Consider the following 61880-nt stretch of genomic DNA (forward strand, 5'->3'; position numbering starts at 1 on the left):
ATTTGACAACTCAAGGCACAATTAAAAGTACACTGGCTTCCATCTTCTCCCGGTGGTTTCCGTAAGCCAGCTCAGCTCTCGCATCGTGCATCTACTGCTTCATCAGTCAACTTTCACCTACACCCCTAACAGTGTGTGTGTATGTGTGTCTGTGCGCACACGCGTGCGAGGGCGTGCCTGCTGTGTACTGCGACGTGTCATGACCTCTCACTATTTGTCTGTCTGTGCGTGCAGAGTTTGCATCTGCTTTTCTGAACCTTAGTTGAACTTTCCCCTATCAGTGATTCCTCTAACTAAGTGTGCGTGTGGTTACGTGTCTGTCCGAACCAAGACTATATATGTGTACTCTACTGAATTAATGTTTTGATCAAAAGCCTCTACTAAAAGCTTAAATCAAAGATAAATGCATACTAACTCTTTGGCTCTTTGGCTTTCGGGTTTCGCTTCTGCAAAACATGCTCTGCAGACGCGTTTTCGTTTCCTGTCTCATTTTAGCACAGAGAGTATTTTCCTGTCTCTGCCCTCTACACAGAGATCATAAAAGCATTAATAACATTTAAATTATAGATTCAACAGAACCATTTAAAATGGTTCTTCTTTGGACCTGTAATAAAGGCTATAACCATATATTTGAACATCTGAATGCATCTAAATGCAACCTCACTATTAATACTGAAATGTTAATGATGATTATAAAAATAGCAGCAACTAATAGCAGGACAATATTTCTTTTCCTGACACTCCCTCTCTTGGTGACCCTTAAAAGGGTCACCATACACTTATAACATTACTCTGACCCTCTCTAGAAATGCCAGCTCCCCCTAAGAACACTCCATGGGTAAAGTCAGGTTCGTCCTTGGTCCCTCTCTCGTGGAAATCTTCTCCTGTAAAGGATAGAAAACACTTTCTCCCTACTATGCTCTAAGTTACTCTGTTCCTCGATTGTTCTCAAAACATGAACCTAATTTCGTATTTGGTTTTTGACTTTTATTCCTATATAATCTTAAACATCACTCATCTCAATCTACAGCTTTCTAACAGTCTTACAGCACTGCTGACATACGTTTCCTGTTTTTCCTTATCTGATCATCAACATCCTGTGCACAAAACTGTCACTGCTGCAAGGGCCTCTCATCTAAAGTCACCTATCACAAGCAAAATCATCATAAAATCATTATAAGGGCTCATTCTACTAAAAGGATCAAAGAAAAACAATCACTTTAATCACTAAGTGTAAGCACCTAGTTAATTGCTCCTAGATAAACTTCATCATAGCTAAAAACTGAACTCTAACAGTATTTTGAACTCCCATTTCCTGGGTGATAACCTGTTTGAATCTATCATTTTATTTCATTTTGCTGCTTTTAATGTAATGGTACATTCTAATTATATTTTATCAGTCATTATATTTTATCAGTTTTAACCAAAATACATAAGCTTTTCCCCCCTTGGACCTGGTTTAAAGCAAAAACTTGATCCCTTCAACAAGTATTTGTTATCCTGTAACTGCATTTTATATAAGAGGACTAATTTAGAACTGCATGTGTTATCTCCATATTTTTCATGTTACCCAATTTAGTTACAAACGAAACTCCTATTCAGTTAAATGCTAAATGGATTTCAGGCCTTTTGCCTGGAATCAATACTGTCAGGTCTTAATGAACTCTATATGTCTGTAAGCGTGTGCAATCCTTCAATAACTCAGGTCATTCTCACAGTAGATTGGCTAATCATAACGTTAACCAAAAGTTTATGACCCTCAAGAGACGACTCTCTGAGCCACAACTCCGTCAAAGGCACAAAATGCAATGTGTATGAAAAATCATTTCTACATATATAATCTCCAATATTATTCATTTGAGTCAGCGAGACTTTTAACATCCTCATAAAAAGCTCTCCTCTACCCTAGAAATAAATCTATTTACTATCTGTTTCTAAAGCCCACATTATAACAACCTTCTAGCATTATGTCACTGTTACATCTTATCCTAAAAATCAAAAAGAAATCCCACATTTTCTACTCATAAAATCTTCACTATCTTCCCCAAAGCATATCCTTTATTCCCACAGTTTCCCCTTTAAGTTTGATGTACAACTTCTTATTAACCCCAGCAATTTATCTTCTAAACAGAATTCAGTTCATTTAATCCTTTCTTTTAACAAGTCCTCAGTTTTACTATATCTAGATTATCAAACAACCCCAATCATTATAGAATCCTAGTAAAACCCCTTTCAAATTAAACAAATTAAATCTTAAATCCCTCTTTTTTTTGACACATCTCATGTGGCAAAAAACTCAAAGTGCTCCACCCAAGCTTAACCAATTAAAAGGAAAAAAGGTTAGTCATTTCATTTCTCAGAACAGCTCAGCAATTGTCCTCTCCGGTATTTTGCTCCAGCCCTGAAAACCTGTGTTTAAGGAACAAAATCAATTTAATCATCATGTCAAATCTCCTCCAACTCGTTGCTCCATGGAAAGTCTGGATCCTCGGAATTTCCTGAAAACAAAACCTGTGCCTTACATTTCATACTCAACTCTCCCTTTATGATCTAGTCTGTGTCATGACAAAAATAACCTTAAACAAAACAGTTATTAATCCTGAGTTACCTCAGTTAATGGTAACTTGAATCTCATCAAACAATGTTTCCCCTTTTAGCATTTAGCATTCTATAGTGTAATAACATAATCCAACCCCAGTAAATAATTTTCTCAAAACAAACATCAATATCCCAAAATCAGCATCCCCAGATTTAAGTCTTCCACTTCTCCTGTTTGTCAACCTTTTATTTATTTCCCCCCTTGGTCCAACCACTCGCATTCACTCCCATGCATTCACACATGATATTTTTTTTTTTTTTTTTTTTTTTTTTTTTTTTTTGCTGATCTGCAGCCTTCTGCGCACGTCATCAGATGCTCCACATCAGCAAAATGAGCTCAATCATTTGTTTTATTTCGTTTTCTTTTTAGGAAAATAGTTCTCTATACTTTTGACTGGATTGAATCGATACAATCCATTTTTAGACAGAGACTTGCCGCCAATCAGTCTCTGATTGTAATCAATTATAATTCTGTAAAGCCCACCTGATTTTCGTACTTGGTAATGTTGTCAACGCCGTCCGTTCACTCTCTTCCAGGCCTGCTTAAAACAAAAATGAAAAAGAGAGCTGATTATTAGCTCATCAAAGTACAAAACAAAATCACCTGACAGGTTTTTTCCTGAGTGCACTACTACAAAAAATTTTTGGGGCCCCTCTCAGACATATCCATGTCTTAATTAAACACCCTCTCTGGAAATAAAACAACAGCCTCAAAAATCTGAAACAATCTTAAATTTCACCCGTTCAACACCGAAAACCTCGTCAAAAGATCAAAGACCGTTTGCACAACGTCACCCTTCCTCACTTTGCCATATGTTCATTCAGCACAAGATAAAAACCAATTTCAACCACATATCATCCTTAAATTATAAATTTCCTGTCCAAATCTGCCCCTCTGAACAGACCTGACCACCGTAATCAAATATCCTGATACTTTACCATTATATATTTCTCCCAATACTCTTCAACAGCCCCGATCTCTCTTGAACTGAAAGCCTCCGACACACACGCACACAGGAAGTGTCTTTGTCACTCACTCACTCCAGCTAATTTGCATAAACCCACAGCTCAACAGCCAACTTAACAAGAGGAATACATGTTTAAACCTTATCACATTATTGAATTATTTTCCTTTTCTTTCTATACTAATCACTTACTTTGATCAATCAGTGCAAGAGCACTCCTAAGTAATCACTCCTCTTTTGTTTTTTTTTGTTTTTTTCCATAACTCACTCCCTTGTCATCCAGCTTCGTTTGAGTTATTCCACAACAACTCTGTTTTATCCAAGTGTGTTTTAAGTGTATTTTCTTCAACATTCACACCATTTTAACCCTCATGAAATTAGCAGGCTGATTTAATTACATATGTTTGTGTTCTTAGCCAAGTTTTAATCACTATCTATGCATTACTCTTCATGAGCTTATCTCTGTAAGGTTAGTGCATTTTCTGTTTGTATGTGTGGTTTTTATAAATGTTTCTTTATGATCTTTGTGATCTTGTAAATGTTTCTTTTGCAGTGTTTCAAACTCCTTTGACAGGGTGTGTTTTCTCTCTTTGGTTCATCACTGGTCATTGTTAATGACATTTCCCCTTCGTCTGTGCCCAGTGGCCTTACCTGTTAAATCCCGTCTCCTCCAGTGACTCCAAGGTCACTCCGGGACTTAGGTTCGAGCAATCGTGACTGCGCCTTGCCTTAGGTTGTCCCAGGGTTTCGAGGTGGGATCTTACCCGTCATGGGCTGTCCAGCCTTCCATGCCCGCCTACTACAGGGGCCAACTGGGCAAGGGTGTTATCAGATCTAGGGGACACACTGGTTCTGGAAATTAAAGGAGTGTAAACTGCTTTCTTTATTAAACTTTTCAACAATAATTTCACATGTAACAGTTTGTGTATGTGCATTTTCAATTCATTAATGTAATTGTTAGTTCCTGTATTTATTTCTCTCAGTCTGTCTCTTTTCTAAAACCTGTAATTAATATAATTTTATTACTTTATTACTTTTTCTTAAAACATGCATTCGCTTCATCTTCTTAGAATTTAACTCTGTCTATTTCTCTGGGTGCTCCCCTGACATCATCAGTCACACACACCTTCCTCTTACACACACTTTTAAATATTCTAACCTCTTTCAGACGCCATGACTCGTCTCACACACACTGCCTTCTCTCTCTCAAACTTCCATTTTCCACTCACTCAGACAAATCATGCAGAGTCACTCAAATCAAATACTGACAGCCTTCACACAGTTAAAATCACACAAAATACGCTTTCATACGAGTATTTTGGACATGCCTTCCATGATCAGAAAGAGCAAGTCAAAAGAGAAAAGAAAAAGAAAACTGAAACCTCTCATCGTCTCGCAGCTTCTCCCCACACACACATAACTGAAAAATAAAACACACCAACATTTATGGCTCACGAAATATACATCTATCAAAATTCAGTCATTTACTATGCATCCACACTAATATATTCAAACTGTATTTACACTCTCATAATAAGCAAAACCAACCTCTTATATACAGGCATTTAGCAAAGCGCTCAGTCCTCTCGAGAACTGAAACCACCCTCTCTCTGCGGCGTCACTGCTGCTCATTTGCATTTACACACACAATCAGTGCACATCCGGCTGTGCATGACTGACACAGAGACTGATCTTACTCATAGATCTCATATTTTATATTACAGACGTCTTATTAATTACAACTGCACAGATTTTTAGGCCTTTTCAACTCCTATGTAATTTCGATAATAGAACATAACGGCTCCAACCGATCAGTCCCAGACTTTTGTGCTCGATTCACCAGGGCGGTCCCAGACTGTCCTGTCCAGATTTCTAAACCTAACATAATTTGCCAGCATACCCAATAAGCGCAAGAATAGGGACTTGAACCCCTAGCAATTTCGGAGTTTCCCAACCTCTCCCCGCTGTCGACGGTACTATCCCTACTGTCCTAGTAGGTCTAAGATCAGCGCCCCTGTCTTAGCGCAAGCGTTACCAAGGAGAAAATGCGCTTCTTAACAGACGCCGCTGTCGCCCCTAGAAAAATTTACAATAATTTGAAACAACAATCTACACCGGAGCCGGATAAGATTGAGGCAGATCTCCGTTGTGGACATAGGGGACTTGAACCCACAAAATGACCATCACACGAGACCAAATGACCAACGGGACTTGAACCCACAAAATGACCAAATTCCCTATCCTTCTAAAGTTCACTTCGCAGTCCAACTGCTTTAATTCTCTTTTCATTCCTTTATTCTCATTACTCAGTACTGTCACTTATAAACTTCCATTTCATTATCATTACTTCAACCTTCAACTTTTCACCAAAATCAAAGCAGACATCTACCAGTAGTTTCAGTGAGTAGACTTTCAATTTACACAGCCCAATTTGACACACTTTGGTTCATAAGATCAACAGGTGGTGCCTACCTTTTGTTATATGCCGGCTTGTCACTCACTTTGACCACTGACCAATGCCTGAGCGCCTGACGCCGGACCTTTCTCCGTCCTGTCTCACTTCCCCTCGGACGAAGCCCCCAAATGTTAAGGTTCAAAATATAGGGAAGGAAACACAGGAGGAATGCAAGTAACCACACTGGTCCAAAGGGTAAAGACGATGATTTTAATGAAATGACACGCGTGGGAGAATGAGCGGACTCCGTAAGCAGACAGCCCCACAATCTCATCCTCCTAACATCAAAATACAGTTTTATATGCATCAGAGTATATTTAGTGACGCCCCTCATTGCGTCATCACATACATCAGCTTCAAAACCACAAATGTTCTATTTGACAACTTAAGGCACAATTAAAAAGTACACTGGCTTCCATCTTCTCCCGGTGGTTTCCGTAAGCCAGCTCAGCTCTCGCATCGTGCATCTACTGCTTCATCAGTCAACTCTCACCTACACCCTAACAGTGTGTGTGTGTGTGTGTGTCTGTGCGTACATCGCGTGCGGGGGGCGTGCATGCTGTGTACTGCGACGTGTCATGACCTCTCACTATTTGTCTGTCTGTGCGTGCAGAGTTTGCATCTGCTTTTCTGAACCTTAGTTGAACTTTCCCCTATCAGTGATTCCTCTAACTAAGTGTGCGTGTGGTTACGTGTCTGTCCGAACCAAGACTATATATGTGTACTCTACTGAATTAATGTTTTGATCAAAAGCCTCTACTAAAAGCTTAAATCAAAGATAAATGCATACTAACTCTTTGGCTCTTTGGCTTTCGGTTTCGCTTCTGCAAAACATGCTCTGCAGACGCGTTTCGTTTCCTGTCTCATTTTAGCACAGAGAGTATTTTCCTGTCTCTGCCCTCTACACAGAGATCATAAAAGCATTAATAACATTTAAATTATAGATTCAACAGAACCATTTAAAATGGTTCTTCTTTGGACCTGTAATAAAGGCTATAACCATATATTTGAACATCTGAATGCATCTAAATGCAACCTCACTATTAATACTGAAATGTTAATGATGATTATAAAAATAGCAGCAACTAATAGCAGGACAATATTTCTTTTCCTGACACTAACCAACCGGACATAGTGGTGGTAGACAAACAGAAGAAGACTGCCATAGTGATCGATGTAGCGGTTCTGAATGACAGCAACATCAGGAAGAAGGAACACGAGAAGCTGGAGAAATACCAAGGGCTCAGAGAAGAGCTCGAGAGGATGTGGAGGGTGAAGGTAACGGTGATCCCCGTGGTAATCGGAGCACTAGGTGCGGTGACTCCCAAGCTAGGCGAGTGGCTCCAGCAGATCCCGGGAACAACATCGGAGATCTCTGTCCAGAAGAGCGCAGTCCTGGGAACAGCTAAGATACTGCGCAGGACCCTCAAGCTCCCAGGCCTCTGGTAGAGGACCTGAGCTTATTGTTGTTTTGCCTGTTACTGTGCTTGAACAGAAGTGTTACACGTTGTTTAGTGAGTGTCTGATAAGTGAAAGAGCTTAAGGTGCAGTAGGCCTTTCCAGGGTGTACACCGACTTTCACCCTGTGGCAGCTGGAACAGGGTCCAGCCCCTCATAAACCCTCAATTTGACAAGCGAAGAGAATGGTTGAGTCAAAGTTTCTACACAAAATCTTTATAACTGGAAGTCACAAGTGAAGTTTCAGATCAACCATTTCATATATTTTCATTATTCTATGTTAAATTAAAATGCACACACACACATTTTCAGGCTTTTTAAAAAAAACATATAGCTTTTCATTTTGTTCACATTGAAGAATGTTCCTACTACAGATTGTTCAATTTGTGCAAACAAAAACAAAACAAAACTTCTCTCTCTGCAACCTCTGCAACCTCATAGTCACAGTTTTAGATTCCCTGACACATTTAAATTTGACTGAGCTTCAAAGCAAAATCACTGCAGATATAAGTGAGCAGTTTTAATATTCATCTACTATCATTGTTCAGAGTGAAGTGAAATACAAACTCTGCAATGTTTTCCTGATCCTGGAAAAGCTGAAGCAGCGTTATGTCAAGCAAAAACAAGACTGTTTCTCGTGATTGTTAACCAAATATCCATAACATTAAAAAAAACATTCTGTAGTTTAATTTTAAGAAAGAGAACAGTAAATATCGTCCAGGTATTGAGGTAAAAATTATGTCACTGAAAAATGAAAGGCAGAATGAGGTTCAGAAAGGACAACATAGTTTTAGAAGCATGAGAGAGATTAAATACGTTTTGTTTGTCTTTGTTTTGAGTTGTTGGTTTTTTTTTTAGGGATTTTTTGTTTCTTAAATAACAAACTAAGAAAAATTATCTTTCTCCTGCCTTTTTCAGGCCAATCAGCATTTACACCATACAAGTAAAAGGGGCTGCTCTAATCCCTATCACCGCTGGGGTTCTGCTCCACCGGAACGAGTCTGACCGCCACCCTTACACCTCTAAATTCTGCACATCAATAAATCATGTTCATTTGTTTCTCACATTTTTAACTGTTTTTACTCACCAGTAGATTAATATCCACTTCAGTCTTGCTCTCTTTCTCTCTCTCTCTCAACCAAAGAATATTTGAAAATAGGACGTGATTACATTAAGATCGTTTAATTACCAAAGCAACATACCAAAATGCAACAGAGGCTCTTAGATCTAGTGATGTTGAGACAAAAATACTAATATTGGGAATTTTAATTAAAACTGCTTACAAAAACACACAAAACACTTACAGGTTGTCAACACCAACCTGGTGTTTTTGTAAATGGCTGTTTACAAAACAAAATAATATGCATTTAAAAAAGTAAAATAATCTGAAGCAGCAAACACTATAAGCAATGTTCCACCATGACTGCTCAGCAGTAAACAAAGCAATCAATAAACAAAACATGCTTGTTGCTTCCCCAGTTTAACTGAATTCAGCTGGTTAATAACCAAAGAAGCTTTTAATAAGAATAGTGCTTCTGAATATCTGAAGATCAATCTCAGATGTCCACTTCACTACTTTTATTAAGGTTGATGTTTGCTTAATTTATCTACTTCTTTCACAGAATCTTCCCTTTTGTCTCTCTCTCTATGTTACATTCAACCACCTGTCTGATTATGTGCAGCTACATCTGCTGCAGTGCTGTGTACAGCACTGTACTGTTACAGTCACTGCAGCATTGAAGCTGTAGCATTTTATCTGCAGCTACTTCTCCACCAGTGTAGCAGCACAGAGACAACAGCTGATTGTCGATGGGGTCTTTCCGCATCACAAAAACCAAAATCACAGCCATGAAAGGATTGAACAGAAATAAATTTACGAAGATTATAGGAATGAGAAAATAAGGTGAAATTGATAAGATATAACCGATCATGAGAGGAAGGAATATCAGACAGTGATTAACTAACAACAGAACTAAGATTCCTACAATTCTCTGTTTTTCTTCAGTGGGCACTGAGGTGACAGCAGGCAGAGTTTTGAGGGTCCAAACCAAAGTGATGACGAACAGGAAAAAGGGACGAGGTTAAAAAAATTAACTCAGAGCATGAAATCATTTGAAGAATGCAACAACAAATTCAGTGATAATAGACAGGATCCAGACCAGAACAGAGAGCAGCACAGAACCTTTGCATTTCCACTGTGGACGGTGATGACCAAACACCTGCAACACAAGACAGACATACTGGTCAATACAGGAGGACATTTATCTTTAGAGGGACGCTTGAGAATGTGATTGAATGCAATACAGACAGAGAAAGACAGACCGATACCTTTCAGTAGCAATGCACATCTTGAAGCTAATATTAGCAATCACAGCACAGCACAAAATGCCAAGAGAAACATAGCGATAGAGAAATAGTTCACGGGTTTTGTTGATGATAAAAATGATGATCAGCCCGCTGAACTGGATTAGATTGGAGATTAAGAGGTTTGTGTAGTAGGTGATGGGGACTTGCTTCCTTCGTACCTGCAGAAAATATCAATGCAGCAAGTCACATTAATGCAGTAATAAACATGACATTCAGAACTAAACATTTAAATGTTTACAGAAAATGATGTAGAGAGCTAGTCGTCTTTTAATAACAACTGTATTAAGTGTCCAGAAATTTTATTTTTAGTGTGATTTAGACATAAGAAACTCAAAATGTGGAAAAGCTGCAAAATCTTCTGATGGAATAAAAAAGACAGATTGGTGGAAAATGTGCAATGAAGAAGCCTTCTTACATTCATTCAGTCTGCTGTCTGTTTTTTCTTTATCAGGTGATGTTTCCTGCTCCTTTATCCCACCTGACGCCTGGACTGCTGTCTGTGGTCTTCAGCATGATCACAATATGTTATTTATGTATTTTGACTGGTTTAAAATGACAGGACAGTAAGCTTATCAGTGTATATTCCAATAAAAGCATCTAGTTTTAACTCCAACGTGTTTTTCTTTTGGCGTTGGAAAGTCCCTGAAATTAAGAGGAATTGAAAATCAATTCCTTTCTTTTCTTCTGTGATTATTATGTGCAAAGACTAGCCATAAGAGGAGTCTTTTAGGTTCTACTGATGAGACGATGTAATTGTTTTACTTTTCTACTGGTAAAATCTGAAGGATTATTCATACCATGACACTGTCATTTACTGAGTAGTTGATTATGAAAATGGCGTGATCATACACCATGGCTTTCACAGTCACCTGATGACAACCAAGACTATTCTGTGGAAATTTGACACACATAACAGATAGATAATAGCTCTGTTAAAGTTTCCTAATCAATTCCAGGAAAGTTGTTGCAGAGGCATGTGTTGTACAAATACTTCCAAAACTTGTCTTTGCCTGCTTGTACACATTGCTTCTTTGGTTCAGGTCTGTTATGTGTTTCTACAGAGTTGTGTCTACATGTCTAAGGCAGATTAAAGCCCAACTTAGGCATTCATTAAGTAATCCCAGGACTGCAAAAGAACTACACACTCAAGGTCTTGCATTGAAAAGAGCTTGAGTCAATATATTTTACAGTATGTCACAATTTCAAACCCTTAGTTGTACCACTACCAATGAAAGGTTAATGGTGTTAGATTTAGTGTCTACTTTTATGTTTTCTTTGTTAAGTATCTACCAGACAATGTGAGCCCCAAAACGCTCTTCAATATTATACTGTCAAAGTACATGTGTAGTATGGTGAAGAGAAAAAAAAGCTAATCAGTGACATATGAGTCTATGAGTGACCTTCAAATCATAGACTCAAGTCTACGATTTGTACAGAACCTACACAAACCTCCTTTAAATGCAAGAAGCAGTTTACGTAGTAGTTTACTCAGATATATATATAGTCCTCTATGAAAAAAGTTCTTTATTGATTTTGTCCACTTCTGCTTGTGGAATATTAAATGAAGAGTTTGTCAGACAGTATTGCAAGAACATCGTGCATTGCACAGCTGAGAAGATCCTGAAATTCCTCTATGATGCTCTGTATAGTGCTGGTTGGTAAGAGCATTTTAGCCTGCATTTTTAAATTACACAAAGCCAACTGTCTCCTAATAGATTAACTGTGTCCTGTCCTTGTATTATGGCAAATTCCCCAATTTCTTGATGCCTTGACTGCTGAACTGTCTACTTATGTTTTCGAGAAATACGGCTGGAAAATGATGTTCGGACACTGAAGTATTTAGAGCGATCTTCAAATGGACATAATACTTTTTTCCCGTCTTTGATGTGAAATCTGAGATGGGCACAGAGTTGTACAGTTTCGTGCAGCATACCCACATCCAGGAACTTGACAGCTGAGGTCACCCGTGAACTTATAAAACTTCTCCTCAGTGGTCTCCCTTCTTGTTCTGTGATTCCTATGCATATGTGAATGAAAGGCAGAAAATGTTCTGAGCGTGGCAGGACAGTTCTCAGTTCCACAAGAAAGCTTATAGTTAGCTACATGTTTGTGGCTTTTAACATGCAAACTGAACAATATAAATTTGTGTGCATGGAAGCCACAAAATTTACAAATACATATAGTTGCAAAAAGTTCAATGACCAATTACCTTTCCTAAATGAAAAAAACCCAGAAAGAAAAATAAGAGTATTGTCAATAGAGACCAATTCCCAGTTTTTACATGATCAAAATGATTAACAAAAGGCTTCAATAAACAGAAAATGTGTGCTGACAAAAGACGAGAGAGCAGTGCACAAAAACGAAAAGATATTTGAGCTCGACGCTTTAATGGGTTTAACATGACTTAGTCAGCACTCCGCACCGTACAGGTAGTACAAGCACACCTGAAAACACTGACCAGCTAACAGCTTTAAGCATTTGGGCGCAACCTCGGTAGTTCACCGATTCACCTGTTGCAAACGTCCAAGTTTCTATCAAGTCTCATAAATCCATCGGCAACTATTACCTAACTAGTCTTTTGAGTCTCCACATTCATAGATATTGACATTTTGTCTTAGCATTTGAATGAAAATAACCTGGCTGGGTAGCTTAAAAGTCAAAACAAACAGAAATAAGAACACATTTCTGACTTCTCTCGAATAAGTGAAAAAACACTTACCTTCAGACTGATTAGCTGGTGTCAGTCCAACTTTAATGTTTCCCATGTCAGTCCGTTTTAGGGAAAAAGTGTTAAGTTTAGTTGTTTCATTTACTTTTGAGATACTCCCGCATGGACGAGAAATTTGGAGTCTAGCAGAGTTGTCATGAATAGCATACGATCTTCAGATATAATCCAATCAACCGTGCATTTAACCTGACTGAACTCCATCCAGTTACCTCTGACTACTTCTAAGTTGCACATGTTAACGGTCCGTAAATTGTCTCTGTTGTTCTTCCACCGTCTCATCATCACTCTGTGCTGCAGCGAGCTGGATCTGTGGCAGAGAATAGTTGATGGCCATGTTGTTCTCCTGCTTTGCAGCTTTGTTTGAGTTTGAATTGCGTCTTAAACGTGCAAAGCTAAGAAAAGCAGATCAATATTTTCTTCTTCTTGTTATTTAATGGTGGTTGGCAACCAGCGAAAGGAGCATTAGCCGCCTCGATCAATATCTTCTATCCGCCATTGTTGTTTTGAAAGTGTGCGCCATACGTCACGTTGTACGTCAGGTAAAGGTGTGGTCTCGACTATTGCTCTGAGATGTGTAACCAGTGCTACACACACCTGTCGCATAACACGCTTTAAAAACGTAACATTGGCTTTAAAAACACAACCCAACGCGCTAAACATGAACAAACAAAAACACCCGTGTTACATTATCATGTGTATCCAGGACATCTCTTCTGAACCAAGACGAAGTGGTGCTACAAGGAGAGTGCATTTTATAGCAGTCTGGCCTGCCACAAAATGCACCGCTAAAAATACAGTTTCTGCTTGTCCCAGAATTTATTAAATTTGAGAGTGAAGTTGTAGGACTGATGCTGGTTAGTGGTGTAGGTTTCATGGATGTGACACCTGAACTTGTGTAAAATGACCACCAGAGCATATTCGAGACTTCTGGTTAGTTCACTGTAGTTAGGCAGAGGTGTCTTAAAGTACCACCTTATACAGAAACAATGAAGTTCCAGTATAAAAAAGAATAAGAAGAGAAAAAAGCTACACCCTGCTAAATGAAGTAACTTTTAAACATTACTTTAAATGTAACATATAGAAAGGAAATCAGTCTAAGTATACGTTACCTACATTGGCCCCTGTTTTAGTATATAGAGATATCTATAAGGATACTCCTTAACTTAAAAATGATGCTGTATATTGTAGTTTACATGTGATACTACTCTCACAATGAATTGCATTTTATGGTAATACACTCTGAATGAGGATTTAAGTAGTTACTCTTAGATCTACAGTAGAAAACAACAGAAATCCCGATGGTGTAATAGTATAATCTCAGTAACATCACCAATTGTTACATTTCCTGTATTTTACAGCTGTTTCCATGGGTACAGTGAGTTACCGTAAAAATAATGTAATCTCATGGAATTTTCCCACAATTACTTGCAGATTACACTACTAAACTGCAAACATCCTTTAGAGTTTTTTACTGTTGATTTTGCAATACTAAGCTACGGAAATTACTGCAAAGGCTAACAGTGTATGATGGTGTCTCTGGACTCTGAGGGGAACTTTGTTTGGAACAAACTAGATCAAATGTTGACGTCCTGGCAGAGGCAAAGAACTTTGATTTGATATTTGATTAGATTCATGTTTCAGCTCAGACTGACAGAAATATTTGAACTGCTGCTGTGTTAAAGGGAACACTGCTGTTAGAAAGCACCTGATTTGTTTCTGCACACTGAATGTTGCACTTCTCATACTGCAGTACTATTAACATAAGGACACATTACACTACTTTTGAACTCATGATTGCATGTTGCTGTAACAAAGCCATTAATGGTGATTCAAAGTGTTCATGGTTTCCCAGCACAACAAATGATTGCACAAGTGTGACTGATCCACTTTCTAATGTGTGTGTAGCCACACTGTGTGTCACTGTGTCACAGGTGAGTCTGTGTATCCAGCTTCTATGAGGAGAACAGGATATAGTGACTGAGTCCAGCAGCTTAAAGTCTGACTCCATCCTCCATTTAAATAACTCACACCAACAACTGAACAGCTTTGCCTTTGTGCAGCTGACACTTCATTTTAATGTCCTTCTATTCTGGTTCATCTGGTTTCAGTTTCTATGAGCACACAGGTTTCATCAGGGACTCTGTGACCTCAGTAATCTTTGCTGGGCCTTAATGCTCTGAACAAAGCTGCACATCACAAGACTAAATAGAAACAGTCTTTCATTTCTCACTGCTGTTTGACTTCAGCTCTCAATGTCCCACCATAACCCATGGAAAGAATTACTGTCCATCCAGGCTCCTGAACATGAAGCTGATGAAGGTGGAGTATTGTGAGGGCTGATGGAGATGATGATGAAGATAGTTAGCTGGTCTGCTAGTTAGCTGGTCTGCTAGTTCTAGTGAGCTAACTTACAAAAGTTTGACATCAAAGTAAATCTAATGTCTGTCACCAAATTCCAGCAGATTCTTCATCAGGACCCTTTGTGACAGTTTTCATGTTTCATACAAACTAAAGTGATACACAACATATGCAGTGCTATACACACATATTTACATGTTTCTAAGACTTTGATAACCAAGCTGTTGCCAACATACTGCACCGTGTTCTTGTTCACATGGGAAAACACAAGACCAGTTTCACATGAGGATTGAAGCCTTTGCTGTTTATTAGATAAGCCACATGCATTATCATCCTCAACACAATCATATTCTGCTTAGACTTGCATTCAAATCTATTGAGCCAATATTTTCAGCTCATATGGCTGAAACATTTTCAAATGATGAACTTCCAACAATGAGTGAAACAGTAAGAGCATGTGGAGAGTTTGGAAACATCCCATTAAGAAAGAGAAATCAAACATTTGGATTCATTTTAATGAGCTCAGACTTGTTGAAAATGCAGAGGAGCTGGTTGTGAACTGAGCTTCAGAGAAACACAACATACTGAGACTCACTGTGAAGCTTTGAGTGGAAAAAGACAGAAAACAACATGTGGATCCTGGAATAATGGGAGATTCCATCTTTAAAGGACTGAAGAGGAAGAAGTTTACAAGGAATCATTTAGAAGAGTTTCAAACATCAACTGATTGAATCCATGAATGAAAAAAACGTGTTTGTGAGTGAAAGAGACAGACATGTACAGACTGAACTGTTCAACAGTCAGAGTGTTTCTCTAACAGGAGACACTCTTTATACTCAGCACAGGGACACTGAGGAATTGAAATAGCATTTTACACCACCTAACATAGGTAAGAGCCCTACCCCAAACCCAGGATAAAGAGTTTGAGTGAATGTGGTGTTGAAGGTGTGGAGGTGGATCAGAGTGTCAGAGGAGACTCTGTAGAAGGACAGAGTGCCAGCAGGACAGTCCACATACACTGCTGCTCTGTTAGAGACAGAGGAGGAGGAGGAGGAGGAGGAGATGGATGTTTCTCTGTTATTGTGCCAGACAGAACAACGACCATCATAAGAGCAGTGGAGACTCCAGGACTGATCATTGCATCCAAACAAACAGTCATCACTGATTCCTTTCCTTCTGATGCTTCTGTAACTCACTGATATAGCAACACCTCCTCTCCACTCGACCTCCCAGTAACAGCGACCAGTCAGACCATTTCTACACAGCAGCTGAAAAGAACCATCAAATCTGTCTGGATGATCAGGATATGACTGAACCTCCCACACATCACGTGTCACCTTCCTGTTGTTGTCAGACAGTTGGAGCTTTGTGTCAACTGTGTTTGTGTCGATTGTGAGTTGACAGGAATCTGATGGAGAGAACAAACACAATCCAGCTGCAGTTATTGATCCATCATCTGTTCATTGATTGACACTTTGATGATGACTCCTGACATGATGAAGATGGTTGAATGTGTGCTGCTTTGTTTTCATGAATCCCATTAAAAACACACTTACACTTCCTCAGACCTGGTCTCAACCATCGGACTCCAGCAGGCTCCACCCTGAAAGGAGGAGGGGTCAGAGCAGCACAGTCTCTTTCAACATGCACACATTTACACAGCCCATAAACAGCATTAGCTTATCAGAGTTTCAAATATTTCCCAAATGTTAGTTGCTCCTGTCTGCCTCTTTGTCACACACACAGACTGAAATTCTGTGTGTGTCCACAAACACACAAGTACGACTTAACATAGACAAAAATTAGATCAACCATATGAATAGTGAAAATATACAGATTTATTAGGAAAAGAAGAGGAGTAGTGATAATAGTAATAGTAATCTGTATTTATTACATTACTATGTAGTAGTTGTGAGGGTCAATGCAATAATGGAAATCATAAATGCAAACTTAGAAGTTTGAGCTCATAATGTTGTGCTAGAGAGTTTCTATATGTCTGTGTTCTTCACACAACTGGACAAGAAGCAGATGTGATTCCAGCAGACTGATGTTCAGCTGTGGCTTTAATAGGTCAGTACAGCACTATCCTGCACTATAGCAGCCTTATGTAACTGCTAGCTGTATGTCTCACCCCTGATTACGTCAATAAATTAAATCATGGTTAAAGTAATTTGTTTGTTTTTAAACATGGATGTCCTGATAAAGTTTATTTTATGTCATACTGAAAACAGAGTTTTTCAAAATATTGTCAATGACTAAAAATCTCTAAGATTAACTAAGTGATTCCATAAATATTCAGGCCTCGTACGTCCATATTTAGCAGATTCACCTCTGGGAGCAATCACAGCACTTCAAAGGGTCCAAGCTCTGTCAGGTTGCTCAGGGATTGGACGTGTTCTCTGTCAACTATTTCTGAGGAACTTTTCTTGTTGTCTTGCTGGAAAATCGATTTTCTCCCAAGTCTTAGTTTTCTTTAGTTCATTTATTAAAGTGTTAAAGGGCCGATGCCTAAGGTCATTGTGCTTTTCAGTCTGTCCTCCTCTCTCATTTCGCACATCCTCACCTCATGTTTTAGCTCCTCCCACCTGAGATGTGAGCAGCTGCATTTAACATGCTTTTGTTTCCAGCCCAATCTGGTTACCGACAAAACCACAGCACTAAAACACCTTTACAAATTGGACTGGTTCTACTCTAAGCACCACAAACGCTTTTATACAATGTGCCTAATTCACCCATTCATACAAGCACTTTGTTCTATGCTTTTGTTATGTTAGTGCTTTCTAACACTCACACTAATTCATCACAGCAAATTGGGGTTAACATGGATTTTCATTACCTTCATTTTGAGTCACAGTTAATTCTAACTTTTCTTTTTAATCCTTCCACTCTATTGGACTTCATTTTTAGTGTCCGTTGTATTTTGTACTTTTATTGTGCCTTGCTTTTATCCACAACATTGTATGCTGAACAAATAAATGCAGACACACATTTTTCCATGCTTGCTTGTTTGTAAATGTACAGAATATGGTTCCAAAAGTTCTAATGATAGAACTTTCCTCCTTCATCCATCTACTCAGAGTCTCAGGGAGATTTTTTTTCTAAAAATAACTGCACAGTTAAACAGAGATCTAACCAAATGGTAAATAAATGAAGAGTGATCTGTCAAAAGTAAGTACTGAATATGATGTCACTTATTTATGTGCGAATGTTTAATAACGAAGAACGATAAAACATTACTGTTGGCCACATGTTGGCAAAGTTGTGTGACATTAGTGATGTTTGTACTTTCAGTGTTGACTTAATTTTAAATATGAAGATAAATATGAAGGCATGCCGGCTCGGACGTCGCCCGGATCAACAAGGTCCGCGTCAGGTGTTGAGGAACCAGGGCACCCTGACGACAAGTGGGCTACTGGAACAAGAAGGCATCGGTGGGCAAGAGATGAAAACAGGGCGTTGTTGGAATGCTACTACGCAAGTAACCCTGGCGGAAGGGGTTACATGAATAGGATGAGGGACCTATGGATTCTTCGATACCCAACATCCACAATGACGGCGAAACAACTAGTAGCTTTCCAACATTCGAAAGAAGGGACTGCTCTCACAGCTAGAGATTGACGAGGTACAACATAAATGCTACGGCAAGGAGGAGTCAGGACGCCAGGTCAGGGGGGAGATATCATCACCCCACCCGAGATTGGGTACATAGCCCCAAGTGCGATAGGAGAAGGATCGTTGAGTGCGAGAGGAACTGACCTGAAAGATAGGATCATGGCCAAGCTTGAAACCTGGACCCCCGCTAGCCGGTTACCAAGATTACGTGAAGTACCCTCAGAAGGTCTGCTAGATGATGTTAATGACACTAACAAGCTGATCTACACTACGGCAGCAGTGATCAGTGAGATGCTTGGCTACAAGTTGAACAGCCACAAGGGGCAGTACCCTCCATGGAGAAGGAGGCTAGAGGGCAAGATCAAAGTAGCACGAAGGGAGGTTAGCCAACTAACGGAGTTGCAGAAAGGCGCGACAAAGAAGGTGCATAAGAAATACAGCAAGACCTGAGGCCTTGGAAACTGCCAAGCAAAGACTCACAGCCTTGGCCAGCCGCTTGAGGAGGTACACCAGAGAGATAGAAGGCAGGAGAATAAACCAGCTGTTCTCCACAGAACCAGCAAAGGTGTACTCTCAGTGGCAAGGGAACAATAACAGAACAGCACCACCAAGGCTGGAGACGGAGCAATACTGGAAGAGCATATGGGAGAAGGACGCAACCCATAACGGCAATGCTCAGTGGCTAGTGGATCTGAGGGCAGACCATAGCGACCTCCTGAACAGGGTCCAGTAACCATCACAGTGGCAGACATCCAAGAAAGGGTCTCCAGTATGAAGAGTTGGACAGCACCAGGGCCCGACATGGTTCACGCCTACTGGCTGAAGAAGCTGACTGCACTCCACGAGCGCCTGGCAGCACAAATGAACCAGCTGCTAGTTAACGAGAGACACCCGGAATGGCTAACCGAAGGTCGGACGGTCCTGATCCCCAAGGACCCCAAGAAGGGACCGGTCCCATCCAACTACCGACCAATAACCTGCCTCAGTACTACATGGAAGCTCCTGTCAGGCATCATATTGGCTAAGATGAACAGGCACATGGGTCAATACATGAGCGGGGCACAGAAAGGGATTGGCAAGAATACCAGAGGCGCAAAACACCAGCTACTGGTAGACAGAACAGTCAGCCGAGACTGCAAGACCAGACTGACCAACCTGTGCACAGCCTGGATTGATTACAAGAAGGCCTATGACTCAATGCCCCACAGCTGGATACTGGAATGCCTAGAACTGTACAAGATCAACAGGACCCTAAGAGCCTTCATCAGGAACTCAATGGGAATGTGGCACACAACACTAGAGGCCAACTCCAAGCCCATAGCACAAGTCACCATCAAGTGCGGGATCTACCAAGGAGATGCTCTTATATCATAATAATAATCTGTCCCCACTGCTGTTCTGCATAGGCCTGAACCCCCTCAGTGAGATCATTAACAAGACTGGCTACGGATACCGACTACGGAACGGAGCGGTTGTCAGCCACCTCCTGTACATGGATGACATCAAGCTGTATGCCAGGAGTGAACGAGACATCGATTCACTGATACACACTACCAGGCTATACAGCAATGACATTGGAATGTCATTCGGGCTGGAGAAGTGTAGTCGGATGGTAACAAAGAGAGGGAAGGTAGTCAGAACTGAGGGGATTGAACTACCAGAAGGCAACATTGCAGACATAGAGGACAGTTACAAGTACCTGGGGATCCCGCAGGCGAATGGGAACCATGAAGAGGCCGCTAGGAAAGCTGCAACCACCAAGTACCTGCAGAGGGTCAGGCAAGTCCTGAGGAGTCAGCTGAACGGTAAGAACAAGATCCGGGCCATCAACACCACGCCCTGCCCGTGATCAGGTACCCTGCTGGGGTAATAGGCTGGCCAAAGGAGGAGATAGAAGCCACTGACATCAAGACAAGAAAGCTCCTTACCATGCATGGAGGGTTTCACCCCAAGTCTAGCACCCTGAGGTTGTACGCTAAGCGGAAGGAAGGGGGCCGGGGACTGGTGAGTGTCAGCACCACAGTCCAGGATGAGACAAGAAACATCCACGAATACATCACGAAGATGGCCCCAACTGACAGTGTGCTCAGTGAATACCTCAGGCAGCAGAAACCCAAGAAAGAGGAGGAAGGCGAGGAACCATCATGGAAGGACAGGCCCCTGCACGGTATGTACCACCGGCAGATAGAGGAGGTGGCTGATATACAGAAATCCTACCAGTGGCTGGACAAAGCTGGACTGAAAGACAGCACAGAGGCACTAATCATGGCAGCACAAGAACAAGCTCTGAGTACAAGATCCATAGAGGCTGGGGTCTATCACACCAGGCAAGACCCCAGGTGCAGGCTGTGTAAAGATGCCCCAGAGACAATCCAGCACATAACAGCAGGGTGCAAGATGCTAGCAGGCAAGGCATACATGGAACGCCATAACCAAGTGGCCGGCATAGTGTACAGGAACATCTGTGCCGAGTATAACCTGGAAGTCCCAAGGTCAAAATGGGAGATGCCCCAAGGGTGATGGAGAATGACCGAGCTAAGATCCTGTGGGACTTCCAGATGCAGACGGACAAAATGGTGGTGGCTAACCAACCGGACATAGTGGTGGTAGACAAACAGAAGAAGACGGCCGTAGTGATCGATGTAGCGGTTCGAATGACAGCAATATCAGGAAGAAGGAACACGAGAAGCTGGAGAAATACCAAGGGCTCAGAGAAGAGCTCGAGAGGATGTGGAGGGTGAAGGTGACGGTGGTCCCCGTGGTAATCGGAGCACTAGGTGCGGTGACTCCCAAGCTAGGCGAGTGGCTCCAGCAGATCCCGGGAACAACATCGGAGATCTCTGTCCAGAAGAGCGCAGTCCTGGGAACAGCTAAGATACTGCGCAGGACCCTCAAGCTCCCAGGCCTCTGGTAGAGGACCCGAGCTTGAAGGATAAACCGCCCGCAGGGGCGTGCTGGGTGTTTTATCATAATAATAATCTGACAATACCATAACACATATATATATATATATATATATATATATATATATATATATCATAATAATAATGTGACAATACCATAACATTGGCTATATTAGGGCTGTGCGATATGACAAAAATCTCATATCCCGATATAAGACATTTATCGTCCTGACAACGATATAAATCACAAAAATGTATTATTTTCTGTAAATTCTATGAATCCCGGGCAACTCGACTTGCGTGAAGTGTTTTCAGCTGGGCGTCCTTTACCTGGAGTCGAGTGTTTTAACCGATGCATGAAACGATACATTTTTAGACATAAGTTGTAACGGCTGCTGTTATCTCTCAAAGTTTGAGTCTAAGGTTTATTTTTTAGCACCTAACGGCTCTTTTTTTTGCTTCTCACCCGTAAACACTCTGCATACTCTTTCAAGTGATTCAGTTTATTTTGAAAAGTCTCAACAGGATCTTGAGCTTTATTCTGAAAGGTTTACATGGAAAACAAACAAGCGGAGAGCGGAGCCACGCGATGGTTTTACCGTCGTTGTTGCTAACGACAACATGTAAAAACAGGCGCTTGTCCGCCCGTAGTGTGGTTATATTAAATATAAGAGAAAGACAGAACTTAATATTAATAGTAATTAATATAGACACTACAGTGAGCATCAAACGATGAAAAATATTGCTGTAAACACACACCACGAAACAACCGATAGCGTAATAGGAAAGCGATAGAGCGTTTTTATATCGTCATCCGATATATATAGTTATATCGAACAGCCCTGGGCCATATTATAATATTATATTTGCATTACCACAGTGAGATGACTTTAGTCTCATGAACAACATGAGCTAATTGTTATTTACTAGCTAATCTTAAAATGACTGTTCAGTACAGAAATGAAGCCCAACTATCATGTTTTACAGTCCCGTGGTCTCAGCTAATCAAAGTGATGTCATGACAAAAATGAATGACCAACAAAACATTTTTTCTCCTTCATTTCTGTCAAACAATGCTGTATGTAACGTTTCTCGTGGTTAGTATCATGGTTGCTAGGCAACCTGAACAGCTTGACGAAGGCTAGACAGTCCCATTTCACAAGCCTCTCACTTCCGCACTTCCCGTAGTTTTAGTGAGCACCGTACATAGTGCACGCGTGGTGTGCGTACTTCAAGCGTGCAGACCCTGAATTGGGACACAGACATTCTCTCCATACCTGAGAGTGTCCAGTCTCCAGCCTGGATCCTTCAGTCCAGCCGACAGCAGCTTCATTCCTGAGTCTCCTGGATGATTGTAGCTCAGGTCCAGCTCTTTCAGATGGGAGGGGTTGGAGCTCAGAGCTGAGGCCAGAGAAATACAGCCTTTCTCTGTGATCAGACAGCATGACAGACTGCAAACACACAAAACAACAATCCATCTGTGAGCACTTCAGTGAAGGTTTGTCCTTGTTTTTCTTTTTTTTCTGACATAATCACCCTCATTCATTCCATCCATTTAATTCTAGTTAGCTTAGTTAGCAACAGTGGTCTTAAGTTGTGTAGCAGTAGACTTTGCAATGTTACAGAAAACACCTGAACAATCTGATAATTTCCTTAGAGCAGTAGTTGGCTACAATGGGAAAGAAAAACTTCCTTTATACATGAAGAGAGCAAGAAGGGGAAGCTCAGTAGGTAGAGTGGCCGCCCGGTGATCAGAAGGTCAGGGCTTTAAATCCACTGAAGCCTCTGCCTCCCATTGTACTTTTAAATACTCTAGGAACAACAAGTAGGTGTTGTGTTGGTTTTTCTGTCATTTTATTGATATTTCAGCACAGAAGTTCAGAGATGGACAGATTACAGATCATACAGAGGAGGAATCGTAACAGTTTGAAAACATGAGAAAAAAAACATTCAGCAATATCATTGTTTCAAGTTTTGACTTCTTCTCTTTCTTTATCAGTTCTGATCTTGGGGAGGGTATACTGGTGACCAAAGCCAGCAGTCTGAGAGTAAAGTGGTTTTTTGGACTGACTCTCGAGTCAACAGGGAGCCAATGAAGAGAAGCTAATATGGGAGAAATATGGTTGCTCTTTGTAGTCTCTGTCAGTGTTCTTGCTGCAGAATTTTTGATCAACTGAAAGGCTTTTCAGGGATTTTATAACAGCCTGATAATAATGAATTGGAATTTCAAGATTTTAAGAAGTTTATGGTCATATACACTACAAAACACAAGTGGTTACGCAGAGCAATGAAATTCTTACTTTGCAGCTTCCCTTCACAGAACTAAATAGCAACTAACTGAAATAAAGAATAAACTTAACTCTGAGCATGGAAAATAGTAGCTCATGTGTGGGTGTAGTCATGTGTGTTTGAGTGCGTTTGTATATTGTGTTGTAAATGGTCTTTTCCTTTTGTGAATGAGCAGTGAAACAGATACCATGTTCTAAATCTACATTAATATGCCCCCATAAGTTCCTGTATTCTATCGCCTATATCGTCTGCCGAGAACCCATTCAATACTAACAAAGAAGAACGTAGCACTAACGGCAAAACAGGAGAATGGAAGGAAATACAAAGAGAGATTTTTAAATAATGTAAAAGAATTTCACAGAAACAAAGCTAAATGTAGACTGAGCAAAGTGAAGCTCCCCTTTCACGACACCATGACCACAGTGCACGATATAAAATGCGGTGGAGCTATAATGTCAACACTGAATGTATCAATTTATAGAGTTAAGTTAGTTTATTGCATTGATACCTGGTCAGCTGCTGGGAACATCATCTCAAACGTAAGAGCAAGTTAGACTGAAAAAGATTTTATTTTCCAGTCTATTTAATTTGAAGCTTTATTTAATCTTATGGGCAGAAGCCATTCTTAGTTTCCTATCGGCAAATTATTTTTTGTTTAAATATTACTAGCACTTCAATTTCTATAATCCAATTTCTTTTTTTTTTCATTTATTTCAGGTCTGTGCTGTCAGATTTCTTTTCTGTTGCATTGATTATTATATCACTTTAGTAATTGTAGAATCACAGTTTCACCAGTTTTATGCATGTGCACCACAAATGGGCCTTATCACACATATATAGACACACACACAGTGGGGCTGTCTTAAGTTCATGGGAGACGTTAAAATGATAATGAGACTCTTCCTGCTTATCAGGGATGTAAATCTCCAGGTGAAAGCTCAGTGAAAAACATAGTCGTAATTTTCTTCCTTGAAGGGAATGTATAGGCCTGTGACATGGGCCAACATGTAAGAGTTGTGGAATGTCTTTGTCTGTGTGTGTATATAAGATGTGAGGGCGGTGACCATAGGAAGAGATCATAGCACATTGCAATGTGTTTATTAAGCTCACTTCAAATAAGGCTCACGAAGGGTGTTTGCAGGTTGTTTTAAAACTTCCATGACAGGTCCTATTGAGTAATGTTAAAATCTGTTTAATTATTTTGAAATTCATGCGTTTCTTCTGTCATTATTTGAATTTGCTCTGGGACGAGAAAACAAGTTGATATTCCTACTGGAGCCTAGAACAGGAGGCTCCACTAGGAAGCTGAGATAGGACTTATTGAAATAATTGTCAACTAATCAACGAAAAATCCTTATCTTTTGGTTACTTACTTTTGGTTGTCGAAAAAACATTATCAACAACCAAAAGTAAATTTTAGTTGCCCTAGTACTGTTGTGAAAATCTTTACAGAGAGTAATTAAGACTCAAATAATCAACCCAAAGGTAAATAAAAAGCACCTCACAATAGCCATATATTTAGTAATGTAAGACTTATTCAAAAATAATGCTGAGGAGGACAGATTGAATCCTAACCTCAGAGTTTCCAGTGTACAATGTAAACTCGGCAGTGCAGCAGACAGAAGCTTCACTCCTGAATCCTCAAGGTCATTTTTACTCAGGTCCAGCTCTCTCAGACTAGAGGACTGGGAGCTGAGAACTGAGGACAGAGATTGACAGCTTCTCTCTGACAGGTTACAGCCACTGAGTCTACAAAAAAAAACCCCACACACACACACACACACACAAACACAAACACAAACACACAGAGTTATAATTAAAAGTTTGATGCAGTGATGAGTTACTAGATCTGACAGTGCTTAATGTTTCAGGATTTTCTGTAATTGCTATTTCCTTATTTGAAACATGTCAGAAATTAGAAAATTGATATACAACAACAAATGCATTAAGCTAATATTTACTAGCTAAAAGTTTTCATTGGTTAATTATATAATTTGATGAAAAAATAAATAGCCTTTGATCTGACCTCAGAGTTTCCAGTCTCCAGTGTGGACTCTGCAGTGCAGCAGACAGAAGCTTCACTCCTGAATCATGTAGGTCATTATTACTCAGGTCCAGCTCTCTCAGACTAGAGGACTGGGAGCTGAGAACTGAGGATAGCACTTCACAGCTTCTCCCTGACAGGTTACAACCACTTAGTCTGCAATAAAACACACACACACACACACACACACACACACAAAGGGTAAAAATTTAAAGTATACCGATGACGCAGTGATGAGTTACTAGATCTGCCAATATTTAATGTTTCAGGACTTTCTGAAATTGCAATTTCCTTATTGTAAACATCAAAAATCTGAAAATTGAGATTCAGATTTAGTAATATTAAAAAATGCTAAGATACAACAACAAATGGATAAAGTTGATATTTATAAGCTAAAAGTTTTCACTGGTTAATTATGTCACTGGATGAGAAATGAACAGTCTTTGATCTGACCTCAGAGTTTCCAGTTTCCAGTGTGGACTTTGCAGTGCATCAGACAGAAGCTTCACTCCTGAATCTTGAAGGTTGTTGTTACTCAGGTCCAGCTCTCTAAGACTAGATGTCTGGGAGCTGAGAACTGAGGACAGAGATTCACAGCTTCTAGCTGACAGGTTACAGCAACTCAGTCTGAAAAAAACAGAAAATACATATGTGTTTGTGTCATGTTTCATATGTTTTTAAATATTTGCATTGTTTGTCAATCACAATTTACTCCGAGTTTTAAAGACAAAAGTATTTGTAATAAAAGGGATTATGCTAAAGTGCATTAGCTAATGAAATCTGAACTGAATGAAAGATTAAGTGAAGTGTTTTCACGTGTGACTGAATGTTCAAATGTAATGGAATTTTCAATGCTAAAAGAGAGAGATAGAGAGATTAGATGAGGCTGAAGATCAGTGAATCTTATGTAAACACCTGATTTAGTAACTTTATATTAGAGAACGAAAAAAGTGGGGCGAGTGGGCACTTGACAAAGTATAAATTGGGGTTCTGGGACAGTCTCCGGTGTGATCCTTCTCTAATTCTGAAAAGTATTTGGACTTTCATCTTTTTCCAGGTGGATTGCAGCTTCTCAAGACTTCCAAGGTTTCTCACCACCAACCTCTCTCCCCCCAAAAATTAGAACTAAATCAGCATTAGCTCAGAGTGGGTTCAGTAAATAAGATTTAATGTGATTTGATTATTCCGCTGCATTAATAAAATCTTCTGCAATTAAAGTCTAAACTGTGGACATTTGCTTTTAACCCTCTGTGAAACAGTGAAGGCACAAATCTGAGTATTAATCTGTTTCAGTCTAAATACCTCTAATAGGTTGCTCCAGCCTTTGAATTGTGTTTTGAATTGTGTTTCACAAAATAAGCAAAGTTTTCACGTTGTTCAGGCAGAATTAAGCATTGGAGAATTCATTCACACGTCAATAAACATTTTCATCAGCACAAGCAGGACAATGAAAGTAGGAAATACCCCAAAACTGCCATTTCTCATTCTACAACTTCAACAACTGCACATGGATTATACTTCATACACAGACCCACAGGCTCTGATTGCTCTGAAATCTCACTGACAGCCAATAAAAATAAAGAAAGGTCCAGACTGACAGTCTCTGTGAGGTTAGGTAGTGAACTGCTCACGCTGTGTTCAAGTGCATCACAAACTATTGGAATTGGATCCAACTTTTTGAAGCAGACTTCTTCTGAGCTGCTGTTTTGAACATTTCTCAAATCTTCACGAACTGTATTAAACTCTGTAAATGAACTGAGAACTATTTCTACATTTAAATCTATGGATTCATTGTCCCCATTCACTTCTGTACGTTAGTGTATAAATGAATGTCTGACTGGGCTCCATGGAAACACTTTGGCTGGTCTCAGCCTCCATCTTTCTGTAGTCAGTCCAACAGAGTCCTTTCTCTTCTCCAGCTTGAAATCCTCTCACAGAGCCTGAATCCTGCTTTGTCGTCATGTTTGGGCCTGTGTTCCTCTGCTTTAGCACACACCTCACCACAGCAGCTGTGTGGGTCGTCTCTGTAGCAGCCAGATCAGCTTCTGATACCATGAACATCATCACAGCTCCTAACTTCACCTTTATTAGCTTTGATATTCGTGTATTTCTTTTTCTCTGTTTCCACACAAGCTCAAAGTCTCTGCAGCCTGTTTTTATCTGCTATCATCAGATCTTCATCATCCTCATTCACATCCCTCACACACTCTACAGCCTCATCAGTACTGACTTCATCTTCACTGACTGATGGAGCACAACATGAACCTGTGGAGGCTGAAACACTGTCCTGTCAAACATCTCCCCGTCACCACTCCACTTCTGTCAGCCTTTAAATGAACCCTGCTCAAGTCTGTCACTTCTGTTTGGAGCCAAAAGGAAAAACTGTTGTTCAGTCATTTGGAAAGACACAACATTTCTGAAAGCACTCAAACTTCTTCACATTTGTTTTCAAACACATCCTGAACAGTAAGGAACTAAAGAAAGTTTCAAACATCAAAGATCTGAAATACAGAAAAACAACAACAGCTGCAGTCAGTGAACTCACCTCAGAGTCTCCAGTCGACAGTTTGGACTCTCCAGTCCAGCACACACAAGCTTCACTGAGGAATCCAGCATGTCGTTTACACTCATGTCCAGCTTTGTCAGATGGGAGGGGTTGGACTTCAGAGCTGAGGCCACAACTTCACAGTGAGTATCCGAGAGTCCACAGTCAGTCAGTCTGTGATGATAGAAAATATAAAATGTGTTATTATAAAAGCAGAAAATCTGCATTATAAACACAGACTGAATGTATATGAAGACAAAACAGAGTGAGGTCATCATCTGATGAATCTGCTCTTCACATCTGTGCTTCAGCTCCTCTTACTGTGTTTGACACAACGATTGAGTCTCTCTCAGACCTGCAGACTTTTAATGAGAATCTTGGTGTCATGGTCCTGGGTCGAGCGACCCAGTGTTTGAGTTTATGTATCTTTTGTATTCTTTTGTGCATTATCTTAGTTCACCTTGTTTATTTCTAGATTGCAATTTAGTCTTGTTCCTTAGTAGTTTATGTTGTCTCACCCTGCACCCAGTCTCCCTTGTTTCAAGCGTCTCGTTTCTTGTCTATGCAGTTATGTTAAGTTCATGTCATGTTTTATCTCCATGTTTCCTGTTTTACTTTGAAAGTCTATGTTCAATGTCAGTGTATTTAGTTTCACTTCTCCTGTCCTGTCGTTAGGTTCATGTGTGTCAGCTGTGCTCCCATGTGTGCCCACTTCCCTGATCATCCCTCATGTGTATTTAGTCTCTGTGTTTCATGCAGTCTGTGTCGCGTCGTCTGTGTTTCCACCCTCCATGTTGTCACAGCCAGTCTTTGTATTTATAATTCTGGTTTCACGTGTCTTCTTAGCTTTTCCTAGTATCATTTTCCCAGTTTAGTTATAGTTTAGTTTGTCACTGCGTTTCTGCCTTGTTTGCACTTCTTGTAACCGCCACAATAAAGGCTCGCTTTCAGTTAAGTTTACTCCAGCCTACTCGTGTGTTCGCACCTGGGTCCACACCCACACACCACCCACGGTCTGCCTCCGCAGATCGTGACACTTTGTTTGGCTTTAATCTGCAGATGAAGAAGGAAGATGGTGTCACATTTAGGCTTCCATAATGTCCACAGTCTGTCAGTGAGACTTCAGGTGCTGATAACAAGTTCAGATCTGACAGGAGTCTTAAATAAGTTTCTCTTACTCTGAGGAACAGACAGTAATCCACAAAGGTACAACTTAAACATAGCTTTTCTAATTTGACATGTAAAAATACAGGGAGTGCAGAATTATTAGGCAAGTTGTATTTTTGAGGAATAATTTTATTATTGAACAACAACCATGTTCTCAATGAACCCAAAAACTCATTAATATCAAAGCTGAATGTTTTTGGAAGTAGTTTTAGTTTGTTTTAGTTTTAGCTATTTTAGGGGGATATCTGTGTGTGCAGGTGACTATTACTGTGCATAATTATTAGGCAACTTAACAAAAACAAATATATACCCATTTCAATTATTTATTTATTACCAGTGAAACCAATATAACATCTCCACATTCACAAATATACATTTCTGACATTCAAAACAAAACAAAAACAAATCAGCGACCAATATAGCCACCTTTCTTTGCAAGGACACTCAAAAGCCTGCCATCCATGGATTCTGTCAGTGTTTTGATCTGTTCACCATCAACATTGCGTGCAGCAGCAACCACAGCCTCCCAGACACTGTTCAGAGAGGTGTACTGTTTTCCTCCTTGTAAATCTCACATTTGATGATGGACCACAGGTTCTCAATGGGGTTCAGATCAGGTGAACAAGGAGGCCATGTCATTAGTTTTTCTTCTTTTATACCCTTTCTTGCCAGCCACGCTGTGGAGTACTTGGACGCGTGTGGTGATGGAGCATTGTCCTGCATGAAAATCATGTTTTTCTTGAAGGATGCAGACTTCTTCCTGTACCACTGCTTGAAGAAGGTGTCTTCCAGAAACTGGCAGTAGGACTGGGAGTTGAGCTTGACTCCATCCTCAACCAGAAAAGGCCCCACAAGCTCATCTTTGATGATACCAGCCCAAACCAGTACTCCACCTCCACCTTGCTGGCGTCTGAGTGGGACTGGAGCTCTCTGCCCTTTACCAATCCAGCCACGGGCCCATCCATCTGGCCCATCAAGACTCACTCTCATTTCATCAGTCCATAAAACCTTAGAAAAATCAGTCTTGAGATATTTCTTGGCCCAGTCTTGACGTTTCAGCTTGTGTGTCTTGTTCAGTGGTGGTCGTCTTTCAGCCTTTCTTACCTTGGCCATGTCTCTGAGTATTGCACACCTTGTGCTTTTGGGCACTCCAGTGATGTTGCAGCTCTGAAATATGGCCAAACTGGTGGCAAGTGGCATCTTGGCAGCTGCACGCTTGACTTTTCTCAGTTCATGGGCAGTTATTTTGCGCCTTGGTTTTTCCACACGCTTCTTATGACCCTGTTGACTATTTTGAATGAAACGCTTGATTGTTCGATGATCACGCTTCAGAAGCTTTGCAATTTTAAGACTGCTGCATCCCTCTATTTTTGACTTTTCTGAGCCTGTCAAGTCCTTCTTTTGACCCATTTTGCCAAAGGAAAGGAAGTTGCCTAATAATTATGCACACCTGATATAGGGTGTTGATGTCATTAGACCACACCCCTTCTCATTACAGAGATGCACATCACCTAATATGCTTAATTGGTAGTAGGCTTTCGAGCCTATACAGCTTGGAGTAAGACAACATGCATGAAGGGGATGATGTGGACAAAATACTCATTTGCCTAATAATTCTGCACTCCTTGTATATTTACTTTGTTATTTTAGATTAAAATGATAAATTACAAGATAAACTTAATGAAAAATATCAAAGTTTATTGAAAGTATTCATTTATGTGCACTCAGTGTGCAAGTCATTATGCTGCTGGTTACTGCTGTTACTTCTCCTCGCACTACCTTCTCCTTTTTCCTAAAACATGTGGCGCACTTCACACGTGGAGCAGACAGAGACAGGTGAAGTGAAATAATATTAACTGAGCTCTGTGGAAAGGTGTGAGAAGCCCCGATTTATCTCTATCAAACATGACGTAAAGGACTTAACATCCAGCCTCCTCATGGTTACAGTAACACAATAACAGAAAGTATATCTGAATGTAATTCTGTTCATAGTTAATCAGGCATCATTTTAATCATATAAAATTACAACCAGGCATAAACCTGATCAACATGATGAATGACAGAGTAGAAAGTTAGGAATATCAGCTGCACGGATGTGTGGGATAAAAAGAAGAGCAATAGAGCCTTTTTAGACAGGCTGTGTGTGTTAGCTTAAGACAAATCTCTTTGGTGATTGTGGGGTTTATTTCCTACATTCAGGAATGATATTCATGATTCATGATGATATTGTACAAACTGATGTGACTTTAACTTCACAATCACAAGGAAGGATATAAAAAGTTTATAAAACAGATATAAGTTGATGCCATGGTCAAAAACATGATTGTTTTCAGTCTCCCACAGTCTGACAGTATCTTGACAAATGTAGTGAGATTACAAATATACTCTTTACTCTTATTAAAGATCTTTTGTGAATTTCATCATCCCTTCCATGTACAAACTTTTTCCATGTACACGTTTTTCCTTTCTGATAATTCAGTCATGTGTCTCTGACTTTAAAGTTTGTTTCATGTTGAGCAGTCTTTGCAGTGACCCTTTGACCCTCACTGACTCAAAGACCTCCAGATTTTGACCAATGATGCTTCCAGCCTTGCTGATTAGTTTGTTGATCCTGCTGCACCTCTGCTGATTCAGATAGTCTGTATTGATTCTCGTCATCACACATGCTTTCAATGAATTTTGGTCACTGTCTATATTTTATATAACTGTTTTAAAAAACAGTTAAAAACTTTTCTGTTTAAACAAGCCTTTTGTTGATCTCTTCATATTTTATATTTTTTACATTATTTTCATTTGATCTTTTATATTGTGTACATTGTCTATCGATTTTATTGTTTATCTTAATATTTATGTACAGCGCTTTGTGATTGTCTATCTGCGAAAAGCGCTTAATAAATAAAGTTTACTTTACTTACTTACTTACTTACTTACATATCCTCAAGTAGAGACACAGTGATGTGAAGTGCATCTGCTTTCTTATGCATGACATGAGGCAAGATTTTCTCTCAGTGAGTATTTGGAGAATTGTACAGTCCCACATTCAGAGACATTTGGCAAATCCTGATCCTGTTAGAAATATTCATCTATAAAGTTCTGACTGAAATGATGTTGGAAATGTCAGAGTGGCAGTGAAGGGAAGATTCAGCCTTTACAACATCATGAAATGTGGAAAAAATGTCTCTTCTACAGCTACCTCCCTTTATACATGTGATTAAGCTCAAGCAAACACAGCTTATAAATGCGTACATATTTGTAAGTATATAAATATCTGATTATAATAGACTCAGTTGGTTTCCCCTGTATCTGTCTAGTTTGTATTTTCCGCTTAAGTCATGCTCTCTTTCAGAGCCTCTGCTGTAACTGCTAAAGAATAAATCATTCCTTCATTCATTCATTCATTCATTCATTCATTCATCTGCCTCCTACATTACTGATGTGATCATCGTAATGTACATTTTCCCATTTGTCATTTTACATTTTCTCTACATGCCCTCATAGATGCTCTCTTTGTTCTGTCCATTGTTTTTGAAATGTATGTTTCATTATCATGAAGAAAAATAAAAATCGAAACAACAAACCAAATTACATTATGATGAAGTTTTTACAAAATCTCCTGTCACAATGATAGACAGTGAGAGATTTTTTTTCACTTCAACAAGTCAAAGAAGGGTCCAGGCTAATGTTTTGACAATACTTTTTTAGATTCAGGTGTTTAGCTGATATCTGTCCATTGACATTCACTAATTACTTTAATCTTAATTACTTATCTTTGATGTTAAAGAAGTTAACAGTGACTTATTCCACATCACTACATGATAAAAATTAATAAACCTGGGATAACCAAGGGCGCATCAAAATTAAGTCACATAAAACCATGAAAACATTATTTATAAATGTATCTTAATGGCTTTGTTAAGTATTCATATAAAATATAATACTGACAGCTAATTTAATTTGGAAATCTGATCTGAAATCTGTAATTTTCCTTTATTTTAATTTCAGCCTTTTCAATAACCTACAGAACCCCTGGTGTATTTCTGCATAAGAAATCTACTGCTCTACCCTTATGATATTGATGAACCAATCTGGACTCACCGAGCCTTCCTGCAGTTCCTCACAGCTGGAATCAGTCTCTGTCGTCCCCAAAATGATGTGTTGTACTTCTGCAGGTCCAACTCATCCAGAACCTCCTCTGACATCTGCAGCATGAAGGCCAGAGCTGAGCACTGGATCTCAGAGAGTTTCTTCTCTGATCTGTTCTCTGACTTCAGGAACTCTTGGATCTCCTGATGTACTGAGAGGTGGTTCATCTCCATCAGACAGTGGAAGATGTTGATGCTTCTGTCAGGAGAGATTTCATCACTGTTCATCTCCTTCAGGTTGTTGATGACTCTCTGGATGGTTCCTGGACTGTTCTCTGTCTGACCCAGCAGACCTACTAAGACTCTCTGGTTGGACTCCAGACAGAGGCCATGAAGGAAGCGAACAAACAGGTCCAGGTGGCCATTTTTACTCTGGAGGGATTTCTCCATGGCTCGTCTAAGGAAAACATTGAGAGATGACTCAGTGTAGTCTGTTCTCATGAAGTCCACAACGACCTTTGTTGTCGTGTTGGTGAAACAGTGGAACATGTAGACTGCAGCCAGAAACTCCTGAATGCTCAGATGAACAAAGCAGTAGACTGGTTTCTGGAAGATCTCACACTCTCTTTTGAAGATCTCTGTACAAACTCCTGAGTACACCGAGGCCTCTGTCACATCCAGACCACACTGCTCCAGGTCTTCTTGGTAGAACATGATGTTTCCTTTCTCCAGATGTTCAAACGCCAGCCTCCCCAGCTTCAGAAGAACTTCCCTGTCAGCCTCCGTCAGCTCCTGTGGACTCGTCTCATGTCCCTCATGGTACTTGTTCTTCTTCCTCTTTGTCTGAACCAGCAGGAAGTGTGAGTACATGTCAGTCAGGGTCTTGGGCAGCTCTCCTCTCTGCTCTGTAGTCAACATGTGCTCCAGAACTGTAGCAGTGATCCAGCAGAAGACTGGGATACTACACATGATGTGGAGGCTCCTGGATGTCTTCATGTGGGAGATGATTCTGCTGGACAGCTCTTCATCACTGAATCTCCTCCTGAAGTACTCCTCCTTCTGGGCGTCAGTGAAGCCTCGTGCTTCTGTTAGCCTGTCGACACATGTAGGAGGGATCTGATTGGCTGCTGCAGGTCGTGTGGTTATCCAGACGAGAGCCGAGGGAAGCAGATTCCCCTGGATGAGGTTTGTCAGCAGCTGGCTGACTGATGACTTCTGTGTGACATCAGACAGCAGCTTCCTGTTGGTGAAATCCAATGAAAGTCTGCTTTCATCCAGGCCGTCAAAGATGAACAAAAGCTGAGAGACAGCCAGCTTCTCTGCTGTGACCTTCTGTAATGTTGGATGGAAAACATGGAGCAGCTCCAGAAGACTGTACTGCTCATCTCTGATCAGGTTCAGCTCCCTGAATGAAAGCAGAACCACCACACTGACATGTTGGTTCTCCAAGCCCTCTGCCCAGTCCAGAGTGAACTTCTGCACTGAGAAGGTTTTTCCAACACCAGCCACGCCGTTGGTGAGAACCACTCTGATGGGTCTCTGTTGGTCAGGTAAGGCTTTAAAGATGTCCTGGCACCTGATTGGAGCGTCATGGAGGGCGTCCATCTTGGAAGCTGTCTCCAGCTGCCTCACCTCATGTTGGGTATGAACCTCTTCACTCTGTCCCTCTGTGATGTAGAGCTCAGTGTAGATCCTGTTGAGGAGGGTTCTACTTCCTGTTTCATCACTTCCTTCAGTCACACGTTCACATCTCCTCCTCAGACTGATCTTATGTTCATCTAAAACCTCCTGCAGACCAACATCTGCTGAAAGAAAGAGAAAGAAAACTCTTCAATGTCTGAACAACAACAAGAAGTCCAGTTTTCAGAAATGAGTCCATCAGCAGACAGATGTTCAGTCTTACTTTGTACACAGCTGCTCTGACTGGCTGTCTGCAGTCCAGCTCTGGTTCTGGATCTTTCTCCACACTGGGGACAGGAGGAGTCTCCTGATGAAGCAGACTGGTCCCAGTATGAGGAGATGCACTGTCTGCAGAACCAGTGTCCACAGCTGGTAGAGACTGGATCCTTCAGGACGTCCTGACACAAAGCACAGCAGGACAGCTGCTCCTCCTCACAGACACCACTCCTCTTCCTCCCTCTGTGAACACATTTCTTTATCACTAACATCATTCACTGACAGATGCTAAAACTATTCAAATTTAAAAGATGGTTAAGAAGTTGTGATGGTCACAGAGTAAAGTGGAGATACTTTTCTGTTTGACGGTCTGGAAACAAAGTGATGCTTCATTGATTTCATCAACACTAATGAGCTGCTTTTCCTGTCTGCCTGTCTTATTAAACACTCAGTGATCTGCCTGCAGTTTGCTATGAATATATACTTCCTGCAAATACTTCACAATAAAAGTCTTCCATCAGAGGGTGCTGCTTATATTCTTCATGTTTTCCAGTCAGTGTGCAGATTAGCTTGGTTTAGTTCATTTTCAAGAAGTAACTGATTAGTTACAGAAACATATCCAAGGTGAGCAGGTTCCCCTCCAGCATCAACTCTAAGCAGCTAAAACAAAAGTGTCCCAGCTGTCAGTCAGACTGTACTCGGTGCCACATTACAGATGTGGTTTCTGACAGCTGCTCCAGCTGCAGGATCAAACACACACAAGTCCAAACATCTTTGTCTTTACTGATTCTTTATTACTTAACACAACATGTAAGCCTTGTCCCAGTATTAGTTATGCAGCGTTTAACATTAGCATTGTTAGCATGTCTGCAACAGAAACATGGTCAGAAACTGTTGAGAGGGGACAGCACAGGAGAAGCTATGACAATCAACCCACCGCTGACTCTGTCAGAGTCAGGGGGTCATGCAGTGGGCCAACCCTCTCCCACTCAGTCTGAGGGGAACCCACACTGCACACTGGTCCTAGTGTCAAATCAAACAACAATTACTAAGAAGGAGGAGAGGTAGGAAAGACTGAGGAAAGGAAGCAATCAAAGGGAACACTAACAGATCAGCTTCTGTAGCGTCTCTGGGTTGTTGTGACTCCAGTAGCTCCTCTTTATATATTTATTCACTATTATTTATGTGATTCTCCTGTTCTTTTCCCACAACCTCATTTTGATCAGGACAAGTTTTCCTCTGAGTAAAACTAATGAGACTGTTCTCTGCTGTGAGATGAAGGCTCCAGGACGTCTACATAGGGTTTAAATATTTTACAATACTTCCTAAGTTCAGTCTCAGGAGTGAAGCGTCACCACCATCATTTTCAAAGCTTTCTCTCCACTGATCACACTACAACTGTTAGATTAGAACTAAAGACTTTAAATGATATGTTAGGAAACTTATTGTCACAGGACAACATGACAGATTGTTTCCATGTTTGTCCAAATGGTTTTTTCATGACTTCCAGCAGTTAATATAGTTTTTAAATGAGTCGTATCCAGGAAGAAAAAGAAAACCTGTTCCAGGTGATCACTCATTGCAGTACGATCCATCTATAAGATCAAATAAATATGGGAAACATTGCTGACAGAATCTGCTGTGACGACTTTGTACAGCAGCTCTAAACATTTCTGTACCTGCTGATCGTTCATGTCAGTTTGAAGCTTCTAAAACATTTTCTTACTTTTCTTTGACGTTCTTTGGAACAATGACTTGTTTGATTTGTGTCTGTCTTACTTTCTTCAGACACTTACTTCATATACACAATATCCTCGTGAGAAGCAGCCTATTTATGTCCTCTGTAATGGACATTTGTTTTCGGTCTATATCTTTTGAGTTATTCAAGCTGCCCTACTAACTCCTGCTGTGCTAGATAGAGGACATCCTGGGCTTTCCATTGATATCTCATGTTTCGTGGCCTCTTTTAGCTCCAAATAGGCAGGAAACCACAAGAAATGCTCAATTTTTGCCTCGGTTTGAAGGAGGATACTGCCAACAGAATTCACTCACCATCCAAAACACTGAACTCAGGTGTTCCAGTCTCTTCCGTGACCGTATACGTACCAAATCAGCACCTGGGCGTGCAGACTGCTTCTACAAGTATCTGTGAAAGAATAGCTCTCAGGAGCTCAGTGAAGTCCCGCGTGGTGGAAATCACAGAGTGGGGTCAGTGGATGGTGAAGTGCAGAGTTTAATTTGGCCTTCAGATGAGCTCAAGAACAAAGTGTCATTAAAGAGGTTTCCATGGCAACCAGCTGCATCCAAGCCTTACATCACAAAGCACACGGCAAGTGGAGACGTGTTCTCCAGAGTGACCAATCACACTTCTCCATCTGACAATCTGACTGAGGACTATAGGTTTGGTGGTTGCCAGGGCGACAGTACTTGTATGACTGCACTGTGCCAAAAATAAAGTTGTCATCAACTCTTGTAGAACAGTTTAAGCTGTTATATGTTGAACTCATAAACTGACATCATATTAAATGCTGTGGATTCAGAATATGATGTCACTCAAGTTTACATGTGTGTGAAGGCAGACGAGTCAGTACTTTTGGTAATATTATAATAATAATTATTATTATTATTATTATTATAATATTCTCTATTGAAATCTGCATCGTCCACTCCAAAGGTCACAATCTGAGGTAACATCTGGTTTTGTTCCCTGTGATTAACTCTGAGCATCAGTATGGTGGGATTATCCACTACATCCACACCACTGTGGTTCAGTGTTGTCCTGATGGAGTAACAGCAGCCAGTATGATCCAGGCTTTAGCTGCTGGGTCTCTGTGTGACCTCTCAGACTGTTTAACAGATCAGACACAAAGAGAATCAGAGCAGCTCTTTAAAGACAAACATGAACCCACTCAGGTCACACTTTCCCCACAGATATGAGCATCACTGTCCTCAAACAGCAAATGACCAAGTCTAACATTTGGATCTTTTCTCTTTCATTGTTTTCTTTTTAATGAATCTTTGTAACAATCTGAGGATGTTTCAGGTCAGATTTATTCAGGAAACACAAACATGTAAAGGAGTCATCACAGCTCTCTGACCTCGTTGGTCCAGGTTCACCACTGAAGTCTGGATTTTTATCTTTGGACCGGTCACTCCTCACAGACGGACAGCTGGACCCTGCAGACTCTGCTCTGTCCTCCTCTTCCTCCATCATCATCTTCTTGTGGACCTCAGTCAGTCTGAGAGGCAAACCACAAACACTCAGTGAGTTCACATTAACAGGAGTAACTGAGTTACAGTCGCTGACCTCTGACCTGTCGTGTAACCTAGAAACCAGGTCACATGATCCAGATCAGGGATCACAGAAATCTGATCTCACCTGCTGACTCTGACATTTAAGACCTTCCAATAACAAAACACAACAAGCAGAAACTGACAGAACATTAGGAACAGCTCTGAGAGTGGTTTCGGTCGTACCTCTCCAACAGATCTTTTAGTGTTTTTGCGAATCGGTTTATGTCACATTCTAAGGATCTGACATGTGGGGTACCGCAGGGTTCAGTTCTGGGTCCTATTCTTTTTCTTTTGTACATGTTACCTCTAGGACTTATAATTAGGCAGTTCCTGAGGTGTCTTATCACTTCTATGCGGATGATATCCAGCTCTATTGCTCTTTTTAAGCCGATGGAAGTCCATAAACTGTCCTCTTTAATTAATTGTTTAGCTTCCATTGAACAGTGGCTTGGTGACAACTACTTACAGTTGAACTCTGAGAAGTCAGAAACATTAATTATTGCCCCGACAACCAGATATCTCTAATCAAACAGCACCTTGGTTCTCTTGGCTCATCTGTTCACTTGAGCCTCAGATACCTTGGTGTGATCTTTGATTCTGCCATGTCCCTAGAGCAACACTCTCGACAGTTAATTAGGAATTGCCTTTTTCAGCTAAGGAACATCTCCAAACTGCGAACTTTGCTGTCTAAATCTGAGTTAGAAATGGTTATTCATGCTTTTATTTCATCTCGCTTAGATTATTGTAACAGCCTTTTTCTTTGTTTGAGCAAAAGGAATCTTGAGCGTCTCCAGTTAGTCCAGAATGCTGCTGCAAGGCTTTTAACCAAGACACGAAAAAGAGAGCACATTACACCAGTGTTACGTTCATTACACTGGCTTCCAGTACATTTTAGAATTAATTTTAAAACTTTGGTACTGACTTTTAAAGCTTTGAATTGTGATGCCCCTGCCTACATTTCCGATCTTTTAGAACCCCACACTCCCTCTCGCAGCCTGAGATCTTCTAATCAAAGGCTGTTGGTAGTCCCACGAACTCGCTTTTTAAGACTAGAGGTGATAGATCTTTAGAGCGGTGGCCCCAGGTTGTGGAATGCTCTCCTCCATCTTTACGTTGTCTTGATTGTATTTATTCTTTTAAAAAGCAGCTTAAGACTCATTTATTTAGATTGGCTTTTAATTAGATTTGTGCTGTATGTTTGATTATTAATGTATTTTAATGTATTTTATGTATTTCTGTCTTATATTACTGTGAAGCACTTTGTGGTTTTTATCCTGTGAAAAGTGCTATATAAATAAATTGAAATTGAAATTGAAATTGAGTGTGATACAGTCAGCTCACTGTAAACTCCGACCTCAGTATGAATTAAAGCTCTTTTATGGGCTCTCAGACACTTTAGGATCACATGATGTTCACACATGATATCTGTGACTGTCCTAGTGAACTTCATGTTGATGCAGATCTCAGCTCCACATCAGCTCTGCTGAATTATGTAGTTTGTCTGACATCAGGAATCAGACGCTGTCATGAACACACCTCCATGTTTCTGTTTCTCTGACACACTGAATTCAAACAGTCTGAGGAAACAAGGATGAACTTGGAGCTCCTGCAGGCTCTGACTTTATTCCTGGAGACACATGAATCACATGGTTTTATCCACATTTGGACTGTTTTATCTCCTCAGTTTGAATTGAAGATGTTTAATCCTGAGTGAAACTAACACATCAGCTGACAGCTGTAATCAGCACCAATCAGCTGTCAGAGAGACTCATTCACATGCAGCTCAAACTCTTCTTTGCTGAATTGGAGAACTTTGTTTCTGTGACTGTGTGAAACTCTGATCCACAGCAGAAGAGTTCACCTGATGTTCACATGAAGTGGATCCACAGTGAAACTTCTCAGTGTAGAAACACTTTGGAGACCTGATCATTAGGGCTGTTCGATATAACGATATATATCGGATGACGATAGAAAAACGTCTATCGTTTCATTTTACGCTATCGTTGGTTTCGTGGTGTCGCAAAATAAACTGTTTACGGCAATATTTTTTCATCATTTTGATGGTCACTGTAGTGGCTATATTAATTTCTTAAACCAGAGGTTCCCAAAGTGTGGGGCCCGCCCCCTAGGGGGGGCGCAGAGCCATTGCAGGGGGGGCGCGGTATGAAAAGAAAAAAAAAAAAAGAGCGCTTGGACACTGTGGACAGGTTTTTGACGGGGCTCCCACACAAACGCAAAGCAGGAGATGAAGCATCGCCAAATATGTTTCCAAACCAACTTCCTTCCAAGCCAAAGACAGGAAAATATGGTGAAGCATATCTTCCCTTTGGCTTCACCTGCACAAGTGCCAAGGTAGGTCTCCCCTGCAAATAGTTTTCCCTGCGGGAGCACGGGCTGGGCTCTCCAAATCACGGACAAACAGGATCCCACAGCTGTTTATGTGTTTAAACCCATTTTGCACAGAGAGGCATTTTTTGAAAAATGTATTGACAGCAATGTTGAAAATTATTACACAGGAAAAAAAACAACTACACGTAAAATAATCACACCGTGACGCCTCTGCCTTTCTAAATGGAGGGACAGTAACTGCGTGTGTATATGTAAGTGTGTAAAACCTGAAGATAGTCAGATTAACAGTATTGTGTCTCTATCTGCCATTCTGCAATTCATCTCATGTAAACAATAACGTGGCGCACAGCGTGACGTGAAAAAAGGCACATACCTTTGACGTTGTGTGACGAACTCTGTAATCCTCGTCCACACGTAAACGCAAAAAAGGAGTTTTAAATAATCTCCGTTTTCGGTGAATCGCAACGCCGTTTACGTGTTGACGAAAAGCCCAAACGCATAGAAACAGCTGAGTTTTCAAAAATACCCGTGTAGGTGTGGACGCAGCGTAAAAGAGTTAGTAGTATATTTTATTACTACCTGTAATTTATTGCCGTTTACTTGTATTTGCTTAATTGTTTACTAAATGTTTGAGGTGTGAAATAAACCGCAATGGAGTTTGTAAACAAAACATGGGTGTGTGTGTTTGGAGGATGTGTTTGTGCAGGGGGGGGTTAGGTGGTGGGGGCGCGAACATTTTTCTTGTAAAAAAGGGGGGCCTGGCAAAAAAAGTTTGGGAACCACTGTCTTAAAGTTCTCTCTTTCTCTTATATTTAATATAACCACACTACAGACGGACAAGCGCCTGTTTTTATGTGTTGTCGTTAGCAACAACGACGATAAAACCACGGCGTGTCCGCTTGTTTATTTTCCACATAAACCTTTCACAATAAAGCTCAAGATCCTGTTGAGACTTTTCAAAATAAACTGAATCACGTGAAAGATGCAGAGTATTTACGGATGAGAAGCAAAAAAGAGCCGTCAGGTGCTAAAAAATAAACCTTAGACTCAAACGTTAGAACAGGCTTTTCCCCGCAGCACGCTGTGTAATAAATACTCACAAAGAAAACGGCGGCCGTTACAACCTATGTCTAAAAATGTAGTTTCATGCATCAGTTAAAACACTCGACTCCAGGTACACGACGCCCAGCTGGAAACACTTCACGCAAGTTGAGCTGCCCGAGATTCACAGAATTTACAGAAAATGTTACATTTTTGTGATTTATATCGTTATCGGACGATAGATGTCTTAATATGGGGATATGAGATTGTGGTCATATCGCACAGCCCTACTGATCATTGTTCCCATACTGTCCTGACTCAGATCGTTTTCTTGTTGCTTAGTTTTATACATTTGTGCACACAGGAAGGGTCTTGAAAGAGAAAATTATCAGAATCTTGAACAGATTTGTGCTGTTTGTGCTCAAAGTAAGAAAGTAAAAGTAACTCGTTTCTACCACCTGTTTTGGTTCAAAGCTCACTGAACTTTGTGCTACAAAGAAAATTAAATAAATGAGAGGTACAATTTGAGGGGGTAGGGAATAATAAGTGTATACTTCTGCCTACTCCTTTTCAAACAAAAGAATGGAAGTATATTTTGTAATGATTGTGAACGACCCTGATGAAGGCCACAAGCTGAAACGCGTTGGTCAATTATTAAAGCTGTTTGATAGGTTCGTAGCTTGAACCCATTCGCTGGAACGTTGAAGGCAATGTAATTACACAGCAAGCAAGACACAAGTAGGCAACGTTCTTTGTGTTACTCATGCATGAGGAGGCCTGCCTGGAGCCAAGTGTCGTTCCACCCATCCACCCACTTGACCTCCGTCAGACTCTCAGCCAGGTTCCCCATAGCACTCCTTTTATTGTGGTTACATGAACATACATAGGTTCATGAACATATGACGTTTCATATAGGTATACATGTGAACAAAGAATACCCTGTGTGTGTGTGTGTGTGTGTGTGTGTGTGTGTGTGTGTGTGTCTGTCACGAGTCAGGCCATGTTTCTTTTTAGCTGAAAAACCTTACACCCAGGTAACCAGCAGTGTTGGAAACCTATGTTTGCTGCCCTACAATCCGTCCTGCTCTGTAGTAAAGTCAGCGATATTTGACCGTCCTGTTGCTCCCATTGAAATTTATACAGCCTATTTAAAATCTAAAACTTAACATTGTCCGTAGCTGCTGTTGTTACCACTGTCCTGTTTTAAATGTGTGGGGTCAAGATGTGACTCCAGGAAGACTCCCCAAAGCTGGTGCCAGGAGTCTAGCGGTCCATCTAAACAAAAGACTCTAATGCTTAACCAGATACAGAGTAGGTGTCCTCCTATACCATAAAACAATAAGACAAGGCACGGCCTCTCCCATGCTCCCAGGATGTGGGTGTGAAAGCCAGAGTGCTCTGGAATGCACACAACGTGTGTCTGCAGACTACTAAGGATCAAACTTCTATTAATCTACAACTAATTATAAAACTCTAAGCATATATGAGTAGATATTTCTAATCATAAATGACAATCAACAATACAAAACCTAACATTGTTCTTCTTTCTTCAAGTGTTGCTGGAGTTCCTGCTTTTTGTAATGATTGTGAATGCACATGTTTGAAATAAAAATGAACTGAACATTAATATAATAAATAAATATCAGTAGATGGGAACCCAAACTTTTAATTCTGATTGTTTTCAGCTTGAATCAAACACAGTTAGTCTGACTCAGTTTTTTGCAGCACGTTTCACAATATGAAAAAAACATGTCACATGTACAGACCCGATATCTGATTTAAAAACATGTGTGAGATTTACATTTTCAGTTTATCCAACACTAATAAGCAGTCTGTCCTTTAAATGTAAGCTCTCTTATTCCTGTCCATCCTGATCTTTCTTCAGCTCTCTCTCTTTCTGTCTGTTAGTTTGTCAGTTGAAGTTTTTGAGCTGATAAAAATGCTGCATTTGAAATTACCTGCAAAATAAATCACTGTCCCACTTTTAACCCACGGCTTTGGCACACGTCGTCTGTTTTTATGTGACATCTCCTGGTGATAAATGAAGGAACAAAAGCCTTTCATGTGTTTCTTTTTAGGCTGAGATGTTTGACGGCTCGTAGTGATGTGAAGTAAGAACGCCCCAAAAATGTGTTACACAGAAAGTAACTGTTATGGTCCTGTGACCCAGTGTTTATGTGTTTCCTGGGTTCATTAATATTCTTTGATTTAGTGTTAATCATGGTTCTGTTTCCTCTCCTGTGTACAGTGGTGGGTTTTGATACAGGCGACATGAACCGCTGCTCAGGGCGGCATCATGGTGGGGGCGGAGTCAATGTTGGCACTGGCAAAAAAAGGTTGCTCACACCTGTGCTCCCCCAACATCATGCCAGCACATTTTTGTGATTACATGGGCACCGATCGGATTTCTATCGCTCATTTGCGGGATCCTTTACATGTTTAATTTCCTGGTTGCTAAAGTGGATTTTCAGTTGTTCAGAAACCAAAGTCACGTTTTTAAGAAACAGTTTAAATGGGATTAGAGGGAATTACTTTTTTGCACTACAGTTTATATCCAACAACATCAAAGAGTTCATCTTACTAACAGCTCACCTCTCTGCAGCAGACACTTTAAAATAAATGATGACATCTTTAGACCGGTCACTCTGTAAGGACACAGAGCTGGGTGGAGGTCCAGGTGGGTTCCTGTGAATAATGATGGAGCAGTGATGTGAGTGCTGAGCTGTGACATGGAGAAGAGTCATGGACAGTTAGAGATGGTCATCTCACCTCTGAGCTTTGGTCTGGCTCTCATGTTCCCCACACAGAGTGCTTTTAGAGGGAGGGACTCCCTCCTCTCTGTCCTCACACTGACCCATGCTGCTCAATTCACATCAGCTCACACACACTTTCTACCTTCACCTGCAGAGGAAACACAAATCATTCATGTGCACATCAGCTGAGAGCTGCAGAGGTCACGTCTGATGTGTTGGACTAACATCCATCTGAGACACAGCTTTCATCAGTTCACTACAAAAAGTGTCACAGAGCTGAGTTCAGCCTCCAAATCCTCCATTACTGTAGTCCTACAAAGGTCAAACATGGCTGCAGCTTTATGTCAGTAACAATGTCCAGGACCGAGCTGACTGCTTACAGAGTTCATACTCTAACTGCCAGCTGCACTGTTAAGCTAACTCATGTTAATGCTGCTCAGAATGTATATAAAACATTAAAGAGTGAAAAGTAAAGCTTGGAGTCACAGGATGATGCTGATATAAGCAAACAGAGCACTGAGTTCTTCATCATTGTTACAGTTCCTTTGTTTTTCAGCAACAAAAAAAATCTTAAGGAAAAAAATGGAAATGTTGATAAATCTGTTTGTAGCTCAGTTTGTGCTGCATGAAGCTGACAGCCTGATATTTGTCTCAAAACTGCACGTGTGATGGAGCCAGATGTTTTAGATATTTGTGCACAGGAAGGTTTTTGATTGGTGAAGCTGAACTTAATAAACTGAGTGTAAATGATGACGATCTATTCAGGTTGGGATGTGTGGATTGAAGCACACGCTTGTGAGTCCTCAGATGAAACACACAAATCACTGCACACGTGTGTAAATCTGTGGATCATATGGTTTCCAGTCGAGTTACTCTAGAGACACGTTTGTCTGTTAATGAGCTGAGATCTTTTATTGGGACTCTTCATCCAACAGAAGCCCTCCCTGTCACCTGTATCCATGGTTACTGACTGTCACCTGTATCCATGGTTACTGACTGTCACCTGTGTGCACTGAGAGCAGAGAGGCTGTGCAGCGCTGACGTCAGTGTGCGCAGCTGCAGGAGGGAGTTTCTCGCTGTTCTCAGTGACGTAATGACTCTGGTGTGTTTCTGTTCCTAATTATTCACAGAGATAACAAACCCTCTGTTTCTGATGTGACTTCATCCCAGACACACGATGACAAACAGCTTTACTTTAACTTTACATTTAAGTCCAGATTCCTACACAAACACTCAGAGCCTGAAAAACAGAGACTAACTGAAAACGTTTTTTCCTCTTAAAAACAAAGCGACAGCAGAGCGAGCAGAGAAACAAACGACAGAGCAAATATTCACAGCTTATTTCCTTTTTTCGGCACAAACATCTGTTTCCACGTCACGTACAGCGGCCTCACTCAGAGCTCAGGGTGGGTCAGTCTCGTTGGTCCAGCTGTGAGTCCATTACCGTGAACTATGGAGCGGCAGATTTGTGCTGAACTAAGCTGCACACAGCTGATGTTAGCCAGGAAAACATTACACACTGCTAACGTTACCTTAACACGGAGCTTCACACGGAGACGATCAGCGTCAAAGTTCAGGAGAGAAAAACTTCGGGAAGGGAAAAACCAGGGAGGGGCTTGTGGGACAGAGGGTCCACATTCCCACAGCCACAAACACTCTGACCAATCACAGCGCTCCGTTTCACTCTGCTTTTGTTACGTCCCCTCCGCTTTTCCTCAGCAGTAAACTGCGTCAGTAACAGTCAGAGAGGATGGAGTCAGTGAACGCAGCACATAAGATTTTCTGTTGAACGTAGAAAAACAGAATAGATTAGTTTGAGTGAATAAACAGCACATGTTAGTCTGCACAGACCATAATAATACTGACAGGCAGCTGTTTGTTCAGAGCTGATTTATTTCTGCTCATTTTCCTGTTTGAAACACAAACATCTGTCAACACTTTGTTTCAGCTCCACATTCATCCAAACATCCTCAGAGTTCTCTGCTGACAGTCAGACATTTAACCTGAGAGCAGCATTTTAGCCCATGAATCAAAGCACCCCCAAAGATTTCGTACTTTTTTGGACAATATTTGCTGTTTGTGGGACACACTACTAAAAATATAGAAATCATACAGTACGTAATTGAGATGGAACATTTTTACAACAAAAGTATAGATAACCCCTCCCCCCTCCCAAAATGGTTTGTTCCATCTCCGGCTCTCCGGCTCTAGCCGCTGCTGCCAGAGCGATAGTGGCTGAGACGCAGCGGAGCGGAGGTGGAAGTGCCTGGATTAACCTTCAGTTACTCTTTCTATAGTTAGGTAGGAGTCAGACCATGTTTCTTTTTAGCTGAAAAACCTTACACCCAGGTAACCTGCAGTGTGGGAAACCTATGTTTGCTGCCCTACAATCCGTCCTGCTCTGTAGTAAAATCAGTGATATTTGACCGTCCTGTTGCTCCCATTGAAATTTATACAGCCTATTTAAAATCTAAAACTTAACATTGTCCGTAGCTGCTGTTGTTACCACTGTCCTGTTTGAAATGTAATGAGAGAAGCTGCTTATTTTGTCATATGTGCCGATATTGAACCCAAGGTACTAACTAGCTAACTGACTGGATGCCCATTAACCTTATAACTCCTGTTTTGTGTGTGTGTGTGTGTGTGTGTGTGTGTGTGTGTGTGTACAGAGAGACAGCCAGGTTCATAATGCAAGGCTTTTAACTAAGACACGAAAAAGAGAGCACATTACACCAGTGTTATGTTCATTGCACTGGTTTCCAGTACATTTTAGAATTCATTTTAAAATCTTGGTACTGACTTTTAAAGCTTTGAATTGCGATGCCCCCTGCCTACATTTCTGATAATTTATAACCCCACGCTCCCTCTCGCAGCCTGAGATCATCTAAACCAAGGCTGTTGTCCCACGAACTCGTTTTAAGACCAGAGGTGATAGATCTTTTAGAGCGGTGCCCCCAGGTTGTGGAATTCACTTCCACCATCATTTCGTTGCCTTGATTGTATTTATTTTTCTTAAAGGCAGCTTAAGACTCATTAATTTGGATTGGCTTTTAATTAGATTTGTGCTGTAGGTTTGATAATTAATGTATTTTATGTATTTCTGTTTTATATGACTGTGAAGCACTTTGTGGTTTTTATCCTGTGAAAAGTGCTGTATAAATAAATTGATTTGAATTGATTTGTTAATGATATGAGGACGTTTTTTCAAAAAAACATTCAGGTAAAAGTGTAAGATCAAATGATCCATCAGTAAAGGATAATGTTGGATCAGTGTTTCAATATTTATATCCTTTATTAGATGTACATGTGGTTTGGTTATTTGCCTTTTGGTTGAAAGTAGACTGAGAGAGGACTTTTTTTTATTAGTGATCTTAATAGTATTTTTTTTAATCTAATTGAATACAATCTATTTGTGTATGATTGTCAGTCCAAAGAGGGAGAGAGGAAAGAGGAGAACATGAGGGGAAAGTACAAGGTCAGGAAGAACCAGGTAAGAAAACAGACAGGGAACAGTGACAGGCAAAACAGAAACTGTTAAACTGGCAAAGAAAAAAAACAACAACTAATTTTACTCATACAATCTGGAAGTTGTGTTCTCCCTATATTAAAGCTGCTGTACAGAATCTGCAAAACAAACTGGGTTGTCAGCCCTGGCACTGCATTACCATATTGAGCTTCAGTCAGAGGAAGTCACGGTTGCCAAAAACCTTTTGAAGCTCAAGAGTGAGGCTGGTGCCATCCCAGATATGTTAACATTGTACAATCTTCTGGATAATCAGATCTTCCCCACACTGAAAACTGTTATTCAGGTTGCCCTAACAAACCCAGTTAGCAGCTGTAGCTGTGAACGGTCTTTTAGTGTCTTTCATCAGCTCCATACCTGGCTGAGCAGGACCATGGGTCAAAGCAGACTCCAGCACCTGACTGTGATGTCAGTTGAGAAAGAGATGCTTGAGAGACTTGACCACCAAAATGTGATCAACAGATTTGCCAACCTCAAGGTGAGGCAACATAGGTTGAAAGAAAAGAAAAACTCTGCAGAGCCTTAGTAGCATCTGCACTAAAGATCTTTTCATACATTGTATACATTGTACCATGGGCCAAGGTGTCTCCATTTTTCTAATTTTGTAATAATATTTTGTACATTTCAAGGACTCTTCTATTTTTGGAGTGTATTTTTATGTATCTGTATTATATTATACATACACATTAAAAGTGAATCTCTGTCCAAAAAATGCACTCAGTTTACTGTTTACTGACTATGAGCATCATTCATTATTCTCCAACAGTAATTAAGGTTAGAATAGGTATTTTTTAAAATTCCAATCCATTCTTTTTTGGCAGCATTTAAATAACCTTTATCAGATTTGATGGTTTTGTTACAGACTTTTCAAAACAGTGTTTTGCTTTTCTTTCACAAATGTGGGGATTGTGTTAAAATGTACAAAACAGTGATGTCATGTTTTGTGACGAGACAGCAACAGACCACGAGGACAGGGAGGAACAGGGGTTTAAATGCACATAGGAGACAGTCAGAGGGAACTCGGGACAACTGGAGGCATTTAGGGATGCAGGGACTGACAGAGACAGGGAAGAAGTCTCATCATGACGTGTAAAGTTTATCTTGCCTGGATGGGCAGCTCTCTGGGTGCTCAGCACCCCCAAAGCTCTGATCCTAGAATCACCCCTGTGTGCAACGACATGTTTTAATGTGTGCAACAAAAAACAACAAATAAATAATAAATAAATTGTATTTACAGCACCTTTCTAGACAGAATCACAAAGTGTTGCAAATAAGATAACAAATAATAAAAGGGTGAAACAGACAATATAAAACAGGCTGAAATTTAACCAAAAGCAGTTTAAAAAGGTGAGTTTTGAGTTGTTTTTTTTAAAAACAACGACCGAGTCCACAGTTCTTAATGTATGAGGGAGAGAGTCCACAGTGTCGGGGCCACAGTGGCAAAAGCTCTGTCAGCCTTAGTTCTCATCTTAGTCTGTTTTATAGCAAGTAAGCCCTGATCACATGACCTCAGGGACCTGCTGGGGACATCGCGCTGTAGCAAATAACTGCAACATGAGTGTGACATCTTTGTGACGAGGACCCAGGCACAGAGAGACTTGATCAATTTAAGACTCTTATGATTTAATAAAGAAATTTGCAGATTTGCACAGAGATGGTACAATTATGATGATTGATAACGGAGATGAAGACAACAGACGATGAGGACAGGGAGGAACAGGGGTTTAAATGCACCAAGGAGACAGTCAGAGGGAACTCGGGACAACTGGAGACATTTAAGGATGCAGGGACTCACAGAGACAGGGAAGACGTCTCATCGTGACGAGTAAAGTTTACTTTGCCTGGATGGGCAGCTCTCTGAGTGCTCAGCACCCCCAAAGCTCTGATCCTAGAATCGCCCCTGCCTGAGAGTAACCTGTACACTAATGATGCATTCAGGGTCCTGCAGCAGACTGTCGGCTCTACGGTACAACAGGGGTTTATCCTTCAGTCACTGCAAAAGTAAAATATGCTGCCATCAAAGTCCATTGAAAAATCTGTAAATTTAAGAATTAAGTCTAATATCCCAAAACTACAATACCATCATGGAATAGACATCATAAATCTTAGTTTACACTCATGAATCATGTTGTACACATTCGTAGTTACAGTTTGTTGTGCCATTCAAAAACCATTATGGCTCAATAGAAGCTCTGAAGTCAAACTGTCAACATGTCAGCACACGAGCTCTCACATGACTGCTGCATCAACATGGAGCTCTGAGTGTTTATTAAAGGATCATTGTGTGAAAGAGGCTCTAACACAGCTGACTGCAGCCTTTAGCTGTGAGCACACAGTGTCTCACATTTACATTCACTTTACTGTCAAACACACTCAATAACTTTAAACAGCTGCTGTGGTTCCAGGGCTGAGCCCCCAGTGTTTCCCCTGATCAGGTCTAATATATCTGCCTGCACTGACTGCAGGAACCAGCTGGATCAGGTTCAGCTATAAATAGACTGCATGTTTTACAGGGACTGTCAGCACTAAAGGAGGCTGAGGACAAACTAAACAGGACACAAACAAACACACGCAGTTTGAAGAAATTCAGCCAGTGAGTTTGATTCAAGCTGATCAATAATCTATAATCATGTGGATTTGTTTTCAAACAGACGAGTGATCCAGAGTTTGTCCTGAAATAAGACATTAGAATAACATTTAGGTCCAAACATCACAGGAACAGTCAAACTGTTAAAGGAGGAAACTACGGTGGCCTTGAGAGGCCAAATGGAGTGCAACTTAAGAAAACACCAGCAATAAGAAAATCGCTGCAAAAGCACACAAAACACAACAGAAATAGGAAAAAACAGATTTCCAAAAGCACACGGGAAGTGTTTCTGGGGAGACAATAACCTGATGGACGAGTTGCAGGAACTGAAAATATGCTAAAACACTTAAAAGAAGTGGAGGATCTATCGGTTTGGTGAGGAAAGAAAAGATGAGAGGTAAGTGTGTTAGCCTAACTATTAGCCTACAAATCCATCTTTAGTTTCCTGCAACTCCCTGCTTTTTCTGTTTTCCTGGATGATGTTCTAGGATGCCCTCTGGACCCAGTGGAGGTGGTGAGTGACAGGAGAATGGCGGCTAAGCTGTCATCCCTGATGGACAACATCTCCCACCCCATGCATGAGACTGTGACAGCACTGAGCAGCTCCTTCAGTGGCTGCAGCACCCACGGTGTGGGACGGAGAGATTTCGCAGGTCTTTCCTCCCCACTGCTGTCAGACTCCACAACAAAGACTTTTAACTGATCAAACACACACATCCACAAATGTGCACATCCACCAGCAACACACTGACCTGCATTCAGGACGCTGGTTCCACAGCTGTTCTTGTTCACAGCTGCATCCAGTTAGAGAGGAAACTGTATAATGCAGTGATGATGTTCCAGCGTCATGTTGTTGCTCCTCCTCCTCATGCTTACCTGCCACAGTTTAACTCCGCCTCTCAGACAGTCATGTCACCTGATCTGCATGTTTTGTTGTACGATGACATCATCTCAATGTTGACGAGGAGAAAAACTAGTTTTGTCCTGCAGATGGCGATCTTGCACCGTGTTCAGAGACACTTTGATGATGCTGCTCTACTCAACTTACTTTAGCCTGGATTGGACTCTATATGAGCAGCTTCACTCTGGTTTCACTGTTAAACACACTTGTTTGATTTCACTTGGAAAAGCTGAAAAATAAATATTTTATTGCAAAATTACCTGTTGGTACATTTTTTGAGGGTCAAATATCTTGTTTGATTTGAGGAATGAACTGTTAAGGAGGAAAAATGAATCAGGTTAAAATACTTTAAATCAGTGCAGATGTATAATGTAATTTAACATGTTGATAATGGTTGTAGTGGGCTTGTAATGTAAATGTGATTAAATGTGACATTAATGGTGACGCTGCATAAACCTGATCAAACAGTTCTATTAGTGGGTCTGTGTGATCAGCATCAGTGGGTTAAGGTGAGGCCTTGACTAGTAGAACGTCATGTTGGTGTCTGACAACACATGAGCCAACATCAGACTCCGAGCGCTACGATGCTGAAGATCAGAAGATCCAGTGTGACATCATCGTTACCTGGCAACAGCAGCCCTCATCTGACTTTATTGGAGTATATTTACACCAGCAACACTGTTTAGTTTGATATGACGGATTAACAACATGCTGTGATATCCAGTTCATCTGTAATAGATACTGGATCTAATCAGTCAGCAGATATTTGATCAGCTTATTTATAACTATACTAGAAACAAACACAACTGTGTTGGTGATTCATGCAAACTTGCATATCAGCCTTTGAAGGTTTTGTAGTATTGAGAACAAAGAGGTTGTGTTAGGGCTGAAAAGCCCGACTTGTTCTCCTCTGCAGGTCATCAAATGCACCACAGAAGTTTGTATTTGCACAGCCTGTATATGTTTGATGGCTTTATTATTCTCTGTTCAAAGACAATAAATGTGCAAAATGTCTCATGTAGTATCAGCTTCATTTAAAATGACTGCAAACATTTAGAGAACATGTGCTGCTGTTTGTCCTACATTTCAACACTGAATGAACCCTGAAAACGTGATGGCAGGTGGCAGATTGGAGTCCACATGAAATATCGGCTGTATGAAGACTGGAAAATATAGATGATACAAATATGCAGCCAAACATTTGTGGACATGGATAAACTCTCTGATCCAAAAAGCAGGAAGTGACACAGCTAGAAAATGAAAGTGTGTAACAGCTGAAGTCAAATGTAATGCAGAGTTGAATCTGCACTTGGATCCATGTGTGAAAGGTCCACATGTAGGGATCACATGAGTCCTGATGTTTGTCAGTGCAGCTTGATAACTCCATCTACTGTGGGCTACATATACTGGGCTGGTAGCTCCATAGTGTTGCAAAGAAACTATTCAATGTGCAAAGTTTAAACTCAGAGGCTCTTCTAACACAGGAGCCATGTTGAGTTTAGATCACAGCGACCACCGGCAGTCTGAAATGGAATGAAGCCCATTGACAGCCAGCAGGTCTAAACAGGAACGCAGCCATTTGTATGCGTGGCAATGATGTGGCTGCAGCTGACACAGGATTGGTTCAAACTCAACATCATTTCACAGAGTTCACAAATAAACTCACGTTTTTATCTTTGAAGATCATCATAAAGTAGAATTGATGGTCCAGCAGACAACAGCAGGAGGTTTGAGCCCTTCTGATGCAGCAGAAACAGGATTTGGAGGAAGATGTTAATAGATTAGAAAGAATTGTACACTGTGAATCAATGCAAGTCTTTCTAGATAGACAGATCTTTAATAATCCCTCAGGTAGGTTCCTCTGGGACAGTCACAGATAGAGACACCAATTCTGACATCCTTTGAAAGTTTTCATCACTCGTCATGTACACAGATGTTAATTCTACATATTCCTAGTACTGAACTCTAAATCAATATGAAGAAAATGCTCCTACTAATCTGCATATATGTTGATATCAAATCCTTTTGCAGCACATGGATAAATCTCTATAAATCTTTCAGTCTGATCAGAATGGGCACAGTGTTGTTATTGCAGCACTCCCTGATGTTTGAAAAGCTAAATGTCCATTTTAAAGTGGTCGTGTGTAGGATTGTGTTTCCTTCCTTTGTGCAGTTCTTACAGTAAACATGTTTGAATGTTTCCTGTTCCCCTGATGCTTCTTCCTGTTGGATAAAGTTGGTTTGAATAACATGTTCTTATAGGTTTCAATGAACTTCAAACTGGGATCCACTTACAAAACTGTCTCATTTTATTGGAACGATCCACATTTGCATCCATTCACGGTACATTTGACATCTGAACACGTTTGTACACATGATGAAGGACAGATGGTGTTTGTGTGTCCTTCTTAAACTTAGTGTGAATGTTTCATCATGTAGAACTACTTAGAACAAAGTCTTTGGGAACATTTGGAGAACACGTTTAGGAAAGTAACATCCTGGTAGAACATTTTCTTAAAGCAAAGCAGAGCTGCAAAATGACTGTGAGGATTCACAATAAGAAAGTCACAATACTTTATTATTATGAAGACTAAAGTGCACCTTAATGCTGCCAATGAATACACATGTTCTTTGTGAAAGCATGAGCACAGCTGACATGCACCACACTGACCCCACTCGCCCCATTTCTTCATCCACTTCTTGCTCTTGTGCTTGAAATGAGACGCAGACGCAGCAAAAGTCAGAGGCTCTAAAATCCACAAAAAGGGGCTTGTTAGATCAGGATATTGATGTGATCCATAGAAAACATGGATAATACACCACTTTATTTGAAGACATCTGTAGCACTGCCTCAGGATGTTTCCACAGACTCCTCTGTGCACCTAAAGAAAAGGTCAAAGGTCAGCAGCACATGTAGTTGGGACAATTCTTCATTTACAAACAACAGTCGCACAAACTACACAATGATTTTCCTCCAATTAGGACTTTTCACTTGCAGAAATGGTCCTGTGTGATTTCTAGGCTGTGATATAAAAACTAGTTCCTAATGGCAGCGATTCACTCAGTAAACATGTGTTTCCTTCACCAACCTCACACACAGATCCAATAAGATCAGGAAGTGGGCAGTATAGTACAATATGTGTTATTTTGTACTGTGCTGCCCAAACTAAAGATCTGCTGAAGTGTTGGAAATGATTCAGATGTTTATTTTGGACGATACAGCAGAAGATCAGACATGAAAGTGGAGATAACACAGAAGACCTGCAGCAAAGGGTCAGAGGTCAGACTGGGCCACGTGATTCAACAATGAGCCAATGATCATCAAGTAGTGACTAAAGCAGAGCCCTGACGTTCTGACATTTATCACACAGTTAGAACAAATGTCTGCTGATGACTTCATCTCATGAAATGACTGATAGATGTCAATTCATTGATCAGCTGAGCTGCTGATCTTCATCATGCACAGAAACATTCAGCTTGTTTCAATCAGTAAATAACTCCCACTACTCCCAGTTTGAACTGTTCCCACTCAAAATGCTGTCAGAACAATGATCATTGTAGAACTTCACAAACATCACGTGTTGTTTTCCACATGTAAGATCAGCAAACATACAGAAACTTCCTGTTGCCACACACGGCCTCTAAAATCTCTTCCACGCTTTCTGTCTGAAGTCCACTCTCTGTGTCGGATCCACAGGAAACAACAAGATCTTATTAACATGGTTTTCAATGTGTCTCCTTCCAAAAGTCCAACCAATGAACAAATGTGTGTATTTGTGGAGGCCGAACAAAAGCATGACACATTTGTCTGTTTCTATAAACTGGTGTCAAACACAAATATGAAGAGTTTCATTGACAGACTCCAAAATGCCCCCGCAGTGAATCACAGGAAATCCTACAGTGTGCAGAGAATCTTAATGGCTCCAACATCAACACATCCACAATGTTGGATCCAGTTCTACCTCACAGAGTTACTAAGACACACCCTCTGCCAGCATTACAACAGCTCCACCTGCTTCACCTGCCTCCTCAGCCTCTGTACACCTGAAGAGAAAAGAAAGGCTCCAAAAGCTCAAATCTACAAAGGATTCATGAAGTTTCATCCAACAATAACATGTTTGCCTTCCACAGTGTGCTGTTAGACACCACTGTACCTCTGCCATTTCAAAAAGAGCAGCTTGGGAACATTTTGGCTCCAAACACTTTGTGTTTAAGTTCCTAATCTTTGTTTTCTTTGTGAACAACATCTGGAGCTTTTTGACTCATAGAAACATCATTTTGTTCTTTAGATGACAGCAGATTGGGACTGAATAATCAATCACTATCAAACCAATAAAGATGCTGATTTTACAGGAACTTTGTTGGAGAAGCTGAAAGACATGAAACTGGTGGAGATCCCAAACCAGTTGATAGTGCTGATTATTCCAAATAAAGCTGTTTTCCATTTGAGATGAAATGACTTTCTGTCCTGATATATAATAAAGATGTTGGTTGTTTTGAGCCCTGTATTAAAAGTAGATCCAGTTTAAAGTCAGCTTGAGTTTGATGTCTTTATGTCAAAGCTGCTCATGATGTTGAGCTGCTGATGGAATAAAAACAGGGAAAAATCTGCCTCAATATAAAAGCATGTAGTCCAGACTTAAATATAGCCTATTGTTAGCTGAGGTCCACACACAGTGTTTGACAGTGTAAACTGTGTGAAAGGGCTGCTGGTGGAGCTCACTAGGATGAGCAGGTGACCATGTGCCACGAGGTGGAGAGCAGCTGGCCTGGCTTTGATTCTGACTAGGGATGCACCGATACCGATACTGGTATCGGGTATCGGTGCCGATACTGTAAAATCTGTGCGTACTCGTACTCGTAAAAGTTAACCGATACCATGAACCGATACTCATAATTCCCATGGACTTAAACGCCACGGTAACATAAGGTGTTCACAGTTGATGTTATGTGATGTAACTCTACCCTGAATATAATTTGCCCTGTAATATGTCGCAAGGTAAATACAGGTAATTAGAGCAATCAAACTGTTATGTTAATCATAAAAGTATTATTTTATGGTATGTAACTCTGAAAATATTTTTCAGAGTTCTAATTTTCTGGAGGCCTGTGAAGGTAGCATAAAACGGGACCTTGCATGGGGAGATGCACGAGGTTAGCTGAACCAAAGTGAGAGACTCGGCTAGTTTTACTGAGGTTAACCAGCACAAAAGAGTGTGTGACTAGAAAGCTGACCGTGTGAGAGCTTCACAACAGAGTGTGGGTGAAGTGACTTTTTGTTTCAATGGTCGCACCACCGTGCTGTGTTTCCAGCTACGACCGCCGAGGCTACAGGCTAGCCCGGACTGCTTGGCTGCGCCACGGAGGCAGCCGCTATGGACTGTCGGAGAGCTGGACAGTGACTCGCTAACGTGCTGTAGCAGAGACAGCATCGGGTCCGCAGGGAGTGGATTTAGTGTGGGACTGGTGAACGGCGACCTACCGATCAGCTGAACTGTAAGTCAGACTTTTGTGCTCTTACTGGGAGAAGAGGATTTTTCTCCATCGTCCGGCGTGAGCAACAAACAGGCCTGCAACAAGTGTGAATGTGAGTGTGTGTGGAGCCCATGTGTGAATATTGTATGTTTAGTGGAGTTATATAACGTGTTTTGGAGTGTATATTAGTGAGTCACTTACCAAAAGGTGATAACATAAGTTGGGTTGTTTAATATAATTTGAAAGGGAATTATGTCATTTATACAGTGTATTTCATTTGGTTAAGGAATTGGAATATCATTTGAGTTTAAAAAAGGGATGTGTTGTACAGTATTTGTCTCTGCCCTTACGTTCAGTAAACGTTTCGTTTGTGTTAAAGAGTTGTCTGGGGTCGTTTCTTTACTACTGGTTAAGTTTAACTTGTGTGTGGTAGAAGTATCGGATTTTGTACTCGGTATCGGCAAGTACTCAGATCCAAGTATCGGTATCGGATCGGTTTGAGAAAAATTGGTATCGTTGCATCCCTAATTCTGACCACGCCCCCTTTCTCTCTCCCTCTGCTTTGCTGTCACTTATCTTCACTGCTCTGTCCAATAAAGCTGAAAAAGGCCCCAAATCAAAGAAATCTGCTGCAGCCTCTGAAATGTCTTCTGTTTCCTTCCCGACGGCTTTTTCACCGTCAGCCCATCAGACAGTCCAGCAGCATTTATGATGATGTCATGATGTTGAAGAGACTGCTATGGTGGCCTCCCATGACCCCCAGCCTCATCTACACTGAGATGCAGACATTTGAAAACATTCAGCAGACAACTGAATAATAGTCCAACACAACAGTCTGTGTACAGACACACACTGAGCTTTCATAGAGTCAAAGGAGTCAATCAAACACAGCTAGTCAAGTCATTTCTTGTGTGAGTCTAAAGTGAATCTAGTATTTGAAAGTCCACTTCCTGTATTTGTTGTTGAAGACTTCTTCAGCTTCTTCTCAAGGACATCAGCTGCTTGTTTGGCAGCAGAGGCAGTTAATGTCAGGATCTGACGGCGCCCTGACCGGTCGACCTGCCAGTATGTATATTTGTGTGCGTGTGTGTGTGTGCCTCTCCTATCGCCCTGTCTTCCCCTCCGGCCCCGCTGTGATGTGTTAGGAGGTAACCTAGCAACAAGCTACCTCCGACCCGGAAGTGCTGTCGCCCGGAGCTGCCGCACCTGCAATCAATCCACCAGCTGCTGCCAATCAACTACCATCTTCAGCAGGGCTACTTAATGGTGTGGCTGAGCGACAGACAGCGCTGGAGTATTGCACTAAGCCTGGTAGTGTTTTTGAGCCGCTAAACGTTATCGAAGTACTGTCTGGTCTACGTCCTCATTTTGCTGTCGTGTGTGTGTTCACCCAGGGATTGACGGACGATTTACGGACACAAAGGAAGCACTTGGAGGAGAGACGGGCACTCACTACCACGCACGGGCTTACACGGAAGGAGGGACGCACTATCACCATTGTTGCACATTTGAGTTGTTGTCACCTTGCTGCACTGTAAATAAATGCACTGTCCTTATTCCTGAGCTCTGCGCCTGAGTCCACTCTTTAACCACCGTGACAGTTAAGAAGCGTCCTGAAAAACACTGAACAGTGAGTTCACTGTGGCATATGACAAATTCAGCTTTCTATGTGCAAATGTGTCTGTGTCAACCTTTCAAATGCTGTTGAATCCAAAACATCAGCGGCTCCTTGGCTGCTCACTTCATGCACTTCTGTCTTTGTGACAGTCCAATGACATCACAGCTGTTTCCACCCCCAGTGTCTCAGGACTGGACACCTTTAAACATGTGGAGGATCAAACAGCCGTCCAGCTAAACATACATGAAACTATCAAAGCTGACAATCATTCCAATAACATCTAATGGTACATATATATAGACACAGGACTACAAGGAAATGGCTCTCAGCATCTGGCTGTGGGAACAAATGAGTCCCTGTTTGTCTTCAAATTGTGTGCATGTTTTAGACGTGTGTCACATGTAGAAACACAAAATCCCACAATGACACAAAGATGTGTTTGACACAACTGTGCAGCTGTAAGTTGTTTCTAATGATTCATTGAAGCTCTTCTAACATTCTGGAGACAATCAGTCCATGAATCTGTTCAACACCACAACAATTTGACTTCAATGTGAACGTTTGCCATTAAATAACCTTCTTCATCCAGCTGACAGCATCCTTCATTCTATGATATGAACAGTTCCTCCTGTTGATGACAAACCTCTGACATGATCTGCTTGAGGAGCTTTTTTCATGTGAAGCTCTCTGAGCTCAGGGCTAAGTTGCTGTGTTTCATCTTTAAGAGCTGCTGCCTCCTCGCCGTTCTTCTTCTCCTAATGACACCATTTCTGCTTCAGATCTTTCACTGGGCCTAAAACAGATGAAGAGTAGATCTACTGCTGTTCACTGTTTGTGTCAATATGGAGAAATATGAAAGACAAACACAGCACATACAGAGAAATGTAGACAGAATGTGCAGCCAGCAGCGGCGTCGTTAGGCCTATTTTAGGGGTGCTGAAGCCTCCCTAAAATATTCTTAAGCCCCCCCTAAATAATTTGGTGGGGTTTTTTTTTTTTTTTTTAAATTCTTTTTTTTTAACTTATTCGATTTTTTTTTCTTTTTGCAGATCTTGCAGACAAATTCAATATAAAGATGAAGAAATATGAGTTTAAAGAAATAATAATATAAACCTCGCTATTCACATCATTCATCATAACTCAGTTGGTCCCTTTCACTTTACACTGTTAAGGTAGCGTCAGTTGTTCACAGGGGACATCCACATTACTGAAAATCCAGTCGTCCTTTTCACTGCTACTTTACACTCCGCTCATCTACACCTGCGGACACACTAGCGTACATGCTGCAAGCAGCAAGAAATCATGGATATACGCAAGTTTTTCATGAAAGTAAGTCTTCATCACTGGCTGGTAGTAACAATTAGTTAGCTCCAGCTAACAGCAGAGAGTCCCATGTAGTTAATGAACCAGGTCCTACCCATTTTGATAAATAAAAAGTTAAATTGTTAGCATAATGTTAATTTCTGTCACTTGTTTTAGCTCTGAAAAATCGAGCTGAGCTCATTCAGGTTATCATCAGTGGAAATAATAATAATCACTCCATCCCCATTAACCTGTAGGAGTCAGGGCAGAGGAGCACAGAGAGTGAGAGGGGAGAGACCTCTACTGGAGAGGTGAGTCAAAGATTTCACAGGATGGAGTCATTTGTGATGCAGACAGTCTGATTAGAATTTTATGGAGCTCAATATGGATATGAAATATGAAACATTTCAGTCATGGTACAACATATAAGACCCGTTTAACGTGAGCTTTTATTTAGGAGAGGCAAGGTTAGAAAGTAGAGAGAGCAAAGATATATATATAAGTCAAATTAGCCTGACTCACATATTTTTGAGGGTTCAATTTTAATTTTACTTCAATTCAAGTAATTTAGTAATATTTTTCAGGGCTTTAAATTGCAACCATTTTAGTCATGTGTGTGCTCAAAATGTAATGTGTGTAACTTCAAAATATTTGGGAGCAACAAATTACTGTATGCTGTGAGCAGAAGTCATGATATTAGCAATTTACATTACAATTCAGTATGTTTTAATGTATCTTGAAGGGTGAGGCAGAAGGAGAGGCTGAGGGAGAAAAAGGTCAACAGGCAAGTTCAAGTCAGAAAGAGCAAGGAGAGACAGAGGAGCTGCAGCAAATGGATCGAGAGGCAGAGGAAGATCAAGTTATTACAGAGAGAGGAGAGCAAACAGGCCAAGAGAGGGAAAATGATGAAGCAGCTGCAGCAACTCATTCTACTACAGGGTTTGATTTAGGTGACAAAGACACAGGGTCCAGACAGGTGAAGCTGAAGAGCTATCCACATGATACTTTTGGTACACAGAAGCGAGCATTTAACCACAGCTGGTTTGAAAAGCACAACTGGTTAGAATATTCAGTCAACCAGAATGCAGCTTTCTGCTTCCCATGTAGAGTGTTTGGCAAAAACATCAAACATGATAGTTTGGTCAGTAGTGGTTGCAAGAACTGGAAGAAAGCTTTAGTCATCTTTGGCAAGCATGAGATGGCACAAACACATACGGGCAGTGTTGTTACGTGGAAAAGCTACCAGGGAACTAGCAAACAGGGAAACGTTGCACAGATGATAGCAACTGCAAATGTGAGTGAGACAGTCGAAAGAAGAGAGTATCTCAGACGAATTGTTGCAGTCACCTCTATGTTAGGGAGACAGGGACTCCCTTTTCGTGGCCATGATGAAGGTGAAGACAGCCCAAACAGAGGGAATTTTCTTGCGTGCATGGAGCTTTTGAAGGAGTTTGATCCTTTTCTTCAAAAACATAATCCCCCATCAAATGCACAGTATATCTCGCCAACATCCCAGAATGACATGATTGACTGTTGTGCCCAGGAAGTTACTAGTGTCATTGTATCTGAA

General features: G+C 40.8%; 1 protein-coding gene and 1 long non-coding RNA gene across 3 annotated transcripts; both read right to left on the reverse strand.

Annotated features, from left to right (window-relative positions):
- Window positions 1-9704: 9704 nt before the first annotated feature.
- LOC120438008 lies at window positions 9705-13464 on the reverse strand. Of its 2 annotated transcripts, none has more exons than XR_005611582.1 (4): window positions 12563-13464; window positions 11781-11860; window positions 10259-10347; window positions 9705-10001 (listed from the first exon to the last, which is right to left on the reverse strand). It is a non-coding gene; the product is annotated as an uncharacterized LOC120438008 (long non-coding RNA). The 2 variants fall into 2 exon arrangements; XR_005611581.1 differs by having other exon boundaries at window positions 11777-11860.
- A 2195-nt stretch (window positions 13465-15659) lies between these two features.
- LOC116326770 (protein NLRC3-like) lies at window positions 15660-35344 on the reverse strand (the record flags this gene model as incomplete). Its single annotated transcript, XM_039608486.1, has 5 exons — window positions 15660-16337; window positions 16486-16532; window positions 22722-22895; window positions 25760-25933; window positions 33585-35344. Coding segments are annotated over 5 exons (2727 nt in total), but the record flags the coding sequence as incomplete, so codon positions are not given.
- Between the last annotated feature and the right edge of the window lie 26536 nt (window positions 35345-61880).

The sequence above is a fragment of the Oreochromis aureus genome, linkage group 3 (assembly GCF_013358895.1).
Source record: "Oreochromis aureus strain Israel breed Guangdong linkage group 3, ZZ_aureus, whole genome shotgun sequence".
Taxonomy (NCBI): domain Eukaryota; kingdom Metazoa; phylum Chordata; class Actinopteri; order Cichliformes; family Cichlidae; genus Oreochromis; species Oreochromis aureus.